The sequence below is a fragment of the Symphalangus syndactylus genome, chromosome 13 (assembly GCF_028878055.3).
Source record: "Symphalangus syndactylus isolate Jambi chromosome 13, NHGRI_mSymSyn1-v2.1_pri, whole genome shotgun sequence".
NCBI classification, from domain to species: Eukaryota; Metazoa; Chordata; class Mammalia; order Primates; family Hylobatidae; genus Symphalangus; species Symphalangus syndactylus.
In genome coordinates, this window is record NC_072435.2 from 52,336,346 (window position 1) to 52,395,830 (window position 59,485).

At 37.9% G+C, this 59,485-nt stretch overlaps 1 protein-coding gene and 1 pseudogene across 1 annotated transcript; both read right to left on the reverse strand.

Moving 5' to 3' along the window:
* Nucleotides 1-26,620: 26,620 nt before the first annotated feature.
* LOC129459846 (mannosyl-oligosaccharide 1,2-alpha-mannosidase IB-like) lies at nucleotides 26,621-27,701 on the reverse strand (annotated as a pseudogene).
* Nucleotides 27,702-42,937: 15,236 nt separating this feature from the next.
* Nucleotides 42,938-44,458, reverse strand: LOC134732179 (endogenous retrovirus group K member 25 Env polyprotein-like). The gene is made up of 2 exons (XM_063615021.1): nucleotides 44,005-44,458; nucleotides 42,938-43,102 (listed from the first exon to the last, which is right to left on the reverse strand). The coding sequence occupies exons 1-2, from the start codon at nucleotides 44,374-44,376 to the stop codon at nucleotides 43,025-43,027; spliced, it is 450 nt and encodes a 149-aa protein (XP_063471091.1). The 5' UTR covers nucleotides 44,377-44,458; the 3' UTR covers nucleotides 42,938-43,024.
* Nucleotides 44,459-59,485: the final 15,027 nt, after the last annotated feature.

Genomic DNA, 59,485 nt, shown 5'->3' on the forward strand with positions numbered 1-59,485 from the left:
GTACTAATCAGCAGTAATAATTTCAGCAAAAGCTGGTTGCAAACAATCAACAGAAACAGAACGTGAAACTAGACAACTGGTTAGGCCACAAATTCTCAGAAGGGAGTATGCCTTAACCCTAAAGAGACCTAGAAGAGCCGTGGCAAGATAAGGGCGTTTATAACTGTATCTTATCCATATGAACAGGTGCCCCTCATGCGTCCGTTTATAGGCTCTCCACAAGGGTCACATTCCATTCCCACAGCTATGAACATTTGCTTTTTTGGGCTAGGAATCTTGATGATGTGAAACCTCCCTAACTGCAGGTCTGTTTATAGGCTCTCTGCAGGGGAAAGCACATCACGCGCTGTTGGCTCATTCTGGCAGCCCCACCTTGCATTGTCTTTACACAATCCTGCATGCAATTGTGTATTTACAATAATCAGGAGGATTTCATCTTTTATTCCACAGCAATAGTTTCAGGGGGTCTCCCTACAAGAACTTCTGCAATCAAAGACACTTTTAGGGAACTACAAAACTCAGTAGAAAATTTTAACAACAGACTAGACCAAATATAAGAGAGTTTCAGAGCTTGAAGACAAAACTTTTGAATTAACCCAATCAGAAAAAAAAAAATCAAAAATGATCAAATTCCCCAATGAATAGGAGATTATGGAAAATAGCTAAACCTAAGAACAAAAGGTATTTCTGGGTGAGAAGAAAAAACAAAATTTTAGAATACCTATTTGAGAGAATTATTGATAAAACTTCCTTGGTATTGCTAAAGAACTAGACATCTGAATACAAGAAGCTCAAAAAACTTCTGTGAGTTTAATTCCCACAAGTATATCACCAAGGCCTGAGGTTAATGTGAAGGAAAGAATTCTAAGAGCAGTGAGACAAAACGTCAGGTAACTTATCAATTAAAACCTATCAGGCTAACAGCAAACTTCTCAACAGAAACCTTACAAGCCAGAAGTGATTGGGATCCTAATTTTAGCCTTCTGAAAAAAAGATGACTGTCAACCAGGAATTTTATATCCACTGAAACTGTTTCATAAATGAAGGGAAAAAAGTATTTCTCAGATAAGCAAATGATGAGGAAATTTGTCAGTACTAGACAAGCCCTACAGAAAAATGCTAAAAAAAATATTCAACTTTGAAACAAAAGGTTGATACACACTACAACAGAAACTCTTAAAAGCATAAAACTCACGGGGCTTATAAAACAATAACACAATGGAGAAAACAAAGTCACTTGGTAACAATCAACATGATGACTGGAAAATTACCTCACATCTCAATACCAACATAGAATGTAAATGGTCTAAGTGCTGTATTTAAAAAATACAGATAAGTAGAATAAAATATATTACAAAACAAATATCTTCTTTCTTCAGGAGACACACCTAATACTTAAAGATTCTTTAAAATTCTAGGTAAAGGTGTAAAAAAGGATATTTCATGCAAATGGAAACCCAAAAGCAAACAGGAGTAGATATTCTTATATCAGAAAAACAGACTTTGAAGAAACAACAGTAAAAAAGACAAAGAAGAACATTATACAATAATAAAATGATCAATTATATGATAACGGTCTTAAATATATATGCATTTTACTCTGGAGCTCCCAGATTCATAAAACTATTACTACTAGACTAATAAAAGAGATAGCAATACAATAATAATGAGGAATTCAATATTCTACTGACAGCACTAGACAGATCATCAAGGCAAAGTCAAAAAAGAAACTCTGGACTTACACTGTAGTCTAGAATAAATGGGCCTAACAGCTATTTAGAAAACATGCTACCCAAGACGTGCAGAATATACACTCTTCTCAGAAGCAGCACATGAAACATTCTCCAACATAGACCATATAATAGCCCACAAAACAAGTATCAATATTTTTTTAACATTGAAATTATACCAAGTCGCTTCACAGACCATAGAGAATAAAACTAAAAGTCAGTTCCAGAAGGTCCCTTAAACATATACATGTACATAGAAATTAAATAATCTGCTCCTGAATAATTTTTGGATTAACAATACAATTAATAATAAAATTTTAAAAATATTTGAAATGAATGATAACAGGGATACAAGGAATCAGGACCTCTGGAATACAGCAAAACCAGTGCTAAAAGGAAAATTACAATGCCAAATACCTACATCAAAAAGGCTGAAAAGAATCTGGATGGAAAGAAAGATCATCGAGATTCAGAAAGTTGAAACCCATTCCAAGGAATCTAAAGAGTCCAATATAACAATTCAAAAAATGAAAGATGAAATAGTTATTTTAATATAGAACCAAACTGAGACAACAGAGCTGAAAAACTCACTATAAGAATTTTACAGCACAAGCAGAAGTACTTTTTATTTAAATTTTAATTGAAGTTCAGGGGTACATATACAGGTTTTATGTAGGCAAATGTGTCATGGCAGTTTGTTGTACAGATTATTTCATCACCCAGGTATTAAGCCTAGTATCCATTGTTATTTTTCCTGATCCTCTCCCTCCTCCAAACCTCCACTCTTTGATAGGTAGGGGGTGTTGTTCCCCTCTATGTGTCCATGTGTTCTCATCATTTAGCTCTCATTTAAAATAAGTGAGAACATGCAGTATTTTTTTTCTGTTTCTGCATTAGTTTTCTAAAGATAATATCCTCCAGCTCCATCCTTGCTCCTGCAAAGGACATGATCTTGTTTGTTTTCATAACTGCATACTATTCCCTGGTGTATATGTACCATATTTTCTTTATCCAGTCTATTACTGATAAACAATTAGGTTGATTCCATGTGTTTGGTATTGAGAATAATGCTGCATGCATGTTTCTATATAATAGAATGCTTTCTATTCCTTTGGGTATAGACCCAGTAATGGGATTGCTGGGTTGAATGGCAATTCTATTTTTAGGTCTTTGAGGAATTGCCACACTGTCTTCCACAATGATTGAACTAATTTACACTTCCGCCAACAATGTATGTGTTCTTTTTTTCTCCACACCTCTGCCAGCATCTGTTATTTTTTGACTTTTTAATAGTAGCCATTCCAACTGATGTGAGATGGTATCTCATGGTGGTTTTGATTTGCATTTCCCTAATGGTCAGTGAAGTTCAGCTTTTTAAAATATGCTTGTTGGATCCATGTTTGTCTTCTTTTGAAATGAGTCTGTTCATGTTTATTGCCCACTTTTTAATATGGTTGGTTGTTTTCTTCTTGTAAATTTGTTTAAGTTTCTTATAGATGCTGAATACTAGACATTTGTCAGATGCAGATGCATAGTTTGCAGTATTTTTCTCCCATTCTGCAGGTTGTCTGCTCTGTTGATTGTTTCTTTTGCTGTGCAGAAATGCTTTAGTTTAATTAAATCCTATGTGTCAATTTTTGCTTTTGCTGCAATTGTTTTTGGCACCTTTGTCATAAAATCTTTGCTCAGGCCTATCTCCTGAATGGTATTGTCTAGGTTGTCTTTCAGAGTTTTTATAGTTCTGGGTTTTACATTTAAGTCTTTAATCCATCTTGTGTTAATTTTTGTATATGGTGTAAAGAAAGGGTCCAGTTTCAATCTTCTGCATATGGCTAGCCGGTTATCCCAGCACCATTTATTAAATAGAGAGTCCTTTTCCTATTGCTTGTTTTTGTCAGGTTTGTCAAAGATCAGATAGTTGTAGGTATGTGGCCTTATTTCTGGGTTCTCTATTCTATTTCATTGATCTATGTGTCTGTTTTTCTACCAGTACCATGCTGTTTTGGTTACTGTGGCCCTGTAGTATAGTTTGAAGTCAGGTAGTGTGATGCCTTCAGCTTTGTTCTTTATGCTTATGATTGCCTTAGCTATTCAGGCTCTTTCTTGATTCCATATGAATTTTAAAATAGTTTTTTTTTTCAATTATGTGAAGAATCTCAGTGGTAGTTTAATAGAAATAACATTGAATCTACAAAGTGCTTTGGCCAGCATGGCCATTTTAACAATATTGATTCTTCTTATCTCTTGAGCATGGAATGTTTTTCTACTTGTTCATGTTATCTCTGATTTCTTTGAGCAATGTTCCATATTTCTGCTTGTAGAGATCTTTCACCTCTCTGGTTAGCTGTATTCCTAGGTATTTTATTTTATTTTTTTTGTGGCAATTGTGAGTGCAATTGAATTTCTGATTTGGCTCTTGGCTTGACTGTTGTCAGTGTACAGGAATGTCAATAAATTTTGCACATTGATTTTACATTCTGAGACTTTGCTGAAATTGTTTAGGGTAAAGGAGCTTTTGGGATGAGACTATTGAGTTTTTAGATATAGAATCATGTCATCTGCAAACAGTGATATTTTGACTTCCTCTCTTCTTATTTGGATGCCTTTTATTTCTTTCTCTTGCTTGATTACCCTGGCTGGGACTTCCAATACTATGTTGAATAGGAGTGGTGAGAGAGAGCATCCTTGCCATGTGCCAGTTTTCAAGAGGAATTCTTCCATCTTTTGCCCATTCAGTATGATGTTTGCTGTGGGTTCATCACAGATGGCTCTTATTATTTTGAGGTATGTTTCTTTAATACCTAGTTTATTGAGAGTTTTTAACAAGTAGTGTTGAATTTTACCAAAAGCCTTTTCTGCTTCTATTGAGATAATCATGTGGCTTTTGTCTTTAGTTCTGTTTATGTGATGAATCATATTTATTGATATACATATGTTGAACCAAACTTCCAACCCAATGGATAAAGCCTATTTGATCTTAGTGGATGAGCTTTTGGATGTGCTGCTGGATTCAGTTTGCCAGTATTTTCTTGAGAACTTTTGCATCGATGTTCATCAAGATATTAACCTGAAGTTTTCTTTTTTTGTTTTGTCTCTGCCAGGTTTTGGTATCAAGATGACACTGGTCTCATAGAATGAGTTAGGGAAGAGTCCCTTCTCCTCAATTTTTTTGAAATAGTTTCAGAAGGAATTGTACCAGCTCTTTGTACATTTTGTAGAATTCAGCTATAAATCTGTCTGATCTTGGGATTTGTTTTTTTAGGCAATTTATTACTGACTCAGTTTCAGAGCTCATTATTGGTTTGCTCAGGTATGCAATTACTTCCTCGTTCAGTATTGGGAGGGTGTACATGTCTAGGTATTTATCCATTTCTTCCAGACTTTCTAGCTTATATGCAGAGGTGTTTATAATATTCTCTGATGACTGTCTATATTCCTATGGGGTGACTGGTAATATCTCCCTTGTTTCAGATTGTATTTCTCTGAAATTTTTTCTTCTTTATTAGTCTAGCTGTGGTGTCTGTTTCACTTTTTTTCCCAAAAAGCTAGCTGCAGAATTCATTGATCTATGAATAAATTTTCATGTTTCAGTCTCCTTCAGTTCAACTCTCATTTTGGTTATTTCTTGTCTTATTCTAGCTTTAAGAATTTTTACTCTTGGTTCTCTAGTTCTCTTAGTTGTGATGTCACATTTTATCTTGAGATTTTTCTACCTCAAGTTAGAGGTAGAAACTTCTTTCTACTTCTTTCGAGGTGAGAATTTAGTGTCCCAGAGATTCCGGTATGTTGTTTCTTTGTTCCCATTAGTTTCAAAAAACCTCTTGATATCTGCCTTAATTTCATTATTTACCCAAAAGTCATTGATGAGCAGGTTACTCAATTTCTATGCAATTGTATGATTTTGAGTAAATTTCTTAGTCTTGCTTTCTAATTTGATTTCACCATGGTCTGAGTGATTGTTATGATTTCAGTTTTTTGCATTTGTGAAACAGTGTTTTACTTCTGATTATGTGACTGATTTTAGAGTATTTGCCATGTGGCAATGAGAAGAATGTATATTCTGTTGGTTTTGGGTGGAGAGTTCTTAGATGCCTATCAGGATCATTTGATCCAATGCTGAGTTCAGATCCTAAACATCTTTGTTAATCTTTTGTCTCAATGATCTAATATTGACAGTGGAGAATTATTCTCTCAATATTATTGTGTGGGAGTCTAAATCTCTTTAAAGGTCTCTAAGAACTTGCTTTATGAATCTGGGTGCTCCTGTATTTGGTGCATATATATTCAGAATGGCTAGAACTTTTTGTTGAACTTTTTACCATTATGTAATGTCCTTCTTTGTTTCTTTTAAAAAAAATCTTTGTTGTTTTAAAGTCTGTTTTATCTAAAACTAGGATTGCAACCCCTGCTTTTTTTTTCTTTTTTCCATTTGCTTGGTAAATTTTTCTCCATCCTTTTATTTTGAGCCATATGTGTCAATGCATGTGAGATGGGTCTTTTGAAGACAGCAGCCCAAGGGGTCTTTGTTCTTTATCCAGCTTGCCACTCTGTCTTTTAATTGGGGGCATTTAGCCCATTTACATTCAAGGTTAGTATTGATATATGTGGATTTGATCCTGTCATCATGATGTTACCTGAATTTTCAAACTTGTTTATCTGGTTGCTTTATACTGTGACTGGTCTGGGTCCTTCAGTGTGTTTTTGTCAGGAGCTCCTGGAAGGCATGTCTGGTGGTAACAAATTTCCTCAGCACTTACTTGTCTGAAAATAATCTTATTTCTTCTTTGCTTGTGAAACTTTGTTTGGCCAGATATAAAATATTGGGTGGGAATTTCTTTTCTTTAAAAATGTTGAATATTGGCCCCCAATCTCTTCTGGCTTGTAGAATTTCTGCTGAGAGATCTGCCGTTAGTCTGATGGGGTTCCCTTTGTAGGTAACTTAACATTTCTCTCTAGCTGCCTTTAACATGTTTTTTTCCATTTTGACCTTGGAGAATCTGATGATTTTATGTTTTAGGGTTATCTTTTTGTGAGGCATCTTACTGGGGTTCCTGCATTTCCTGAATTTGAATGGTGGTCTCTCTAGCTAGGTTGGGGAAATTCTTATGGATATCTTGAAATACGTTTTGCAAGTTGGTTCCATTCTCCCCCATCACTTTCATGGACACCAATGATTCACAAAGTTTGTCTCTACATAATTCCATATTTCTCAGAGGTTTTGTTCATTTTTTTCTCATTCTTTTTTCTCTGTTTGTATGACTGTCTTATTTATTTCAGCAAGCCAGTCTTCAAGCTCTGAGATTCTTTCTTCCACTTGGTCTATTCTTCTTTCAATACTTGTGACAGCACTACGAAATTCTTGTAGTGTGATTTTCAGCTCTATCAGGTTGGTTATGTTCTTTACTATGTTGGCTGTTTTGACTGTCAGTTCCTGTATTGTTTAATCATGATTTTTAGCTTCCTTGGATTAAGTTTCAACATAGTCCTGTAGTTCAGTGATCTTTGTTTCTATCTATGTTCTGAATTCTAATTCTGTCATTTCAGCCATCTCAGCTCAGTTCAGGACCTTTGCTGGAGAGCTGATGTTTTCATTTGGATGAAAGGAGGCACTGTGGCTTTTTGAGTTTTCAGGGTTCCTGCACTGATCCTTTCATTTTTATGGGCTTATTACCTTCAATCTGTGAGGTTGCTGACCTATGGATGAGTTTTTTTCTTTTATCCTAATTGATAACCCTGAGGGTTTGATTGTGGTATAAGGTGGATTCAGCTGACCAGCTTCATTTCTGGAAGATTTAAGGTAGCCAACACTCAACTCCCAGCTCCTGGACTGCATGCTCTAAATCTAGGTGACTTGTATTGGGTCCCAACTTTGTTCTCTTGCTCTTTGAAGTCAGGAACCCACTGTGCTGAGGGCCAGGGGGAAGAGAATATGCTCCTACTCCACTGGTCACTACACTCTGATAGGCAGTGTCAGCCAAAGTGTTTTGAAGTGCAGGGACAGTGGGATCCATCCTCCTTCACATGTGCCAACAGCAATGGCAGTGGTAGCTGTGGTAGAGTGATACCAGGTACTAAGGTATCTGCTTTCCTTCAAACCGCAGGTCCTCACCAAAGCTTCTTATGCCCTTAGTTGACTGCCAGGTTGTTGCAAGCCCCTAATAACAGGTACAATTTCAGAAAGACCCACAAGATGTGAAATTGGCTCAAACTACTGTGGTAAGTGTATCAGAAGTATTAACAGCAGAATAAACCAAGCTGAAGATAGAATCTCAGAGCTCAAAGACTGGTTCTTTGAATGAACTCAGACAAAAATAAGGAAAAAGGGATTTTAAAAAATGAAAAAATTTAGAAATATAGGATTATGTAGAGAGATCAAATCTATGACACATTGGCATTCCTGAAAAGAGAGAGAGAGCAATCAATTTGGAAAACATATATAAGAATATTGTCCATGAACATTTCTGCAAATTTCCTAGTTGAGACCTAGCTTGACATTTCACCAAAGGGACCTAACAGACATCTCCATGATACTCCACATAACAAAAAGAAACATGCAAATTCAAGAAATTCAGAGAACATCTGTGAGATACTCTAATGACTAAGAAACATAGTCATTAGATCCTCCAAAGTCAACATGAAACAATATTAATCGCAGCTAGAGAGAAGGGGCAGGTCACCTACAAAGGGAACCCAATCAGGCTAACAGCAAATCTTTCAGCACAATTCTAAGCCAGAAAAGACTGGGGGCCTATATTCAAAATTCTTAAAGAAAATAAAGTCCAACAAAGAATTTCATATCTGGCCAAGCTAAGCTTTATATATAAGTGAATAAGACGTGAAATTCTTTTCAGACAAGCAAATGGTAAGGGAATTTGTTACCACCAGGTCTGCCTTACAAAAGATCCTTAAGAGAGAGTGAAACATGGAAATAAATGTTCTTTTCCAATCACCAAAAAACATACTCAAGTACCTAGACCATGGACACTATAAAGCAATATTTAATCAAGTCTACTTAACAATCAGCTAACAACATAATTACAGGGTCAAATCTGCACATGTCAATATTAACCTTGAATGTAAATGAATTAAACTCCCCACTTAAAAGGCAAAGAGTGACAGGTTGTGTAAAGAAGAAGACTCAACTGTATGCTGTCTTCAAGACACCCATCTCACATGCAAGAACACCCACAGGCTCAAAATAAATGGATGGAGAAACACCCATCAAGCAAACAGAAGACCAAAAAGAGCAGGGGTTGCTATTTTTACTTCAGACAAAATTAACTTTAAACCAACAACAATTAAAAAAGATATATAAGGGCATTACATAATAATAATGTGTTCAATTCAACCAGAAGATTTAACTATTCTACATCTATCTATCTATCTATCTATCTATCTATCTATCTATCTATCATCTATCTATCTACACATCTAACACTGGAGCACCCATAGTTATAAAATAACTCTTAGAGACATACAAAGAGACTTGGAAAACATCACAAAAGAAGTGGGAGACTTCAACACCCCAGGGACTTTTGGACACATAATCAAGGCAGAATACTAACAAAGATATTTGAGACTTAACTTGACATTTCACCAAATGGACATAACAGACATCTCCATAACACTCCACTTAACAAAAACAAAATATTTCTTCTTCTCACATTCACATGGCATATGCTATAAAATTGACCCCATCCTTGGCCAAAAGCAATTCTTAATAAATTAAAAAGAAAAAATCATACCAACCACACTCTTGGACCACAGCAAAACAAGAATAGAAACCAATACCAATTAGATCTCTCAAAACCATAAAATTAAATGGAAATTAAACAATCTGTTCCTGAATGACTTTTAAGTAAACAAAGAAATTAAGGCAAAAATTAAGAAATTCTGGGAAACTAATAAAAGCACAGAAACAATGTACCAGAATCTGTGAGACATAACTAAAGTGATGTTAAGAAGAAAGTTTGTAGTGCAAAACACCCACATCAGAAACATCTCAAATTAATAACATATTATAATATCATGCCTTGAGAAACTTGAAAAAACAAGAGAAAATCAACCTCAAAATTCATTTAAGAAAAGAAATAAGCCAGGCGTGGTGGCTCAAGCCTGTAATCCCAGCACTTTGGGATGCCGAGGTCAGCAGATCACCTGAGGTCTGGAGTTCTGGACCAGCCTAACCAACATGGAGAAACCCCATCTCTACTAAAAATACAAAATTGGCCAGGTGCGGTGGTGCATGCCTCCAACCCCAGCCACTCAGGAGGCTGGGGCAGGAGAATCACTTGAACCTGGGAGGCGGAGATTGCAGTGAGCTGAGATGAAACCATTGCACTCCAGCCTGGGCAACAAGAGTGAAACTCCTTCTCAAAAAACAAAAACAAACCAACAAAAAAGAAATAACAAAAGTCAGAGCTGAAATAAATGAAACGGAGATGAGGAAAACCATACAAAAAATCAATGAAACAAAAATTGTTTTTTCTAAGAATAAAGAAGACTGATAGACTTCTAGCTGGACTAATAAAGGAAACAACGGAGAAAATCCAAAAACCTACTATCAGAAATGAACATGGAGACATTACTACTGACCTTACAGAAATACAAAAAAAAAAAAACCCCTCAGAGTCTATTATGAACAATTCTATGCACAAAAACTAGAAAATCTAGAAGAAATTGATAAATTCCTGCAAAAATGCCACTTCCCAAGATTGAACTAAGAAGAAATTGTAACCCTGAACAGACCAATAATCAGTTTCAAAATTGCACCAGTAGCCAGGCACAGTGGCTCATTCTTTAATCCCTACACTTTGAAGACTGAGGCAGGTGGATTACTTGAGGCTAGGAGTTTGAGACCAGACTGGCTGATATAGCAAAGCCCTGTCTCTACTAAAAATACAAAAATTAACCAGGCATGGTGGCACATGCCGGTGATCCCAGCAACTTGGTAAGCTGTGGCACAAGAGTCACTGGAGCCTGGGACATAGAAGTTGCAGTGAGCCAAGATCATGCCACTGCACTCCAGCCTGGGCAACAAAGTGATACTCTGTTTCAAAAAACAATAATAATTGAAATAAATAAAAATAATAAGAAATTTGCACCAGCAATATAAAATCTACCAACCATAAAAAGCCCTTGAACACACAGATCTACAGTCAAATTCTACCATATGTGTATAGAATAGCTGGGACGGATCCTACCGAAACTATTTCAAAAAATTCTGAACTCATTCTATGAGGCTAGAATCATTCTGATACCAAACTTCTGCAGAGACACAAGGCAAAAAGTAAACTTCAGGCCATGACTCAGAATATCTGGAACAGCTCAGAAATCTGGGTGCAGAAAGCTAGGGACAAGCCTAGCCAGTCAAGTTGCCTCCGGGGCAGATGCCAGAGGCAGATTCACTGGGCTGGGAGAGTGCAAGCTGAATAGACCCCACAACCATCTGCTGAGCTGAAAACCCTGGGCCATGGGTGCCTTCCCGGTTGCATATCATTGGGTATCACTGCCCTGCCAGAAACTCCTCCACTCCTTGACCAACTGCCCCAGTAGACATACCCTACAACCCACTCAGACTCTCTCAAGCACAGGGAACTGGCGAGCCCCTGGGGAGTTGTGAATCTCCTGGTGACCTAACACTTAGCTGGTACCACCCCTAAGGAAGGAGAGAGTGCATCCTACCAAATCTCTCGTTGGGGCAAAGAAAACACAGGCATGGTGCCAGTTTTTGAAGAGGATGGCACCAAGTCCTGGGAATGAGATTGGAGAGGGAGTCATCTCTTGACCCTGCCTTCTTTCCCCAGAGTACTGCTGCATAAGCACTGAAAAAGTTGTGCACAGCAGAGTTAAGAGCTTATCTGCCAGCCCTTACTCTAGTAGACTACATCCTAAGTTATTCCGCCAAACACAAGTACATTCCTCCAATAGGCAATGCCTCTGAAACCCACCAGAGTAATGTATATACAACCTAGGAACCCATAAGTACAGAGCCTTGGTCTTCTGAAAGCACTCAGAAATGAAGCCAATTGACTATACACTATATTCACCAGTCAAACTCTCAAGTGGAGCAAGAATAAAAAAACAAAAAATTCCCATCCAAATGACAGCAAACTAAAAAAAAAAAAAAAAAAAGACAGCTCTCTCAGATGAGGAAAAATTAGCACAAGAACCAAGAACTCTGGCAATCAAAAATGTCAGAATGTTTTGTTACCTCCAGAAGATCACACTGACTCCCTGGTAATTAATCCTAGCCAGATTGAAATGTCTGAAATTAAAGACACGTAATTCAGAATGTGGGTGTCAAGAAAGCTCAAAGAGATTTAAGAGAAAGTTGAAACCAATGCAGGTAAGCCAGAAAAAATGATCCAAGATTTGAGAGACAACATAAGCATATTAAGAAAGTACCAAATCGAACTTCTGGAATTAAAAAATTCACTACAGGAGTGTCAAACTACAGTTGGAATCTTGAACAACAGACTAGACCAAGCAGAGAAAAGAATTTCAGAGCTCTAAGTCTTTCAAATCAACCCAGTCAGACAAAAGTAAAGAAGAAAGATTAAAAATTGAACAAGAAAATTGAAGAAATATGGGATTATGTAAAATGACCGAACCTACTACCCATGGGCATTTTGGAGAGAAAAGAAGAAAGCGTAAGCAACTGGAAAACTTATTTGAAGATGTAACTCATAAAAATGCTCCGAATCTCACTAGAAAGGTCAACATGCAAACACAAAAAATTGAGAAAACCCCTATGAGATACTATACAAGATGATCATCCCCAAGGCATATAGTTGTCAGATGTTCTGAGGTCAACACAAAAGAAAATATTTGAAAGGCAGCCACAGAAAAGGGTCATATCACCTATGAAAGGAAACCCCATCAGGCTAACAGTGGACTTCTCAGTAGAAATGTTGCAAGCCACAGGATTCTTCTATTCTATTCTATTCTATTCTATTCTATTCTATTCTATTCTATTCTATTCTATTCTATTCTAATTTTGAGATGGAATCTTGCTCTGTTGCCCAGGCTGGAGGGCAGCGGCACGATCTCGGCTCACTGCAGCCTCCTCCTCCTCACTTCAAGTGATTCTCCAGCCTCAGCCACCTGAGTAGCTAGGACTACAGGCACCCATTACCACGCCCAGCTAATTTTTGTTTTTTCAGTAGAGATGGGGTTTCACCATATTAGCCAGGCTGGTCTCAAACTCCTGACCTCAGGTGATCCATCCACCTTGGCCTCCCAAAGTGCTGGGATTGCAGGCATAAGCCACCATGCCCGGCCAAAATTTCATCCCTATTATTAGCATTCTTAAAGAAAACACATTCCAATTAAGAATTTCATATTCCACTAATCTAAGCTTCGTAAGCAAAGGAGAAATAAAATCTTTTTCAGACAAGCAATTCCTAAGGGAATTTGTTACCACTAGGCTGGCCTTACAAGAGATGCTTAAGAACATTCTAAACTTGAAACAAAAGAAAGATACTTGTTACTACAAAATACATGTAAATACACAGCACACAGACCCTATAAAGCAACCACACAATCAAGACCACAAAGCAAACAGCTAATAAGACCATGACAGGAAAGAAAACTCACATATCAATATTAACCTTGAATATAATGATCTAAATGCCCCCACTTCAAAGGCACAGAGTACCAAGTTTGATTTAAAAAAATCCAACCTTCTAATGTTTTCAAAAGATCCATCTCAGACTTAACTACACACATAAACTGAAAGTAAAACGATGGAGAGAAAACTACTATGCAAATGAAAAACAAAAAAGACCAGGGCTTACAATTCTTTTACCAGATAAAAGAGACTTCAACAACAGCAAAGGAGAAAGCAGGTCATTACATAATTATAAAGGGCTTAATTCAATCAGAAGCCTTAACTATCCTAATTATATACGCACTCAACATTGAATAACCCAGATTCATAAAACATATACTTCTAGACCAATGAAAAGACCCAGAGAGCCACACAGTAATAGTGGGGGATGTCAACATTTCACTGACAGTGCTATACAGATCATTAAGGCAAAAAAAACAAAAACCAAAAAACAAAACAAAACAAAAAAACCTAACAAATTCTGGACTTCAATTTGACACTAGACCTAGACCAATCAGGTCTAATAGACATCTACAGAATACATCATCCAAGAACCCCACATTACGTATTTATCTCATCCACACATGGAACATATTCCAAGATTGACCACACGCTTGGCAACAAGTCAAGTCTAAATGAATTTTTAAAAAAATCAAAATTATACTAAGCATACTATTGGACCCCAGTATATTAAAAGTAACAATCAATACCAAGAGAAACTCTCAAAATCACAAAATTACGTGAAATCTAAACAACTTGATCATTATTGAATTTTGGGCAAACAATGAAATTAAAGCAGAAATGAAGACATTTTTTGAAGCTAATTAGACACAACAAACCTAAATCTCTGGGATGCAGCTAAAGCAGTGTTAAGAGGAAAATTTGTAGTGCTAAAACCCTTTATGAAAAAGTTAGAAAGATCCCCAATAAACGACCTAACAGTGCAACTGAAGGAACTAGAGAAAAAAAAAAATCCAACCCAAAAGCTAGTAGAAGAAAAGAAATAACTAAAATAAGAGGAGAATGAAATGAAACTGAGATGCAAAAGGCAATACAAAAGATCAATGAAGCCAGGAGTTTGCTTTTCAAAAGAATAGATTGGTACACCATTAGCTAGATTAATCAAAAAAAAAAGAATCAAAATAAGCACAATCAGAAATAAAAAAGGTGATATTAAAACTGATCCCACAGAAATCTGAAAGATCCCCAGAGACTGCAAACCAAATCCAGCAGCACATTCAAAAGTTAATTCACCATAATCAAGTAGGCTTTATTCCTGGGATACAGGGCTGGCCCAACATATGCAAATCAATAAATAAAATTCACCACATAAACAGGATGAAAACTAAAAATATGATTATCTCAATAGATTCAGTAAAAACTTTTGATAGATTTCAACTTCTCTCATGATAGAAACCCTCAACAAAGTAGGCCTCGAAGGAATATAGCTCAAAAGAATGAGAACCCTCTATGACAAACTTATAGCTAACATTGTATTGATGGGTAAAAGCTCAAACTATTCCCCTTGATAACTGGAACAAGAGAAGAATTCCGACTCTCACAGCTCCTATTAAACATAATACTGGAAGTCTTAGCTAGAGCAAACAGCAAGATAAATAAATAAAAGGTGTCCAAATTGGAAGAGAGGAAGTCAAATTATTCCATTTGCTGATGGCTTTCTATCCTGGGTTCTCTATTCTGTTCCACTGGTGTGTGTGTGTGTGTGTGTGTATACATATATATGTGTGTGTATATATATGCTACATATATGTGTATATGTATATATATACAGATATATACATATATGTATTACATATATATATATATATATATATTTTTAGACAGAGTCTTGCTTTGTCACTAGAGTGCAATGGTGCAATCTCTACTCACCCCAACCTCTGCCTCCTGGGTTTAAACTATTCTCGTGCCTCAGCCTCCCAAGTAGTTGGGATTATAGGTGTGCATCACCACACCCAGCCAATTTTTTTTGTATTTTTAGTAGAGACTGAGTTTTGCCATGTTGGCCTGGCTGGTCTCAAAATCCTGGCCTCAAGTGATCTGCCTGCCTCAGCTCTCAATGCGCTGGGATTACAGGTGTGAGCCACTGTGCCTGGCCTTCTGCTTTCTTCTCTTGCTCAAGATTGCCCTATTCAAGGTCTTTTGTGATTCCATATGAAGGCTAGGATTGTTTTTCTATATTTGTGAAAAATTCCATTGGAATTTTGATAAAGATTAGATTCAATCTGTAGATCACCTTGGGTAGCATAGACACTTTAACAATAATAAATCTTCTAATTTGTAAACACAAGTTACACACCATTTATATTTTTCTCAAGTTTTTTAATCTATGTTTTATAGTTTTCAGTGTACAGATCTTTCACCTCCTTGGGTAAATTTATTCATATTCTTTCTGATGCTATTGTCTTTGGATTGTTTTCTTGATTTATTTTGGATTATTACTTGTATATAGAAAAATGTTATGTTTGTGTTAAGTATGTTTATGTTAATATTTTGTATGACCATGCTCTAAGTTTACTGAACTTATTTATTAGTCCTAGTAATTTCTGATGGAGTTGTAGCATTTTGAGTGTTTATTATTATGACATCTACAAACAGAGACAATTTTACTTCTTCCTTTCCAGTTTGTATGCCCGTCTATTCTTTTTATTGCCTTATTGCTCTGGCTAGGACTAAATTGAATAGGACTGTTGAGAGTGTGCATTCTTGTCTAGTCCCAGCTCTTCAGGAAAATGCTTTCACTTTATCCTCATTCAGTATAGTGTTGGCTATGGGTAATGTTATATACGTCTTTTATTATTTTGAGATATATTTCTTCTATGCTAATTTTTTAAAAGTTTTTATCATTAAGGGGTGTGAGATTTTATCAAATGCCTTTCCGCATCTATTGGAATGATCATATGATTTTTTATTTTAATTCTGTTTATGTAGTGAATTATAATTATTGATTTGCATATGTTAAGCCATCCTTGAATCCCTGGGATAAAACCCACATGATTATATTATCTTTCTGATGTGCTGTTGAATTTGGTTTGCTAATTTTGTTGAGGAGTTTTGCATCGTTGTTCAACAAGGACGTTGGTCTGTAGTTTTTTGTTGTTATGTTATTGCCTGATGTTGATATCACAATACTGGTTGCATAGAAGGAGTTAAGGAAGAATCTTTCTTGCTTAATTTCCTGAAATAGTTTTAGTAAGGCGTACCAGCTCTACTTTGTATGTCTAGTAAAATTTGACTGTGAATCTGTCTGGTCTTGTTTTTTTGCTGGGAAATATATTATTTCTGATTAAATCTCATGACTTGTTATTGGTCTGTTCAGGATTTCTATTTCTTCCTGGTTTATTCTCATGTGGTTGTATGCTTCCAGAATTTATTCACTTCCTCTAGGTTTTCCAGTTTGTGTGCTTAGAGATGCTCACAGTAGTCTCTGGTAATCTTGTGTATTTCTGTGGTATCAGGTGTAATGTCACCTTGATCATTTCTGATTGTGTTGATTTGAATTTTCTCTTTCTTTAGTGTAGCTAGCAATCAATTTTATCTTTTCCATAAACTTGTCATTTTGTTTATTCTTTTATCTTTTTTTGTTCTCAATCCCATTGGTTTTGCTCTGATCTTTGTTCTTTCTTTTCATCTGCTAGGTTTGGGCTTAGTTTGTTTTTGTTTTTCTAATTCCTTGCAGTGCAACATTAGGTTATTAATTTGAGATATTTTTCTACTTTTTATGTAGGTATTTGACACTATAAACTTTTCACTTAGCACTGCTTTTGCTGTATCCCAGAGGTTTTGGCATGTTGTGTCTCTATTTTGTTTGTTTGAAAATTGTTTTTAAAATTTCTGCCTTGATTTTGTCAGGTAGCTAAAGGTCATTCTGGAGAGAGTTGTTCAGTTTCCATGTATTTGCATATTTTTGAGAGTTCCTCTTGGTATTGATTTCTAATTTTATTCCACTATGATCCAAGTAGACACTTGATTTGTTTTTGATATTTTTAATTTATTAAGATTTGCTTTATGTCCAAACATATAATTTATTTTGGAGAACATTTCATGTGCAGATGAGAATAATGTATATCCTGCCATTGTGTAAAATGTTCTGAAAATGCCTGTTGGGTCAATTTGGTCTGAAGTCTAATTTAACTGCAATGTTTCTGTGCTGATTTTCTGCCTCAGCATTGTCAACAGTGTTAATACCCCATTATTACTACTGTCTATCTGTTCTCTTTGGTTTATCAGTATTTGTTTTATGAATATGGATGCTCCAGCATTGGGTGCATATACATTTAGACAGTTATGTCTTCTTGTTGAATTGAGCCCTCTGATTATGTAATAATCTTCTGTCTTTTTTTAATGCTGTTGATTTGGTCTGTTTTACTTCATATAAGTATGGCTATTTCTGATCATTTTGATTTTCCATTTGTGTGGTATATCTTTTCCCACTGGTTTTCTCTGAGGCTTGGCTTTTTACCATTAAGGTGTTTCTCTTGTAGGCAGCAAATGTTAGGATCTTACTTTTCCTATTTAATTTGCCAGTCTGTATATTGTAAGCGGAATATTTAGGCCAATTACATTCAGGGGTAATATTGAAATGCAATGTGTTTATTGCTGTCATAATGTTCTTACCTGGTTGTTTTGTAGCAACAATTGTATAATTGCTTTATAGACTCTGTGATCTTTTTACTTATGTGTGCTTTTATGATGGCAAATTTTGTCCTTTCATTTCCATCTTCAGAACTCTTTTGAGCATTTCTTATAAGTCCAGTCAAGAGATGACAAATTCCCTTAGCATTTGATTGCCTGAGAAATACTTTATTTCTCCTTCATTTATGAGCTTAATTTAGCCAAAGCCAAAGGTTCTAGTTGGCAGTTCTTTCCTTTAAGGAAACGGAAAACAGAAGCCTGATCTCTTCTGGGTTGTACAGTTTTTGCCAAGAAGTCCACTGTCGTTCTGATGGGACTATCTTTATAGGTGCTTTGATACTTCTCTCTAGTTGATTTCAGCATTTGTTCCTTTATGTTAACTTTGATTTGTCTGATGAATATATGTCCTGGTGAGATCCATCTTGCAGAAAATCTTTCAGGTGTTATTTGTACTTCTTATATCTGAATGTCTAATTCTCTATCTAGATCAGAAAATTTATTGAGTTAACTAATCAGATACATTTCCCATGCTTTTTACTGTTTCTTCTTCTCACTCAGAAATGCCTATAGCTTGTAGGTTTGATTACTTTACATAATCCCATATTTCTTGAGGGCTTTTTACATTTTTTATGTTCTTTCTTTCCCAATTTTCTTATGACTGGGTTAATTCAAAGGACTGGGCTTTAAGGTCTGAAACTCTCCCTTCTGCTTGTCTAGTTTATTGTTAAAACCTTCAACTACATTTTATAATTCCTTCAATGAATTTTTTATTTCCAGAAGTTCTGTTTGTTTTTTAAATATCTCTTTAGTAAATTTTGTATTAATATCCTGAATTGTTATTCTGATTTCTTTATGTTGGTTTTCAACTTTCTCTTGGATCTCATTAAGCTTCCTTACAATTAGTATTTTCAATTTTTTATGCATTATTTTAGTTTTATTTCTGTTAGAATCCATTGCTTCAGAACTGTTGTGATCCTTTGTGGGTGTCAAAACACTCTGTCTTTCTGTACTGCTGAAGTTCTCACATTATTTCTCATTTATACAGAGGCCTCAGGAAGATTATCTCATTCCCTAGTACTATGCCCTTCTGCCAACAGGTTTTGTATATGGTTATGCAGTTCAGTTTACTGTTTAGTAGTTGGCACTTACTAGCAGACGCTGGCTTGTTGTTTGACAATTTGATGACTAGCAAAAGCCCCTTCCCTGAAGGGGGTGGTGGGAAAGCTCACTGTGGGATGCACACAGGTCTCTGCCAGGTGGTAGAGGTGTGGAGGGTGTTGCACTAGCTCCTCATCCTAGGGATGTAACTCACATCCCTATCTACTCCTATTCAAGGGCTCACAAACTTCAGTTCAGATGAACAATGTCCTTTATCTCCAGGCTGCAATGCAACTAGGTTTCATAGAAAACATTCATCCCGTGGCTACAGCTGAAATGGCCTCTGGAAAAAACCTCTTCCCACAGCTTGAAATAGACAGCTGTAGCTGGCCCATACTCTGTAGGTGGTTCATTCTATGGTGCAGAAATGCTGTTGCTTTGTATAGAGAGGAAGAGATAAGTCCCACCCTTTGAGCAAGTCCAGGTTAGTGGGGACACTTTCAACTGGGGTGCAGCTGCCCCAAAGTATACTGAAAAGCCTGTTTCCAAGTGCACCCACACAAACCCCCAGCAGAAAACGTCATGATTGTGTCTGCAGCAGTGATGGAGAGAGCAGAAGATGCCTTTTCCATTTCAGTTCCCAGCCACTGGTGCCACCTGTCCACTGGGACAGGACAATATTCCTCATTTTCAAAGATCAGCATTGCACCTGTGTCTCTGCTGGGAGAAATACAGCCATTTTCTGGTTATAAGTGGGGAGGGGGGCTCTCCATCAGGGAAAAATGTGCCTTCCAGTTTCCTTTGTCCCAAAATGTGCTGTGGTGGACTACAATCCCCCTTCCCTAGTGAAGGCCTGTATCAAAGGCTAGGTCTCTAAGGATCTTGCAGTTCCCCAAGGTCCTGCTGGTCCCCTGTGGTTGCCATAGGCAGAGGAGGTTCTGGGAAGTGTTTGTGTTGGATCTAGTCATGCAGAGAGACACAAGGGCTAAAATTATCTGGACAGAATAGAGGCCCCAAACAGATGTTCAGTCTGTATGGTGCTCACTACTTCAGCTCAGGTTTGAGGGGGAGAGCAAGCAAACCTGTGTGAATTCACCACCCAGTTGTCTGCCCTCCAGAAGTTCTCCAATCACTGCCAACAGTGGTGCCTGGGTTTGCAAGGGCAGAGTGGCTCTCAGACAAATTGGTGGCAAGCAGTTGGGTACAAGAGTGAGAGAAAAAAGACACACTCCCATCTAGACTTTCCACGGGACTCCAAGTTCCTCATGGGTCAGTCTCTGCCAGACATTTATGCCCTTTTTTTTCTCCTGTACCCCCAACTTCTTCCTGTGGGTTCTTCAAAAGGTTCTGACACTTTTCTCTCAGCATTCCACTTGGGCCACGATTATTCATCTGTAACGTTAAATCTTTCTAAGGAGAACTGGTATCTGATGTCTCTAGTCAGCCATCTTGAAAAAAATCACCACATGATTTTCATTCTTTATTCTGTTAATGTGACATCACAATTATTTTTATTTAGCTTCTTTAGCTTTATTGAGGTGAAGAAATATGACAAATAAAATGGCATATATTTAAAATGTACAACATGATGATTTGAAGTAAGTATATATTGTGAACTGATTGCTGCAGTCAAGTTAATTATCATATTCACTACCTCAAGGGCTTAATTTTTTTCTTTCATTTTGATGAGAATGCTTAAGGTCTACTCTTAGAAATTTTCAAAGTATATAATTTAGTAGTATTAATTGTAGTCACCATGCTTTACATTATATTCTCAGAACTTATTTATCTTAGAATGGAAAGTTTGTATACTTTGGCCTACATCTCCCAATTTGACCCGCCCCTAGACCTTATCAACTACCATTCTACTCTATTTCTAAGAACTCCATTTTATTGTTTTATATTCCACATTCACTTCTTTTGCTTTAAAATGAATTATGTAAATTACAGCACATACACTACAGAAAGAGGCAGAAAAAAGGCTAAAGGGTTTTAAACTACTTAATCTTGGGATTGGGGTAAAAACTATGACCTGTGGGTCAAACGCAGTCCTTTACCTGTTTATGTAAATAAAGCTTTACTGGAACACAGCTATACTCATTGATTTACATAATATCTCTGTTTTCACACTTCAACAGCAGAAGAAGAAAGACTGTAGACTGTATAGCTCATATAATCTAAAATATGTATTATCTACCCTTTGCAGAAAAGCTTTCTAACTGGTTGTAAGTTAAAAAGAGCATCTTCATCGCAATCTGAATGAGCTTCAGCTCATTCATCTTCACCAATGTTCTTGAGCCAGAATAAGTGGGTTAATGTATTTCCATATCATATGTGGTTTGTATTAGTCAATATTCTGTTGTTATAAAGGAATACTTCAGACTGGGTAATTTATTTTATTTTATTTTGTATTTATTTATTTATTTATTTATTTGTTTGTTTGTTTTTCCAACACAGGGTCTCACTCTATCACCACTGGAATGCAGTGGCACGATCTTGCCTCACTGCAACTGCCACCTTCCGGGTTCAAGTGATTCTCCCACCTCAGTCTCCCATTTGCTGGAACTACAGGAGCAAGCCACCATGTCTGGCTAATTTTTGTATTTTTAGTAGAGGTGGGGTTTCACAATATTGGCCAGGCTCAAACTCCTGACCTCAAGTGATCTGCCTGCCTAAGCCTCCCAAAGTGCTGGGATTACAGGCATGAGCCACCAGGCCCGGCCCCTATTTTTAAAATAGGTTAATTTACCTCACAGTTCTGCAGGCTATACAAGCATAGTGCCACTACCAGGACCTCAGGAAACTTCCACTCATGGCAGATGGCAAAAGGGAACAGGTTTGTCACATGGTAAGAGAGGGAGCCAGAGAGATGCCATGCTCCTTTAAGCCACCAGCTCTCATGTGAAATAACAGAGCAAGGACTTGCTCATTACCATGAGGAAGGCATCAAGCCATTCATGAGGGATCCACACCATCACTCAAACACCTTCCACCAGGCCTCACCTCTGACACTGGGAATCACATTTCAACATGAGATTTGGAGGAGAGAAATATCCCAACTGTATCAGGTTACTCAAACATTCTGCTTATAATTTGTGCAGCCAAAACTAGTTACCAACTGTGTTTGTTAACTAAAAAATGGTATTAAAAATTTTTGTGTATAACTAAAAAATTATACAGATAGGTACAGAGAAAGAGAGAGAGAGAGGGAGAGGGAGAGAGGAAGAGGGAGAAGGAGAGGGAGAGAGGGAGAAAGGGAGAGAGGGACAGAGGGAGAGAGGGAGAGAGGGAGAGGGGGGAGAGGGAGAGAGGGGGAGAGAGAGAGAGAGATAGGAGCTATCCAATTTGAGTGTAAGGAAATCTAAAAAAACAAATAAGAACTTAAAATCCTATTACTAGAAACTGCTTTTTGAAACCTAGAAATATTTTATTATGTTTTTCGTTATATTTAACAGTATGGGACTGTTAGTAGGACCCATACCAAAGACAATTTACAACTTCAAGTTTTACCCACGAATGATGTGACAAAAGCTTTTTGAATTCAAACTAACCAGCACTTCTATAAAACACTGATTTTAATAATATAATTGAAGTGATATAGCAAACTAAAAATGTTTTTATTTCTAAAGTAAATATTTTAGTCAAAGTTGCATCAAAAATCAAGCATTTCTTTGACATTTTTCAAGACTTTAATTTTAACTACAATTATAGTTAGTATTATATAGTACACATTATTTAAAATGTATTATAAACCTTTTTATATGAAATATAAAAGTTAAAATGTTGTAACATGATTCATATTGAAAAACATGTAAAATTGTATACACTGCTCTCATACAGAAAGTGCCACTGGAATCACATAAAACGTTCTAATGCTTCAAGGTGCCAGGCACAGTGCTTGGCACATATTACTTACTTGATAAATGTTTGTTCACTCATTCTCTCATTTACTCATGTACTCAAAGAAATATGGGCTTAAGGAGAAACTGCATTATAATGAAAACTGAAAGCACGATCATTTTTCAACAAACTTTGAGTGTTGACAAAGACTTTGATGGACAGTGGAGCAGATGAGAGGATGATAATCAAGATTTCAAACTCCTTGGTTAAAATCTACTAAGTAAAGCCCTGGGTTCACAAGATGACATCATAGAGAATCAGAGTCAATACTCCACAAGAAGAATGCATTCTTTCAATACCCAGGTTGGGCTTTTATATATAATCGTCTGCTTGAAGCTGGGAATAAGTCGTGTTAGAAGTAAAACACACAGTCCACCGGAAGGTAAGAACCACCTGATGGGGGACTTGTTTTTCTGCACTGAGACTTCTTTTCAGGTAGGGTCTCATTCTCTTGGTTTTGACAACTTAATAAAAGTTGATTAAAAAAAAACTGGCTTAACCCAAAAAGTTTTATTCTAAAATAAAGATAAATAAATCTAGAAGGTAGAGGGGTGTTTAACATTCCTATTTTTTTCCTGTTATGCATGAACCAATCCATCTATGCTGCATATTTGTGCCAAAGTCACAATGTGAGGTGTCAACTTTTTGAGGAGCATTTCTGGGCTATTTGCAGAAGGTCTGATAAATGCAGTATTTTACCAGAGTAATAAGGTCTACAAAATGCAAAAAGCTGTAAAAAAGTGAAGAAAGTATGGGTGCTAAGCAGAATATAAGATAAAAATTGATCTTGGAGGAAATTTGCCCATTTTCTGTTTGCCCCAAGAATACCGTGCTGGCAGCAAGATGCACTTTTTTTATTTTTTCCTAAATGGGAAATGGGTTAAAAATCTGTAACAAAAATAAAACATAACACTGGCAAGTCATTTGCAGCTGGCCTGAATTGTCTTTGGTATTCAGAGAAGGAAAAAAAAAAAAAAAATGGAGGGCCGGGCATAGTGGCTCATGCCTGTAATCCCAACATTCTGGGAGGCCGAGGTAGGCGGATCACAAGGTAAGGAGTTCACGACCAGCCTGACCAACATGGTGAAACCACGTGTCTACTAAAAATACAAATATTAGCCAGGCATCGTGGCATGCACCTGTAATCCACCTACTCAGGAAGCTGAGGCAGGAGAACTGCTTGAACCCAGGAGGCGGAGGTTGCAGTGAGCCGAGATTGCACCACTGCCCTCCAGCCTGGGCGACAGAGCGAAACTCTGTCTCAAAAAAAAAAAAGGAAGTACTGTTGTAGGTCCAGTCTTGTCATTCCACAGAAGGTAGGGAGAGGTGTAGAAGACCCTCTCAAATTCTTTGCTTATGAACTGACTCTGCTTGAATACTTCGCTACCTTCTCTTAACTCCAGTCACCTGAGTAATACAAACAGAGCCGTTGGAGATACAGGTTGTGTCTCCTCATCCCTTGAGAATTTCCTGGGAGACCAAGAAGGGTTCTTTACTCTGCATTCTTATAAGAAATTAAGAGTTTGGAGACTTCATTGCCATCTGCACAGCTTCTCTGGGTCTTTGCCAATTAAATTTTCTTGGTTTTTTTTTTTTTTTTTTTAGTGATTCGTAAGTGGGCTTGTGCTATTTTTAGCAAGGCTTTTTTGAGAACCAAGTACTTTACCTTTTCTCTTCTAAAGTTATGGTCATCTACCTTTATCATTTAAACAATTTAAAGGCTTAAGTAGTAAAAAAAATTACAATCTCAAAATCTGTCCTAAAATTTAACTCTCTTAAAGACTTTATTATAACTGGCTCTACATCCTTATTTTCTATGTTTACTGAAAACTTTTGTAGGGGCTGTCATTTATGCATCATTGGCTGGGCCGTGAGAACTGTTTAATAATTTGTGGTCTAAGATGATCAACCTTGGAAAATATCTAATTATATTCATTCATTAAATCTTTTCCCAACTTAAATCTAAAAGCTAAATTTAAAAGAAATGTTATCAAATAAGGAAATAAGCCTTCAGAATTCCCGTTGCATTTCTTGTATGAACTTTTTTGTCTCATTAAACTTTGTTTAATGAGGCAAAATCTTTAAATTCAGAGTAAATATCATTCTAGTTACACTGTTTCCAATTTTATTAATGTCAATGGAAGATGTCTAAATTAAACAAAAAGTCCCTTCAGTTTATGTGACAGAAAATGTGTAAGCATTAGATATTTATTTTACACCATAGTCACTGATAAATTTTTTTGCCAAAATATAAAGAATTAGTAATTTCTTTGAAAAGAAATAATAATGCAAAACCTACTGAGGGTAAGAGAAAATCCCTGAGATACATACTTCAACACTTTTATCACTGAAAACGATTTTGAAGCTATTCTAATTATTTTGACTTCTATAAAGATTAAGAGAAAAAATTTTAAAAACATAAAATATTTGTGAATGGCACGCTCACCTGATAAGATAATGAAGGATATCATCCCAGATAGAATATTTAAGAAAGTTGCATTGTGTTTTGTTTTTGCTTTAATGAGTTGTAAAAGTAATTTAGCTTATCAAGACAAATTCAGAGCTACATAATAGTATCCTGAATTTTGCCAAGTCACATAAATAAAGTTGTGAGTTGGATGACTCTCCTAACTTTATTATGAGATTAAAGTGGATAAAACTTGCTCAGTAGATTTATTAGTTCAGAAAAATAATCTGCTACCAGCAAAACCAAGAATTTCTTTTAGAACAGGTTTCAAGGCAACAAACTGTGGCATTTTCTGCACTTTTTGTCATGCTACCACCACTGACTGAACCACATGAACTAAGTCTCAAACTCAGGCTTATAGGTAATGGTTATGATAAATAGCAGTTTTAATGATTTCATATGAAGACAAAGACTTGAAGAGTATTTTTTGTGAGATCATGCCCCTGGAGGAAACTAAATTTAACCATAAAATTTAAATGAAATATATTTTATTTAAACCGATTAAATAGGATTTGAAATGGTTGCCAGTCTGGTCATCCAATAGGGAACTTGAAAATTCAGACATGGATTGGCACTTCTGTTTGTTTTTTGAGTCTTCTTGTCACTGATGCAGTTATACTATCTTTTTTCTTTACCTTAGTTCATTACATTATTAAAATGGAGAAAAATGAGACAATGTGGAATATTTGACAGTTGCTCCACTGTAGGAATATATAATTGGTTCCAAAGGCCATCCTTAACTCCTGCAAGGTACTCTATACTCTTGGCTTTCTCTTAGGAAGTCTAGCCTCCAGACTCCAGAACTCTACAAACCATATATATATATGTGTGTGTGTGTGTGTGTGTGTGTATAAATATATGTAACTCTCTCTAAATATAAAACTCTATATAACTCTCTATATACATAGAGTTACATAGTTTCATATCGTTTTATATATATATACATATATATAAAATATATATGGTTTGTAGAGTACTTGGTGGTGCAAAAGTAATTGTGATCTTTGCTATAACACACATCATTCTTATATGACCACTATCATGTTGACTTAGAGGTCTAGGTTTTCAGACTAATTTCTATAGTGGTCCATGTAAACAAAACAGGTGAGACTGGTCATGGTCCTCGGAACTGCTTTTATCCAACAGCAGAATTACCTGAAAGTAACACAGGCAGAGGGTGAGCCTCTGTATTAAACACCTAGTAGTCTAAAGGTAAAAGGTCACCACTGGAGAAGAGCAGATACAAATATTTTAGTGTTTCAGCAAGAAAGACAACCTGCTGTACATCATCATGTGTAGGAGTAGAGAAATGTACATCTTTGACTCTAGAAAATCCACCACTGACTCAGCAATACTTTTCAATGGCCAGTGCTGTTCCCTGCCCCACTGCCTGTATTTTGGATTGTGAGAGAATCACCATAGGTACCAACAGGTTTCAATTACTTCTGGACAGAGGATGTAATACTTTTCAGCCTGACAGCCACAACCTCCACTGCACCATCAAAATTGACTGACTCAGGACCTAGCTTTAATGCAGTCTGTCATATGACTCATGACATGTACATGCAATTTCCACCCCAGCTCTAAATAATGACAGACTTATCTGTTCTGGAACCATCTTCTCCTAGTGCAAACATTACCCCAGCAAAGCAGGCCAGATGCCCCATCTTGTTTTCCAAGTGCCCACTGATCCATTCTTTACTAAAAATTAAGACATCCATGAGAGTTCTTGTTTTTTTACAGCCTCAAGAGCATCATCACACATCTTTCTCCATTCATGGTCTGTTTTATCTGACATCAACCATGCTCTCAGTAAGTATTCATAAAAACTGTCTCCCAGATCACCAAGTGATGTGTCATACCGACCCCAGCGCCCTGTTCTTGGGTTCAATTTGGATAAAGACCGTTTGGACAATCCATTTTCTGAAGGAGTTTCCGCATGTACATGACCTTGTTGTAGTAAACCAGGTCTGCTGTCAAGCAGCTGAGATGGATGAACTCCATATGCAGTGTACCGGATTCAGCCAGAATGCTGCTACATGAAGGCTCCTAGCCTCAGTTGCACCCTACTCCACTCTGCAAATGTACCATTGTCCAGGGAAACCCAGTGCACGTGTGAAAGGCAGGAAGGAATTTCTTAGCCAGTTGCACAGCTTTAATCTTGAATATCTCCTTTCCTGAAAGGTGATATGCTGCAAGTAGGCCTTCAATAAACTGAATGTTGACTTCAAACACAAACATCTCTGAATTTACATTGACCTCAAGGTTGTCTTTAAACGAGAGCCCGGGGCCGGCGCCTGCCCATTCCTCGCGCAGCCGTGGGGCAGCGGGTGGCCCCGGGCGCGCACGAGCAGCCGCTTCTCCGGCGGGCAGAGGCCGGCTCCGTGTCCTCGGCCAGCCGCCGTGGGGGCTTCCTCCGCGCTGCCTCGTGTAGCGCCCGGCTCGGCCTAGCTGCGGCTGCTGAGAGACGGTGCCCACGCGCGGGGATGCGGCCAGACCTCTGCCTCCCCAGGCCTGGTGGGCGCGGAACAGCTGCGGGGCGACAAGCGCTGGGCGCACGCACGCAGGAGCCGGAGGATGGAGCCTATGGGGGGCCTCCCGAACCCGCCCCGACTCGCGAGTGGGCGGCGCCGGCGGCGGATCGTGGGGCGCGCTCCCTGGAGTCCACAGTTAAGTGACACCATCCTGGGTTTGCTTTTCTCTGTCGGGATCATTTCTCTTAGCATGACGTCCTCCAGGTCAGACATAAGGTCACAGATGGCGGTTTCTGCCTTCCTCTTGCCGAGTATATTTCATTAAATATATATCCCGCATTTTCTGTATCCCGTCATCCCTCTGTGGACTGATAGGTTGTTTCTGTGTCTTGGCTGGTTTAAATGATGCCATAATAAACATAAAGTGAAGATTATCTCTTCAAGATATCGATTTCCTTTCCTTCAGATACATACCCAGAAGTGAGTTGTATTTTTAACTTTTTGAGGAACCTCTATATGTTAGTTCACATGTCTGCACCAATTCACATTCCCACCAACAGTGTACAAGGACTTCCCTTTCTCTACACGCTCTGCGACAGTTGTTCTCTCTTGTGAAGTGCTGGTGACTATTTTTAGTAATAGTCATTGTAATATAAGTGAGGTGGTATCTCATTGTGGTTTTGATTTGAATTTCCCTGATAGTGATGTCAAGCACCTTTGTGTATTTATACCTGTTAGTGATTTTTTAATTTTCTTGAAGAAAATGCCTATTCGGAAGATATACCTGTTTTTATTTGTGTGTTTTTTGTTTGTTTGTTTGTTTGTTGCTATTAGGTTGAGTACCATATATATTTTGAATACTAACGTCTCATTAGATTATGGTTTGTAAATATGTCTCCTATTCTGTGGGTTACCTTTTCATCTTGTTGATTGTGTCCTTTGCTGTGCAGAAGCCTTTTAGTTTGATATAATACCATTTGTCTATTTTTTATTTTTTTGCCCGTGCTTTGTGGTATATACAAAAAATCTTTGCCAAGACAAATGTCAAGGAGCCTTTCCCTGTTTTCTTCTAGGAGTTTTACAGTTTCAGATCCTACACTTAAACCTTTAATCCATTTCAAATTGTTTTTCGTATATGACATAAAATAAAGAGTCTGATTTCTTTTTCTTCCTCCTACCTTGCTTTTTTTCGCTTTTATTTCCTCTTCTCTCTCTCTTTTTTTTTTTTTTTTTTTGCATGTGAATATCCAGTTTTCCAAACATCGTTTATTGAAGAGGCTATCCTTTTTCCATTGTGTCTCCTAGGCAACTTTGTCTAAAATAAATTGACCTTAAATGTGTGGGTTTATTTCTGGGATCTTTATTCTGTTCGACTGATTGCTATGTCTTTTCTTATGTCAGTATCATGCTGGTTTGATAAATATAGCTTAATAATATAATCTAAAAACAGGAAGAGTGATGCTTTCAACTTTGTTCTCTCTCAAGAGTGCTTTGGCTGTTTAGAGCTTTTTGTGTTTCCACACATATTTTAGAATTATTTTTATTTATTCAAAAAAAGATCATTGGAATTTTGATAGGAATTATATTGAATTTGTAGGTTGCTGTAGGTAGTATGGCAATTTTAACAATATTAATCATGAATGTGATACATATTTTCTTTTATTTTTGTCTTCAATTTCTTTCATCAATATTTTATAGTGTTGAGTGTCTAGATCCTTCAAACCCTTGGTTAAATATCTTCCTAAGTGTTTTTTTTTTAATACTCTTTAAATTGGATAGTTTTCTTGACTTCTTTTCAGGTAGGTCATTATGATGTAAAGAAGTGCAACTGATTTTTGTGTTGATTTTGTACCTAAAACTACTGAATTTATTCATTAGTTCTAACATTTTTTGTGGAATTTGTAGGGTTTTCTATGTAGAAGATCTTGCTATTTGCAGGGATAATTTTACTGCTTGTCTTCTGATATGGATGTCTTTTGTTTCTTTCTTTCTTTTTTTCTCTTGCCTAATTGCTCTTGTTGCTACTTCCAGTACCATGCTGAAAAGAAGTGGTGACAGCAGGCATTCTTGTCTTGTTCCTGATCTTAGAGGAAAAGCTTTTAGTTTTCCCTGATTATTATGTTAACTGTGAGTTTCTCATAGATGGCCTCTACTATATTGAGGAAATTTTCTTCTATTTCTTATTTGCCAGGAGTGTTAGATTTTTTCAAATGTATTTTTCTGTGTCTATTGAGATAACCATGTGGTTTTTATCTTTCATTCTTTTAATGTGCTGTATCATTTGATTGATTTGTCTATGCTGAAATTTTTGCTATAGGGAATGGAAAGCTATCAAAATATTTTCATAAAGGATATTTTAGGGAAGTCCCCTCAGACCACTGCTAGGGAATGGGTTCTCAAAAACTAAATATGGAGAAAAGAGTTTGGGATGTTGCTGTAGGGATGATGTTGGCTTGTAGGAGAGCCTATGGGTTGGGAGAGAAAGGGATGGATTTAATAATTACTGGAATGGTAACCTAGCCTCAAAGAGAGGGGAATTTTCCATGCTCCTTTCTTTTCTCATGTCTTTGATTTTTGCCCCCTTGAAAGTTAATATGATTGGTTAGATTTCAGGACAGAATAAAGGAATTATTTCTAGAGATTAATATTTTAAAGCGTTACAATTACACCTGAGTCTGGTTTTCCCCTCTCCTCCTCCTCCTCTCTCTCTTCCTTTTTTCCTTTTTCTCTTTGTTTCATTGTTTTTCTTCCTTTTCTCTATGCATTAACACCACCAAAGAGGCTTGGAGAGTTAGTCTTGTTCTCACCCTCATACTCTGTGTCTTACCATTTTTTCCCTATGGCACTGTTGGAGGTGCAAACATGAAGTTGATTATATTCAAGAATCATGCTTGGGGAAGGGAGGAGAAACAAGATAAAGGGGCTTTGACTCAGGACTCCTTCAGTCTACTATCATAAGAAAAAGGAGATTTCCAAAGAATTCAGACCGGATCTCTAGTTTATTCAAACCTGAGTCAAAGCCTCATCTAATAATAAAGTTACTTTTCTCTCTCTCTTTTTTTTTACCTTTTCGTACCTACAGCTCCTTTAAATTAATTTTATAGAGAAATAATTGGTTTGAAAAATAATTCAGATATTTTTGTGTCCTTTGAAACAATTATTACCTTAAGAACACCTAAACATTCTTTGCAGCATTAAGTTAAATAATACATGCCTTATTCATAACATGTTATATAACAGCCGTTTAAATAAGATTTATATGCATTGAATTGTAAAAGGGCCCAGAAGATATTGTCATTTGACTAAAAGTTGTAAAGTAAAAGAAGTATAAACATTATAAAAATCCACAAGCCTTCACACCAAACTTTGAATGGTCAATAATATTCACTTAGGGGTGAGTGTGGAAACAGTGATGGATTGTGACAAAGATAATTTTATATTTTACTTTATGGAATTCTTTTAAGTTATTTTGAGATATTGAAAAAATATTTTATATATAAATATTTTAGGAGAAACAATATGATTATTAATATAATGTAATATTAATATATTTCTAATATACAAATATGAGAAATATATTATGAGAAATATAAATTATATTTATATTATATAAGTACATAATATATAAATATTAAATAATTACATAATATATAAATATATTAATATATTTCTCATATAAATGTTAATATTCGTTTTTATGTATAAGAAATATTTTATATAGATTTATATAAAATTTATATATTTATATATAAATTTCCATTTTTATTTTAGATTCAGTGGGTACATGTGCAGGTTTGCTACAAAGGTAAACTGTATGATGCTAAGGATTTGGCTTCTATTGATCCGATCATCCAGACAGTGAACATAGTACCCAATAGGAATTCAGTTGTTGTCCTCATTCCTCCCTCCCTCCTTTTGGATTCTACAAGGTGTGTTGCTCCCATTTTTATGTCCATCTTTATCTAAGATTTGGCTCCCACTTATAAATGAGAACATGCAATGTTTGATTTTTTTTCTGTGTCAATTTGCTTAAGATACTAGCCTCCAGCTTCATCCATATTGCTGCAAATGACGTTATTTCATTTTTTACGGCTGTGTAGTATTTGCTGATGAATATGTACCACATTTTTTTATTTCAGTGGGTTTTAGGGTACAGGTAGTTTTTGATTACACAGATAAGTTCTTCAGTGGTGATTTCTGAAATTTTAGTGCACATGTTACCTGAACAATGTACACTCTATCCAATACGTAGTCTTTTATCCATCACCTCCCCTGTCAACATTCCGCACCAAATTTCATTATATCACTCTATGCCTTTGCATCCTCATAGCTTAACTCCCACTTATATGTGAGAATATATGATATTTGGTTTTTCATTCCTGAGTTACTTCATTTGGAATAATGGCCTCCAGTTCCATCTAAGTTGCTGCAAAAGACATTATTTTGTTTCTTTTTATGACTGAGTAGTATTCATGCTCTCTCTCTCTCTCTCTCTATATATATATATATATACACACTCATATATGTATATGCACATATATACATATATACCTATACACAGTCATATACATATATGTATATGCACGTATATACATATATACAGTCATATACAGGTATACTTGCATATACGTGTGTGTGTGTGTGTATATATGTATATATATATATACACACATATCACATTTTCTTTATCTACTCATTGATAAGTGGACACTTAGGTTGGTTCTATATCTTTGCAATTGTGGATATTGATCTTTCCTGCACAGACTAAAGAACACAGCTGCAAATGCAATGATGCACAAAGGAGCCATGCATCTGAGTAAGAACCTGTCTACTGCCCATGGCTCTCAAGTGCCAAATGATGCAAAACAGCCCAAACGACAACACCAAAAATAACTTTACTAATTATCACCTTCTGTAAACCAAAATCAGGAATTCAACAACAAACATTCTGTATGCAGCCTTATCTCTCTGAAATTTTCCAGGAGTGAAGCAAACTGACTATACTAAACTTAGACCACAGTTAAAGTAATACCAGCTCTCCTAGATGAGAAAGAATAAGCACAAGAACTCTGGCAGTTAAAAAAAAAAAAACAGACTGTCTTTTTACCTCAAACAGGCCCACTAGCTCCCCAGCAATGCTTCTTAACCAATCAATTGTCTGAAGTGACAGACATGGAATTCAGAATCTGGATAACAAGAGAGCTCCTTGAGATCAAGGAAAAAGTTGAAACTCAATTCAAGGAAGACAAGCAATTCAGTAAATGATTAAAGAGCTAAAAGACAAAATAGCCCTTTTAAGAGAGACCCAAACTGAACTTCTTGAGGTGAAAAATTAGCTACAAGAATTTTATAATACAGTTGGAAGTATTAACAGTGGAATTGATCATGCTGAGAAAAGAATCTCAGAGCTTGAAGACCAGTTCTTCAAATTAGCTCAGTCAGACAAAAATAAAGAAAGAAGAATTGAGAAAAATGAACAAAGTCTTCAAGAACTATAGGATTATGTAAAGAGACCAAATCTATGACTCACTGGCATTCCTGAGAGAGGAAAGAGAATAAGCAACTTGGAAAATGTGTCTGAGGTTATAGTTCATGAAAATTTTCCCTAATCTTGCTAGAGAGGTTGACATGCAAATTTGAGAAATATAGAGAGGCCCCACCACATACTATACAAGATAACCATCCCCAAGGCACATAGTCATTAGATTCATCAAGTTCAATGAAAAAAAACAAAAACAAACTCAAAAAGCCAAAAATGTAAAAACAGCTAGAGAGAAGCGGCAGGGGCAATTCCCGATCAGGCTAGCATCAGACCAATCAGAGGAAATCTTGTAAGCCAGAAGAGATTGAGGGTCTATTTCCAGTATACTTAAAAAAAAAAAAAAATTCCAGCCAAGAATTTCATATCCTGACAAGCTAAGCTTCATAAATGACAGAGAAATAAGATCTTCCTCTGACAAGCAAATGTTGAGGGAATATATTTCAACTAGACTAGCCTTACAAGGGGTTCTTAACAGAAGTGTTAAACATAGATTAGAAAGAACAATCCCTACTACCACAAAAGCACACTTAAGTGAACAGCTACAGGCACTATAAAACAACTACACAATCAAGTGTACACCACAACCAGCTAACAACAACATCACAGAATCAAAATCGCACACCTCAAGACTAAATTTGAATATACATGGGCTGAACACCCCATTTAAAAGACACAGAGTGGCAGCCTGAATAAAAAGACGAGATCCAACCATCTGTTGTCTTTAAAAGACCCATTTCACATGTAATAACACCTGCAGGGTCAAAGTAAAATCGTAGAGTAAGAACTACCATGCAAACAGAAAACCAAAAAGAGCCAGATTTCTATTCTTGTGTCAGATAAAATAGACTTTAAATCAATAAAAATTAAGAAGGACAGTGAATGGCATTACACAATGATAACAATAAATGTATTCAACATTGGAGCACCCAGATTCATAAAACAACTTCTTCTTGGCCTATGAACAGACTTAGACTACCACACAATAATAGTGGAGACTTCAACACCCCATTGACAGTGTTAGCCAGATCATATAAGTAAAAAACTAACAAGGAATCTCTGGAATTAAGATTGACAGTTGACAAATTGGACTTCATAGACATCCACAGAACACTCCACTCAACAACCACAGAATTATTCTCATCTGCACACACACTGTATTCTAAGTTTTCCCACATGCTCAGTCATAAAGCAAGCTTCAGTAAATTTTAAAGAAATTGAAATTATACCAAGCATAACCTCTAATCACAGTGCAGTAAGAATAGAAATGGAAACCAAAAGATCTCTCCAGTCTACACAAATACATGGAAATTAAACAGCTTACTTCAAATAACTCCTGGGTGGACACTGAAATTAAGGCAAAATTAAATTTTTTGAAATTAGTAAAAATGGGACACAACTTACCAAAATCTCTGATATACAGCCAAAGCTGTGTTAAGAGGAAAGTAGCCTTCAATGCCTTCAACAAAAAGTCAGAAAGATTTGAAATTAATAAACTAACTTTATACTTAAAGGAACTAGGAAATAAGAACAAACTACTCCAAAGCTAGCAGAAGAAAAGAAATAATGAAAATCCGAGAAGATCTGAAAACACCTTGAGACCAGAAAAACCATACAAAGATTAACAAAACCAAAAGCTGGTTGTTTGAAAGGATAAATGAGATTGATAGACTACAAGCTAGATTAAGAAAAAAAAGAGAGGGGATTCAAATAAACACAATACACCATCAGAAATGACACAGGTAACATTACAACTGATCCCAAAGAGATACAAAAGATCATCAAAGACTGTGATGAACACCTTTATGCACGCAAACTAGAAAATCTAAAAGAAATGGGTAATCCCTGGAAATGCCCAACTTTCCAAGACTAAGTCAGGAAGAAATAGAAATCCCAAATAGACTAATATCAAGTTTTGAAATTAAATCAGTAATAAAGAACATGCCAACCAAAATAGCCCTGGATCAAGTGGATTTACAGCTGAATTCTACCAGATATAGGAAGAAGAACTGACATCAATCCTACTGAAACAATTTCAAAAAAAATGAAGGAGGATGGACTTTTTCTGTGAAGCCAGCATCAGCCTGATACCAATATCTGGCAGAGACCCAATGAAAAAAGAAAACTTCAGACCAATATCCTTTATGAACATAGACACAAAAATCCTCAATGAAATACTAACAAATCAAATCCAGAAAGTTAATATACCATGATCAAGTAAGCTTTATTCCTGAAATGTATGGCTGGCTTAACATATGCAAATTGATAAATGTGATTAACCACATAAATAGTATAAAAAGCAAAAACCATATGGCTATCTCAATAGATGCATAAAAACTTTTGATAAAATCCAACATCCCTTTATGATGAAACCCTCAACAAAGTAGGCATTGAAAGAACACACCTCAAAATAATAAGAGCCATTTATGACAAACACAGGCCAACATCTTACTGAATGAGCTCAAACCACTCACTTTGAGAACTGGAAAAAGACAAAGATGCCCACTCTCACCACTCCTATTCAACATAGTACTAGAAGCTCTTGCCAGGGCAGTCAGGCAAGGGAAAGAAACAAAAGACACCCAGATAAGAAAAGAATAAGTCAAATTATCTATCTTCACTGATATTATCATTCTACACCTAGAAAATCCTAAAGACTCTGCCAAAAAGCTCTTAGAACTGATAAATAACTTTAGTAAAGTTTCAGGATACAAAAATCAATGTACAAAGAATTTGTATATACCAAAAATGTCCAGGCTGAGAGTCAAATCAAGAACACAACCCCACTAAGACAATAGCCAGACACACACACACAAATGCTCAGGAATATAGCTAGCCAAGTAGATGAAAGATCTCTATAAGGAGAAATACAGAACACTGCTGAAAGAAATCAGAGATGACAAAAATAAATGGAAAAACATTCCATGCTCATGGATAAAAAGAATCAATATCATAAAAGTGGCCATATTGCCCAAGGCAATTTACAGATTCAAATGCTATTTCTATCAAACTACCAATTTACAGAATTAGAAAAAATACTATTCTAAAATTCAGATAGAACCAAAAAAGAGCCCCAAGAACCAAAGCAATCCCAAGCAAAAAGAACAAAGCATCACACTACTCAACTTCAAACTCTACTATAAAGCCATAGTAACCAAAGCAGCTTGATACTGCTACAAAAACAGACACATAGACCAATGTAACAGAATAGAAAACTCAGAAATAAAAACACACAGCTAGAAACCATCTAATATTCAAAAAGGCCAACAAAAGCAAGCAATGAAGAAAGGGCCCCCTATCCAATAGATGATGCTAGATAACTGACTAGCCATATGCAAAAGATTGATGGTGGACTCCTACCATTCACCATGTACAAAAATTAACTCAGAATGGATTAAAGATTTAAATGTAAGACCTCAAGTTATAAAAGTCCTGGAAAAAAACCTAGGAAATATTCTTCTTGACTTGACCTTGGCAGAAAATTGTTTGACTAAGTCCCCAAAAGCAATTGCAACAAAACCAAAAATAGACAAGTGGGACCTAATTAAACTAAAGAGCTTCTGCACAGCAAAAGAAAATATAAACAGGGTGAGCAGACAATCTACACAATGGGAGAAGGTATCCTCAAATTATGCATCTAACAAAGGCCTAATTTCCAGAATTTATAGGGAACTTAAATCAACAAGGAAAAATTAATTCCATTAAAAAGTGGGCAAAGAACATGAGCATATACTTTTGAAAAGACACACGAGTGTCCAAAAAACATGAAAACGTGCTCGGCATTACTAATCATCAGAGAAATGAAAGTCCAAACCACAATTAGATCCCATCTCATACCAGTCTAAATGGCTATTTATAAAATGTCAAAAAACAACATATGCTGGCAAAGCTGGAGAGAAAAGGAAATGCTTATACACTGTTGCTGTGAATGTAAATTAATCCAGCCACTCTGGAAAGCAGTCTGGAGGTGTCTCAAATAACTTATAGCTACCATTTGACCTGGCAATCTCATTGTTGGGTTTATATTCAAAAGAAAATAAATTATTCCACCAAAAAGACACATGTACTTGTATGTTCATTGCTATGCTATTCACAATTGCAAAGACATGGAGTCAACTCAGGTGCCCATGAATTTTATGTTGGATAAGGAAAATATGATACATATTCTCTATGGAATACTATGTAGACATAAAAAATGAGATCATATTCTTTAAAGCAACATAGATGGAGCTGGAGATCATAATCTTAAACAAATTAACACAGAAACAGAAAACCAAATACTACATGTTGTCACTTATAAGTGGGAGCTAATCCTTTAGCACACACAGACACCAATATGGGGACAATAGACACTGTGGACTGCTAGAGGGTGGAGGAAGTGGGGTTGGGTTAAAAAACTACCTGTTGGTACTATGCTCACTATCTGGGTGATGAGATCCACACTCCAAGTCACAGCATTACTCAATATTCCCATGTAACACACTTGTACTTTTGCCCTCTGTATCTAAAAGTTTAAGTGTAAAAAAGACAAATATAAGCTTGCTTTCTTTTTTATTTTTAAAGATTTAGTGGGTAGAAGTGCAGATTTCTTACACGCATATATTGGATAGCGATGGAGTCTGGGCTTTAGTGTACCTATCACCTGAATACTGGACATTGTATCTATTAGGTAACTTCTCAGCTTTTGCCCACCTGTCATCTTCCTGCCTTCCGTAGTCTCCAGTGTCTGTTATTCCACTTTATGTATCCATAAATGGAAGCTAAGTTTTCCCTTCCCTTAGCTTCCATTTATAAGTGAGAACATGCTTATATTTTCCGTTTCTGAGTTATTTTACTTGGGATATATGGCCTCCAGTGCCATTCATCTTGCTGCAGAAGACATGAATTCATTCTTATTTATGACTGACTACTATTATATAGTGTGTGTGTGTATATATGTGTGTGTATGTATATACATATATGTGTGCTGTGACCATAAATACACATACATATATGTATATATACATGCATATATGTATATATTCACGCATATATACATGTGTATATACACACACATATACATGTATATACACATATATATATATCTGTGTGTGTATATATATATACACATATACATATATATATACACACATATGTGTATATATATACACACACACACACATACCCAATCTGATTATTTTTCAGCAGTGTTTTGTATTTCTCCTTGTAGATCTTTCATCTACTAGGCTAGCTGTATTCCTGGGCATTTTTGTGTGTGTATATATATATATATGTATATATGTATATGTGTGTGTGTATATATATATATGTATATATGTATATGTATGTGTGTATATATATGTATATATGTATATGTATGTATATACATATATATGTACACATTCACACATATATACATATGTATATTTACACACACACCAATATACATGTATGTGTGTCTACACATGCATATATGTATATATACACATATGTATATAGGTATGTGTGTATATATATGTATATATACATGTATACCCACTCTGATTATTTTTCAGCAGTGTTTTGTATTTCTCCTTGTAGAGATCTTTCGTCTACTAGGCTAGCTGTAGTCCTGGGCATACACACGTAAACACACACAACATGTATACATTTTCTTTATTCAATCATCTTTTGATCGACACTTAGATTAATTTCACATCTTTGCTATTGAGAATAGTGCTGTCATAAACGTACAAGTGTGGGTATCTTTTAGATATAATGATTTATTTTTTAATATGATGGTAGTTTTATTTTTAGTTTATTTAGTTTATTGAGAAATCTCCATATTGAGAAAACTTTGTTTTCAGCAAAGTTTGTACTAATTTATAATCCAATGAATGATGTATAAGGGTTCCCTTTTCTCCACATCCTCATCAACATCTATTGGTTTTTTAATAATAGCTATTTTAACTGGTGTAAGATGGCATCTCATAGTGATTTTAATTTGCATTTTTCAGATGATTAGTGATGTTGAGTATTTTTTGATATGTCTATTGGCCATTTGTATGTTTTCTTTTGAAAAATAGCTGTTCTTGTCCTTTGCCCACTTTTAAATGGATTATGTTTTGTTATTGTTGTCATTGAGTTGTTTGAATTCCTTGTAGTTTCTAGATACCAGCTTAATGTTAATACATAGTGTGCAAATATTTTTCTCATTCTGTAGGTTTTTTACTGTTGATTGTTTTATTTTTGCTCTGCAGAAGCTTTTTAATGTAATTAATTTCTGTTTGTCTTATTGGTCTTTTAAAGAACCAGCCCTACTAATATCCAGAATCTACAAAGAACTCAAACAAATTTACAACAAAAAATCGAACAACCCCATCAAAAAGTGGGCGAAGGATATGAACTGACACTTCTCAAAAGAAGACATTTATGCAGCCAACAGACACATGAAAAAATGCTCATCATCACTGGCCATCAGAGAAATGCAAATCAAAACCACAATGAGTTACCATCTCACACCAGTTAGAACGGCGATCATTAAAAAGTCAGGAAACAACAGGTGCTGGAGAGGATGTGGAGAAATAGGAACACTTTTACACTGTTGGTGGGACTGTAAACTAATTCAACCATTGTGGAAGTCGGTGTGGCGATTCCTCAAGGATCTAGAACTAGAAATACCATTTGACCCAGCCATCCCATTACTGGGTATATACCCAAAGGATTATAAATCATGCTGCTATAAAGACACATGCACACGTATGTTTATTGCAGCACTATTCACAATAGCAAAGACTTGGAACCAACCCAAATGTCCATCAGTGATAGACTGGATTAAGAAAATGTGGCACATATACACTATGGAATACTGTGCAACCATAAAAAAGGATGAGTTCATGTCCTTTGTAGGGACATGGATGAAGCTAGAAACCATCATTCTCAGCAAACTATCACAAGGACAGAAAAAACCAAACACCTCATGTTCTCACTCATAGGTGGCAATTGAACAATGGGAACACTTGGACACAGGGTGGGGAACAACACACACTGGGGCCTGTCATGGGGTGGCAGGGGGAGGGATAGCATTAGGAGATATACCTAATGTAAATGACGAGTTAATGGGTGCAGCACACCAACATGGCACATGTATACATATGTAACAAACCTGCACATTGTGCACAGGCACACTAGAACTTAAAGTATAATAATAATAAAAAAAGGTGGTAAAAAAACTAAAAAATAAAAAATAAGTTATTAGAAGAAAAAAGCAAAAAAAAAAAAAAAAAAAAAAAAACCCAGCCCTAGATGATGGTAATTTTCTTTATTGATTTTCTGTTTTCAATTTCATTTATTTCTATTAAAATTTTTGTTGTTTTTAATTTTTTTCTTCATATTTAATTTAATATTCCCTTTCTAGTTTATTAAGGTGGGAGCTTAGATTATTGGTCATTGAAGGGGTGGCCTGCCCCTCCACACCTGTGGGTGCTTCTCGTTAGGTGGGACGAAAGACTTGAGAAAAGGAATAAGACACAGAGACAAAGTGTAGAGAAGGAAAAGCGGGGCCCAGGGGACCGGTGCTGTGCTTACAGAGGACCCACACCGGCACCGGCCTCTGAGTTCCTTTGGTATTTATTCACAATTATCTTTACCATCACCGGTGCTGTGCTTTGAGATGTATATGCGAACCTCTCCATAAACCTTTTAGCAGTATTGCTCCAGCAAGCCCCATCTTATTCCTAAAGGCGGTTTTCACAATTATCTTTACCATCACCGGTGCTGTGCTTTGAGATGTTCCATCGCCCAGGGACGGGCAGAAGACACATGTTTTTCTTTTTCTCTAGATTAAAGAGAATGGTGATGACCTTTAACCATAAGCAGCCTTTAGGCACTTGTTTAACAAAGCACATTCTGCACCACCCAAAATCCTTTTAACCTTAAGTCATCACAGCACATGTCTCTTGCAAGGACAAGGTTGGGGGAAGGGTCACAGATTAACAGCATCTCAAATACAGAACTAAATGGAGTCTCTTATGTCTACTTCCTTCTATATAGACACAGTAACAGGCTGATCTCTCTTTCTTTTCCCCACATTTCCCCCTTTTCTTTTCAACAAGACTACCATTGTCATCACGATACAGAGATTACATACTTCACAAGGTAATAGAATATCACAAAGCAAGTGGAGGCAGGATGAGTTCACAGGTCGGTGTTAAAATTGAAATTAAAATTGCCAACGAAATTTTTGGGCACGCATAGTCATTGATAACATTTTATCAGGAAATAGGGTTTGAGAGCAGACAACCTGACTGGCCAAAATTTATTAGGTGGGAATTTCCTCATCCTAATAAGCCTGGGAGCACTACAGGAGGCCGGGGCTTATTTCATCCCTTCGGCTTCAACCGTAAAAGGCGGCACGCCTCCAAGGGGGTCGTTTATAGGCCTACCCTCAGAGCGCATTCTCTTTCTCAGGGATATTCCTTGCTGAAAAAAAGAATTCAGCGATATCTCTCCTATTTGTGTGCAAAAGGAGAAAAGATATGGCTCTGTTCCGTCCGGCTCACCGGCGGCCAGTTTAAGGTTACCTCCCTTGTTTCCTGAACACCACTGTTATCTCGTTCTTTTTTTTTTTCAAGATGCCCAGTTTTCGTATTGTTCAAACACACGTCCTCTACAATTTGTGTAGTTAAGGCAATCATCACAGGGTCCTGAGGTGACATATATCCTCCTCAGCTTACAAAGAAGATGATGGGATTAAGAGATTAAAGTAAAGACATAAGATATTACAAAAGTATAAAGTTTGGAAAACTAATAAAATGTCCATGAAATCTTCATATTTTATGCTTTTCTGCTGTGGCTTCAGCCAGTCCCTCAGTTCAAGGTCCCTGACTTCCCGCAACATTCTCCCTCCCTTTTCCTCTATATAAATGTGCCATGGCGATGAAGGCTTGTTCGTTCTCTCGATTTTGGTGAAGGATTCTTCGACTGGTCCGGCACACTAAAAACAAACCGATCAAACAGAGACACATAATTCCAAAATTTACTGCAGTAGAGTTTCCAATAGACTGAATCCAAGTCGTGGGGTTTAATCCATAAAGATTTTTTGCCACTTGATCTAACGCCTCAGCTCCAGGCACAATATTTAAGTGACTCTGAGAGGCTTCAAAAATTTGTTCTTTTAATTTAGAAATGTCTAAAGTGAGATTATCTTCTCTTCCCTGTAAATGGCGTCTTACCATGTCCCAGTGATGTCTAGACTCATTATAAACTTGGGGTGTAATACAAAAATCTGACGTATTCCAGTCACACTGTAACTGGAAACGATGTTCCAAGCTCATGAGCCTATCTCCCATCCAAATGACAGTTTGCCTAAGGTCATTAATTTGATTAGCCAATTTTTGATCGATACCAGATTGTGAATTCCACAACCTTGTGGAATTCTTTTGCCAATTGTCAACAAAGCTTACTGTCTGAACAGAAGAGTGCAATGCGACTCCTGCCACAGCGGCTGTAGCTGTGACTGCAATCAATCCCATAATCACTGCAATTAAAGTAAAAATGAATCTTTTGGATCTATTTAAAATGCCTTTTAATACTTCAGTCAAAATATGAATGGATGGCGAGGCCTCCCATGGTCGATCCATGGACACAGGGATCCACACGCCTTCTCTTGCTCTCACAAGCAGAATACGGTGCTGCCAATCAAAAGTTGAATCAATGCAAGTAAATAATCTGCAATTTTCACATGTTATAGTTTGGGAGTCTGGTTTAATAACTACATTTCCTATGACTAACATATAAGGGGGTTTTACACAACTTAGTAAAGGAACTGTTAGACTGGAATTTAGGTTGATAGAGTAAAATGTTTTATAATCTCTTGTTTCTATAGTTTGGTTCCCAGACCAAATTCTAAGGTGGTATGTAGCCACAGTAAGCCTCCATAATTCTGGATGTTCAGGACCAAAAACCGGACTTACTATTTTTGGTCTTGGAGTAGAGGTTCCCTTTTCTCCCCATTTCCAAGGGTAGAAAGACTGAAATTTCTTGTACCTATGTTTGTCTAAATTTTTTGTTAAGTCACTATCAACAGTTGGACTCACTAGTGCATTGGGACAGAATTGAGTTTGTCCTGTGCAATCGTGGTAGAATTGACCTCGAGGTGCCCAATCTATAACAGTTCCAAATGTGTTGTTTTGTAAAATCACGGCACTATCGGCCACACATTCTTCCCAAACTAAATCTTTTGTTTTTATGGAAATCTCTTTGGGGCAAGGTCTTCCTTTTGGCCTAAATATTAATGATCTTTGATAAGAGAAGTCTTGTACATAGTTTACCTGTGGTTTGAGTGACATACCGCTTACCATATGATAAGTAAATCTACTGGTGGGATTGAGAGTAGGTACTTCTACCAACCAATTTTGGATAGCAGGCATTAAACATCCTGGTGCTCTCCCGAGACATATAGGAGGATAACGATACCCAATGGAAATATTTATCATCATTCCTTCTTCCTCCGGTTTTGCAGGGCAACGATCATCTGTGGGACCAGCTACCCACACACTATTATTAACATATACTTCAATGGGATTATCCATCCAAGTGACTGCCCGAATTAAGGGCGGGAAAGGCACATAGGCCCAGTAGGTATAATTAGCTGCAGCTGCTCCTGCAGGCATGGGGAGACTTACCACCATTGATACAACCATTAAAGCTGCAAACAGCATTTTTTCTGAGGTTTGTGTCACCTTTGTGCTAGCTAGGCTTTTTCTAGCTAACAGTGTCAGCTTCTTTAACTGTGCCCAGGTTGGCAGCTCCGCCTTCTTGGTGCGTGGTGACTTCATCTGTTTTTCTAATATCACCACTTGATTCATCCTGCGAGTCAATGGTGCCTGATTGCGGTGTTTCCGTCTCCGTGGAGGCGCTTTCCTTTGCATCTCCGATGGGTTCATTGTAGAACTTCAAATGTCTAGTGGGTATCCAAACAGGAAGCTGATTTTCTCCTGGTGAAACACAAGCAAAACCTCTTCCCCAGGTTATTACCTTCCCTATCTCCCATGTCCTATTTTTGTTGTCTTTCCACCAAATCAGTTTTCCTTCATGTGGACTGTTCTTTTTACCCGTAAGATGTTGTTCTGCAGAAGTAGTAGTCTGATCTCTATAAATGTTTAAAAAATTTAAAGTATAGAGTGCTAGATTAAGCTGCATCTGAGGAGAGGTACACTCCTTACTGTCTCCCCCTTTTTTTTGTTTAACTAACTGAGTTTTGAGTGTTCTATTAGTTCTTTCAACTATGGCCTGTCCTTGGGAATTATAAGGAATTCCTGTTGTATGTGTAATATTCCACTGATTTAAGAATTTTTGGAAAGCTTTACTACAATAACCTGGTCCATTGTCAGTTTTAATTTTTTCTGGAACTCCCATCACAGCAAAACAAGATAATAAATGTTTTTTAACATGGGAAGTACTTTCTCCTGTCTGGCATGTTGCCCATATGAAATGTGAATAAGTATCAACTGTTACATGAACATATGATAATTTTCCAAATGAAGGTACATGGGTAACATCCATTTGCCATAATGCGTTAGGACACAGACCTCTGGGATTAACTCCTGCCTCTTGGGTGGGCAGATGTAGTACTTGACACTGGGTACAATGTTGTACAATATTTTTTGCCTGTTTCCACGTGACATCAAATTTGTTTTTTAACCCTGCTGCATTTACATGAGTCAAAGCATGAAGTTCTTGTGCTTTTATGAATGCAGAGGATACCAGTAAGTCAGCTTTTTTATTTGCTTCAGTTAAAGGTCCTGGTACATTAGTATGTGCTCGAATATGAGTAATATAAAATGGGAAATTCCTTTTTCTTACAGTTTGTTGTAACAAATTGAACAGCTGGTTTAACTGATCATCCATGCTATATTTAATTAGAGCTGTCTCAACATCCTTTGTAGCCTGTACTACATATGCAGAATCTGATATAATATTAACAGGTTGATTAAAATCTTCTAACACTGTAATGACTGCAATCAATTCTGCCCTCTGAGCTGATTGATATTGAGTTTTGATTACTCGCTCCTTTGGCCCTGTGTAAGCCGCTTTTCCATTGCTGGAACCATCAGTAAATACTGTCAGAGCATTTTCTAAAGGTTCATGTCTGGTAATTTTAGGTAAGATCCAAGTAGTCAATTTTAAAAACTGGAAGATTTTTGTTTTTGGGTAATGATTATCAATAATTCCTACAAAATCAGCAAGGCCAATTTGCCATGCACCAGAATTGATAAAGGCTTGTTTAACTTGTTCCTTGGTTAAAGGAACAACTATTTTGTCTGGGTCATTACCACACAATTTTATTATTCGTAATCTTGTCTGACCAATTAATGTAGCTATTTGGTCCAAGTACAATGTAAAAGTCTTAATTGTACTGTGAGGAAGGAATGACCACTCCACAAGATCAGTATTTTGAACAATGATGCCTGTTGGAGAATGTGCAGTGGCAAAAATTAAAAGTTGGAGTGGAGCTAAAGAATCTATTCTATTTATTTGCGCTGACTGAATTTTTTCTTCCACTAATTTAATTTCTTTTGTTGCCTCTGGGGTTAATATTCTTTTACTATTTAAGTCTGGATCTCCTCTTAGGATAGAGAACAAATTTGACATGGCATAGGTAGGAATGCCTAGAGTTGGCCGAATCCAATTAATATCGCCTAACAATTTTTGAAAATCATTTAGTGTTTTTAACGTGTCTTTTCTTATTTCTATTTTTTGTGGCTTAATTTTTCTATTTTCTATTTGCATCCCCAAATAATGAAAAGGATCAGAGGTTTGGATCTTATCAGATGCTATTGTTAATCCTGCATTGGCAACCTCTGCTTGCAGAAATGTGTAACAGTCAATTAATTTGTCTCTTGTTTCTGCAGCACATAAAATATCATCAATATAGTGAATGATATAACAATCTGAAAATTTGTCTCTAACTGGTTGAAGGACTTGGCCTACGAAAGTTTGACAAATAGTTGGACTATTAAGCATTCCCTGAGGTAATACTTTCCACTGAAACCTGGTGGCTGGTTCTTTATTATTTATGGCTGGTATAGTAAAGGCAAATTTTTCACAATCTTGCTCTGCCAGAGGAATGGTAAAAAAGCAATCCTTAAGATCAATTATAATTAAAGGCCAGTCTTTTGGGATCATGGCCGGAGAGGGCAATCCAGGTTGGAGAGGCCCCATGGGTTGAATTACAGCGTTTATGGCTCTTAAGTCCATTAACATACGCCATTTGCCTGACTTTTTCTGAATTACAAATACAGGAGAATTCCAGGGTGAGAATGAAGGCTCAATGTGTCCCTTTTCTAATTGTTCCTTTGCTAATAAGTGTAAAGCCTCCAGTTTTTGCTTTGGTAGCGGCCACTGATTTACCCATACCGGTTTTTCTGCTTTCCAAGTTAATGGAATGGGTTTAGGAGGCTCTACAGTGGCTGCCCCTAAAAAGGATACCCTATTCCTTTTCTTTGTTGATTTTTCTCAGTCTCAATTGGGACTTTAATGCCATTTTCATTTTTTCCTAATCCCTTCCCTGGTATATATCCCATCTTAGTCATGATTCTTTGACTCATGGGGCTGTATAATGGAGCGGGCATAATGATTTCTGCACCCCATTGTTGTAACAAATCTCGACCCCATAGATTAACAGGAATTGAAGTAATCATTGGCTGAACAGTACTTTCTTGATTATCCGGCCCTAAACAATGTAAAATCATTGTACTTTCATACACTTCTGAAGCTGTGCCTATGCCGACAAGTCTTGTTACAGCCTTTTGTTTAGGCCAATTTTTTGGCCACTGATTTAAAGCAATTACAGAGATATCTGCTCCTGTGTCTACCAACCCTTCAAACTGTTTTCCTTGAATAATGACCTTACACACAGGTCTGCTCTCAGAGACCAGACTTGCCCAGTATGCAGCCTTTCCTGCCAGATCAGTGCTTCCGAACCCTCCTGTTCTTTTTATCTCACTGTTTCCAATTTTAATATAAGGTAGGAGTAATAATTGAGCGATCCTGTCTCCTGGACTGGCACTCCAAGGAATTGAGGAACTAATAACCAATTGAATTTCGCCTTCATAGTCTGAATTAACCACACCAGTATGAATTTGAACTCCTTTTAGATTTAAACTTGATCTTCCTAAGATTAGTCCTACAGTCCCCTCAGGCAATGGGCCGTATACCCCTGTGGGGATTTTTTGTGGAGGCTCCCCTGGAAGCAGAGAGACTGCTTGTAAAGTACACAAATCTACTGCTGCACTGCCACTTGTGGCGGGGGATAATTGCTGTATTGTGATAACTGGCTTAATCCCTGAGACACTTGCGACAGTGGGGGTTGTTGTTCCTGAAAACCCTGAGGAACAAAGGGTTGAATTTGGAACGCCCCTGTTTGTTGCGGGGCCTGAGGCTGGCCCCTCCTCTGTTTCCCGACAGTGGTTGCCCATTTTTATCAAATTTAGAATGACATTGATTACCCCAATGTTTTCCCCTTTTACATCTTGGACATAGGCCAGGTGGCCCTTTTTCTGTTGTTGTAGTAGCTTGAATAGTTACATTTGGCTTATTTGTGACTAGGCAATTCTTTTTTAGATGACCAATTTGACCACAATTATAACATTTTCCCCCAAATGTTTTCACTTGTCCTCCTAAAGCAACTCCTGTGATTGCCTGAGCCATAAGCATAGCTTTATGCATAGCTCCTCCAATTCCATCGCATGCTTTAACATACTCTGAGATTACATCTGATTCTGCGGGAACCCTTCCTTTTAATGGCTTAATGGCTGATTGACAATCCGGATTGGCGTTTTCATATGCCATCAACTCCACTATGACTTTACGGGCATTCTCATCGGTAATTGACTTTTGAGCAGAATCTTGAAGTCTTGCTACAAAATCAGGGTATGGCTCTTTAGAGCCTTGTCTTATTGTATTAAAGGAAGGGCAGGCGGTTCCTGGGTCTTGGATTTTCTCCCAGGCCCTAAGGCAGATAGCCCTGATTTGCTCAATGGCCTCATTTGGCATTATTGCTTGTTGGTCAACAGTGCTCCAATTTTGACCTATTCCTAATAGTTGATCTGCATCTATGTTAATTGGAGGATTGGCAGTCCTATTTCTTCGGACCTGTACTTGTGCCCCATCAATCCACCAAGTCTTAAATTGTAAAAATTGAGAGGGTGAGAGTGATGATTTTGCCAGAATCTCCCAATCATAAGGAATGAGTCTATGTCCATGAGCAATGGAATCTAACAATGTTCTCATGTAAGGAGAGTTGGGTCCATACTGTTTTACTCCTTCTTTCATCTCTTTTAGCATTTTTATAGAAAAGGACTGATATCTGGCTTCAGCTACAGGAGGCTCTCCCTCTTGGGCCCCTTCTCCAGGTGGTCTTGCTTCTAATATTACTGGGAATTGCCACGCCTCAATATCTCCCTGTTTTCTTGCCTCATCAATAATTTTATGTATTGCACTACCCTGTGTACTAGGCGGTGCTGTAGGATTAAGTCTCATGGTGGGCGGCTGAGGATATGGCACCCTGCCCTGTGGCACTGGAAATGCTCCTGGCTGTCCATACAGATTTTCTGGAGGCTGCCGATACTGCAGTTCAGCTGGCGGCCAGTATTGATAGGCTACAGGCGGCTGGATCTTACTTTCTACCTGCTGATATTGTGGACACTGTATTTGGATTGGCATTGCCGTGACAGAGACTCTATCTTTTCCTACTTGATCTTTTTTTGGAGTCTGTACTTGTTTAACCTGCATTTGAGGTTCTAAGGTTGCAGGCATCTGAGCTGTTGTAAGAGGAGTTGGCCCTCGTGGTTTAGACTCTGATGGCTCTGTCAATTCTGGATCTTTTTCCTCTAATTTTAACGTTTCAGGATATATTACCTCCTGTAATTGATTATTGTCAACATTTTGCGTTGACCGAGCCATTACCGGCTCTGCTACACATTTACAGTGTGAACTTTCTTTTCTTTTCCGGGACTCTATCCCTGCCTCTTTTTCACAATCTACTGCACAGCTTTTAGGGACATCGGAAACTGTAACGCTATCTTCTTCTGTTTGCAGCGGTTCTAAAGCTACTTTAATAATGACCCAATCATTCCATACTGTAAGTGGAATGATTTTACCTTCCCTACTTGCTTGTTTTAATTCTTTGCCAATTTTTTCCCAATCTTTTAGATCTAAAGTTCCCTGTTCTGGAAACCATGGACAAAACTGTTCTATTGTTTGAAAGAGTGTATTTAGATTTTTGGTAGACACTTTAACTCCCCCTCTTTTTAAGAGAATTTTTATAAAGCTGCGATAAGAGGCATATTTACTTTTAGTTTGCCCCATTGTTACCCTAGGTTCTTCCGAGCGCACAAGCTTACCGCAAGGCTGACTGTAGACGTACTCGGGAGTCTCTCGTCGACTTGTCCTCAATGACCACGCTCCAGCGTACCTTCACCTTAGAGAAAAGCGCCTCCACGTTGGTCGCCAGATGAAGGGGTGGCCTGCCCCTCCACACCTGTGGGTGCTTCTTGTTAGGTGGGACGAAAGACTTGAGAAAAGGAATAAGACACAGAGACAAAGTGTAGAGAAGGAAAAGCGGGGCCCAGGGGACCGGTGCTGTGCTTACAGAGGACCCACACCGGCACCGGCCTCTGAGTTCCTTTGGTATTTATTCACAATTATCTTTACCATCACCGGTGCTGTGCTTTGAGATGTATATGCGAACCTCTCCATAAACCTTTTAGCAGTATTGCTCCAGCAAGCCCCATCTTATTCCTAAAGGCGGTTTTCACAATTATCTTTACCATCACCGGTGCTGTGCTTTGAGATGTTCCATCGCCCAGGGACGGGCAGAAGACACATGTTTTTCTTTTTCTCTAGATTAAAGAGAATGGTGATGACCTTTAACCATAAGCAGCCTTTAGGCACTTGTTTAACAAAGCACATTCTGCACCACCCAAAATCCTTTTAACCTTAAGTCATCACAGCACATGTCTCTTGCAAGGACAAGGTTGGGGGAAGGGTCACAGATTAACAGCATCTCAAATACAGAACTAAATGGAGTCTCTTATGTCTACTTCCTTCTATATAGACACAGTAACAGGCTGATCTCTCTTTCTTTTCCCCACAGTCATATATCTTATTTTTAATGTATGCAATCAATGCTATAAATTTTCCTCTAAGCACTGCTTTGCTGTATCCCACACATTTGATAAGTTGTGCTTTTTGTTTCGTTAGAAATATTTTTAAATTTTTCTTGAGATTTCTTCTTTGACCTATGATATTAGTTATAAGGGTGTTGTTTATTATCTAAGTATTTTGAAGTCTTCTTCCTATCTTTTTGTTATTAATTTCTACTGTAATTCCATTGTGGTCTGCAAGTATACATTGTATGATTTTCATTTTTTTAATTTGTTAATGTGTGTTTTATGGCTCAGAATGTTGTCTATATTGGTAACTCTTCCACGTGAGCTTGATCAGAATGTGTTGGATAAAGTAGTCTATGAATGTTCATGATGTTTAGTGGATAGATGATGCTGTTTCACTATGCACTTGGTGGTTTTCCTTTTTCTATATCTTTCCATATCTGATGTGAGTGTTAAAGACTTTAACTAAAAAAATGGATTAATCTAGTCTCCTTGAAACACTATGAGTTTTTACCTCTTGCATTTTGATACTCTGTTCTTTAGGTGCACACACATTAAGAATCCTCATGTCTTGTCAGAGAATTGACCCCTTTATCATTGTGTAATTGTCCTTATCTTTGGTAACTTCCTTGCACTGAAGTCTGCTCTGTCTGAAATTAATACCACTACTCCCACCCTTTTTTTTTTTTTTTTTTTGAGACGGAGTTTCACTGTTGTTGCCTGGGTTGAACTGCAGTGGCGTGATCTTGGTTCATTGCAACCTCTGCCTTTGGTTTCAAGTGATTCTCCTGCCTCACCCTCCCGAGTAGCTGGGATTACAGGTGCCTGCCACCACACCCGGCTAATTTTTCTTATTTTTAGTAGAGACGGGGTTTCACCATTTTGGCCAGGATGGTCTCGCTCTCTTGACCTCGTGATCTGTCCACCTCAGCCTCCCAAAGTGCTGGGATTACAGGCATGAGCCACCATGCCTGGCCATTAAATTTAGAATTAAGACCAGAAATCAGGACAAATGTCCACTAATTAAAGCTCAGATGGAGCATTCAGATAAGGCATTATGACAAGTTAGGGCACAGATGATAAGAGATTTTGATCTAATTATTTATCCTCAGAATCTTCTGTCACAGATATAAAATAATTACAACCTACGGAAGACACGCTCCTGCCCTCACATCCAATGAGTAGGGTCATAATTATTTTATTACCCTTCCCCTCTGTTTCCACCCATAACTCCAATTCCCAGAAATAAAGTAGAAAATTTAAAAAAAAAAACAGATTTGGGGGATTGGGAGACAGGAAGGTTAGAACCATGGATGTAAAGAAGGACGCTGGAGAGACTGAACTGGAAAATACCGTGGAAATAATGCAGTCTAGGCTTAGAGTGTGTTTTCTCTTTCTGGCAATAAAAACCACACTTCTGGTGGCTCACGCCTGTAATCACAGCCCTCTGGGAGGCCAGGGAGGGTGGATCACCTAAGATCAGGAGTTTGAGAGGAGCCTGACCAATATAGTGAAACCCCATCTCTACTAAAAATACAGAAATTAGCCGGGTGTGGTGGCACACACCTGTAGTCCCAGCTACTCAGGAGGCTGAGGCAGGAGAATTGCTTGAACCCGGGAGGCAGAGGTTGCAGTGAGCCGAGATCATGTCACAGCACTCCGTCCTAGGTGACAGAGCAAGATTCTGTCTTAAATAAATAAATAAATAACATAACCAATAACCACAATTTTAGTGAAGATCATGCCCATTATTATAAATTTTCCTTTAAAGCAAGAAAATGTATACCTATTAGAGGATTTAAATTGCTAGAAAAATACCTGGAGATTACACACATTAACCCAGTTATTTTTGTCATAAAACACTTAAAAAGTGATCACATTTGTTTATCACTCCAGAGTAAGTTTTGGAAAATAATTGAGAGCAGAGGCAACGCCCAAATCTCCCTGGACAAGGTAAAAGCTCTTCTAGACAACTTTTTATTCAAGTAGGAAATAAAAACTGTGTTGCTAGTTTATTTAGAAAGTGACAAAAAATGTAAGCACTATGCATATAATTCTATGTATTATAGGGAATTAGTTACATAGCTAGGACTTTCCTCAAGGGAAAACTCTTGGCATATTTTTAACATTTAATAATTATATGATTATAGATGAAAAATTTTAAAATATTAACAAATAGAACATCAGTATATTAAAAGAGTAGCATGTTATTCTCCAAATCAGAAACATTTTATAATAATAATACAATAAATACTACTTATTGTGCTAAATTTTTTTCTTACATATGCTGGACACTTGTATATGTACCTCACTTGTATTAATCCATTTAAAATTTAAAAGATTGGCCAGACACAGTGGCTCACACTGTAATCCAAGAACTTTGGGAAGCGGAGGTGAGAGGATCACTTGAGGCCAGGAGTTTGAGACCAGCCTGGGCACTATAACAAGATCTTGTCTTTCAAAATTTTTTTTTTATAAAAGAAAAAATTTTAATGTAAAAGGTTCCTAAGTGGAGTTGATGTTATCTCTAATGAACAATGAAATGAACAGAGATACAAGAGATACAGAGAATTTTAATAACTTGTCCACAGGTGCACAGTCCAGGAACATCAGTAATCTAATAAACATTATGTAAAGTCAATAACTGCCCAAAAAGCTCTTAACAAAACTTCGGCAACTATTCTGAGTGCATTTTATGAGGTAACTGTTAGAGGGGCACTTTTATAGAAAACACTGTAAGTTCACACCAAATACTCTGTGTGTTTTCTATACCTTCCACTTCCCCTTAGTCCAGGCAGTGCGATTAAGTAGAAGTAATTTTTAAAAATCCCTTCCAGATTTGGCCCTTAAAATAATCTACACATAGGATTCTCTAACTTCTCTAACTTCTTCACTGCCTGATAACCTTTGAGAAGTTGTGTTCCAGGTGATGTAGCTACATGATGGTGAGGAGCTGCGGGACTGATCTTGGACTGTTTTTGAGTGGGAAATAAACCTTTACTGTGTTAAACCACTGAAATTTCAGAAGCTTTTCTTTCTTTCTTTTTTTTTTTTTTGAGACGGAGTCTCGCTCTGTTGCCCAGGCTGGAGTGCAGTGGCGCGATCTCGGCTCACTGCAACCTCTGCCTCCCAGATTCAAGCAATTCTCTGCCTCAGCCTCCCGAGTAGCTGGGATTACAGGCACCTGCCATCATGCCCAACTAACTTTTGTATTTTTAGTAGAGGTAGGATTTCACCATCTTGGCCAGGCTGGTCTTGAACTCCTGACCTTGTAATCCACCCTCCTCGGCCTCCCAAAGTGCTGGGATTACAGGCGTGAGCCACCGCATCCAGCCTCAAAAGCCTTTTTATTTCAGCAGTTAGAGCTAATTTCTTGGACAAATATGGTGAAAAACTATATCAATAAAACAAATATAAGAAAAAATTATGACTATCTCGAACTAATATTCAGTAGCATTATTAATGAGAATCACAAGATATATTACTTGACTGGCAGTAACAAAACAGAAATGCCAGCTATTTTTCAGGATACAAAGTAAAATAAACAGAAACATCTCTAAAGATTTCTTTTGCAATAGTAATAACCATTCAGGAAATATAAAGGAAGAATCCCAACGTATTAACGGTAACATGCATATAGAATATTTAGGAATAAGCTAACAAAAATGTTCATGTTGAAGATGGAAAATAATATGACAAGATGTTATTATACTGAATATAGGTGAAAGTGGGAAGAAAGAGGCATACTATATTAGTCAGGGTCCCAGAGGAAAGCAGGTGTCTATGCTAATGGGATAATTAAGAATTTAATGAAAAGACTAATTAAAATATGGGAAAGTAAGGGGCACAAACACAAGTGTAAGAAACAGTGATGCACTCTGAGACTTGCTACACCAGGAAGCTGTTACCAGTTCTAGGCCTGAGGAGCATGGGAAAAAGAAGCAAACAAACAAAAAACAAAAAAACAATTTACAAAACAAGGGGAGCACTGAGAAAAGTAGCTAAAAAAACGACCTGTTACCTCAGGGGTTCAAGACCAGCCTGGCCAACATGGTGAAACCCCGTCTCTACTAAAAATACAAAAATTAGCCAGGTGTGGCGGCTTGCACCTGTAATCCCAGCTACTCCGGAGGCTGAGTCAGGAGAATTGCTTGAACCCAGGAGACGGTGGTTGCAGTGAGCCAAGATTGCGCCATTGCACTTCAGCCTGGGTGACAGAGCAAGACTATATCTCAAAAAAAAAAAAAAAAAAAAAGGCCGTTATCAGGAAAGCTGGAATATGAATCTCACTTCCCTCCCACCTCCCAGTCCTTGTCAGACCTGTACATGGGCTGCACCTAATTAAGAGTTGGAGGCCAAGGGAACTCATGAATGTATTAATAAAAACTAGCTTCCTGGACATATAGCAGAATGCAAAAGGGTAAAAAATAAATCTGGATGGGTAAATACGATGGAATACTATACTGTTTCCCTAAATTGGAAGTTGAATGAAAAAAATGTCAATAGTCTCACCATCATTTATAGATTTAATATGATTCCTGTTATAATACTAATAAGAATTGGGGACACATTATGAAATAATCCTTAAGTTCATCTGGAAAAATAAAGAGGTTAAAAAATGATAATAATAAGATAAAAGACTGGCAATAATGGGGGCATTATTTTTACATATACATACATACAATAATAAAAGTCATTTGTACAAGTTTATACACACACATGTAAATGAATAGGATCAAATGAATGACTTCATCTCTAACATAATCATTTGCATGCATGGATAACTACATTTGTGTGTAAGAAACAAGAGCTAACCTAGAGACACCTGGGAAGGCTAGACACTTGTCAGATTGTTTTTCAGACCTACATACTTAGTTTCTGTTGTTCTAACAGAATGTTACACACTGAATAGTATATAAATATATATATATATATATTTATAGTTCTAGAAGCTGGGAAGTCCAAGGTCGAGGGTCCACATCTGGTGAGGGCCTTCTTACAGCATCATAACATGGTGGAAGGCATCACATTTTCAGAGGGCAAGAGCAGGCACGCTAGTTCAGCTCTCTCTCTCTCTTTTTTTTTTTTTTGAGATGGAGTCTCTCTGTCTCCCAGGCTGGAGTGCAGTGACACAATCTTTGCTCACTTCAACCTCCACATCCCAGGCTCAAGTGATTCTCCTACCTCAGCCTCCCGAGTACTTGGGATACAGGCGTGTGCCACCACACCCAGCTAAGTTTTGTATTTTTATTAGAGACGGGGTTTTGCCATGTTGGCCAGGCTGATCTCAAACTCCTGACCTCAGGTGATCTGCCCACCTTGGCCTCCCACAGTGCTCAGATTACAGGCATGTGTCACCATGCCCAGCCCCTCTCTCCTCTTCTTATAAAGCCACTATGCCATCATGAGGGCCCCACACACATGACCTTAATTCTAATTATCTCCGAAAGCCCCCACCTCCAAATACCATTAACATACACATTTGGGGATTAAGTTTCCAGCACATGAACTTTGGGAGGACACATTCAAACCATAGCATTCTGCCTCTGGCCCCCAGAATCCATGTCTTTCTCACATGCAGAATACATTCATTTCATACCAGCAGCCCCAAAGACTTAATTCATTCCAGCACCAACTCAAAAGTCCAAAGTCTCACCTAAATCATATATGAGTGAGACTGAAAGCACAATTTATTCTGAGATGAATTTCCTTCAACTGCGAGCCTGGGAAGTCAAACAAATTATGCTCAAAATACATTAGTGGGACAGGCATGGGATAGAAATTTCCATTCCAAAAGGGAGTAATAAGAAGAAATGAGTAACAGGCTCCAAGTAAGTCCAAAACATAACAGGGTGAGCAACATTAAATCTCATACCACCTCCTGGTTGGAGTGGGGATGGGCCCCCACTGCCTCAGGCAGCCCTGCCCCTGTGACTTTGCTGGGTTCAGCCCATGCTTCCGCTTTCCCAGGGTGGATTTACATGCTGGTAGCTCCATACTTCTTAGGTCCTGGTGGTGGTCCCACTCCAATGGCTCCATTTGGCATTGCCCTGGTAGGAACTCAGCGTTGCAGCTCTGGCCCTGCAGCAGGTTTCTGCCTGGGCCTGCAGGCTCTCTATGACAGGTTTTGGAATCTAGGTGGAGGAAACCGTGCCTCCATAGCTCTTGCATTCTGCACTCCTGCAGTATTAGCTCCACATGGACACTGCTAAGGCTTATGGCTTAGGCCTTCTGGAATGGTGGTCTGAACTGCAAATGGGGCTGCCTGAGACACAGCTGGGGCTAAAAAGTGCTGCATCAGAATGCAGTGAGCAGAGCTCTGAGGTGGCACAGGGCAGTGAGACAGGGAGGGATCCCCTGGCCAGTCCCTCAAAACCATTTTGCCCTCCTAGAGCTCTGGGCCTGTGAGGGGCAGCACCGATGATCTCAGAAATGCCTTCAGGACCGTTTCCCCTTTTTCTCAATGATTGGCACCTGATCCCTCTATTCCTGCTCATCTCTAGTGACCAGTCACTCAGAATACCCTTGCTGTGTCCTCCCTAACTTGCTTTTCTGTTCTTCACATTGCCAAACCGTGAATTTTCCAAATTTTTATACTTGGCTTCCATTTTAATTATTATTCTGCTTGAAATCATCTCTTTGCTCCCATATCTCACTGTAAGCATTCAAGAACAGCCATGCAGTATCTGGAACACTTTGCTGCTTAGATTTTTTTTTTTTTTGGCCTAGCTCACCACTTTTAGGTTCCACCTTCCATAATGTCCTAGTGAGAGGTGACAGCTTTGCTGGCAGTCTTCACAGCCCTCGCTTGCTCTCGGCGCCTCCTCTGCCTGGGGTCCCACTTTGGCGGCATTTGAGGGGTCCTTCAGCCCACCGCCGCACTGTGGGAGCCCCTTTCTAGGCTGGCCAAGGCGGGAGCCGGCTCCCTCAGCTCACAGGGAGGTGTGGAGGGAGAGGCGCAAGCGGGAACCGGGCTGCGCGCCGCGCTTGTGGGCCGGCTGGAGTTCCGGGTGGGCCTGGGCTTGGCGGGCCCTGCACTGGAAGCAGCCAGCAGGCCCTGACGGCCCCGGGCAATAAGGGACTTAGCACCTGGGCCAGCGGCTGCAGTGGGTGTACTGGGTCCCCCAGCAGTGCCAGCCCACCAGCGCTGCACTCGATTTCTCACCGGGCTTTAACTGCCTTCCCGCGGGGCAGGGCTCGGGACCTGCAGCCCGCCATGCCTGAGCCCTCCCCCACCTCCGTGGGCTCCTGTGCAGCCCTAGTCTCCCCTACGAGCACCACCCCCTGCTCCACGGTGCCCAGTCCCATCGACCACCCAAGGGCTGAGGAGTGCGAGCGCACTGCGCGGGACTGGCAGGCAGCTCTACCCGCAGCCCCAGTGCAGGATCCACTGGGTGAAGCCAGCTGGGCTCCTGAGTCTAGTGGAGATGAGGAGAACCTTTATGTCTAGCTCAGGGATTGTAAATACACCAATCAGCACCCTGTGTCTAGCTTGGGGTCTGTGAATGCACCAATCGACACTCTGTATCTAGCTGCTTTGGTGGGGCCTTGGAAAACCTTTATGTCTAGCTCAGGGATTGTAAATACACTAATTGGCACTCTGTATCTGGCTCAAGGTTTGTAAACACACCAATCAGCACCCTGTGTCTAGCTCGAAGTTTGTGAATGCACCAATTGACACTCTGTGTCTAGCTGCTCTGGTGGGGCCTTGGAGAAGAACCTTTATGTCTAGCTCAAGGATTGTAAATACACTAATCGGCACTCTGTATCTAGCTCAATGTTTGTAAACACAAACCAGCACCCTGTGTCTAGCTCAGGGTTTGTGAGTGCACCAATCGACACTCTGTATCTAGCTGCTCTGGTGGGGCCTTGGAGAACCTTTGTGTCCATACTGTGTATCTAACTGATCTGATGGGGATGTGGAGAACCTTTATGTCTAGCTCTGGGATGGTAAACGCACCAATCAGAGCCCTGTCAAAACAGACCACTCAGCTCTACCAATCAGCAGGACGTGGGTGGGGCCAGATAAGAGAATAAAAGCAGGCTGCCCGAGCCAGCAGTGGCAACCCGCTCGGGTCCCCTTCCACGCTGTGGAAGCTTTGTTCTTTCGCTCTTTGCAATAAATCTGGCTACTGCTCACTCTTTGGGTCCGCACTGCCTTTATGAGCTGTAACACTCACCGCGAAGGTCTGCAGCTTCACTCCTGAAGCCAGCGAGACCACGAACCCACCGGAAGGAAGAAACTCTAAACACATCTGAACATCAGAAGGAACAAACTCTGGACACGCCGCCTTTAAGAACTGTAACACTCACCGCGAGGGTCTGCGGCTTCATTCTTGAAGTCAGTGAGACCAAGAACCCACCAATTCCGGACACACTAGGACATGAACATAATGCAGCCAAGTTCTTTCCTGCTTTATAACAAGGATGACCTTTATTTCTATCTGATACCTTGTTAGAATGGCCTTTACTGTACACATTTCTACCAGCATTCTGGTCATGACCACTTAAGTGCTCTCTAATAAGTTCCTGACTTTCCCTCATTTTCTTGTCTTTTATAATCCTCACAAGAATTACCCCTAATCCTCTGCTCCTGCCACTATGCAACATGCTTTTCTGAGCCTGTTGCTTCACATTCTTCCATTTTCTACCCATTACCCAATACCAAACTACCTCCAAATATTCAGTAATTTTTATAGCGACAATCCCACATCTCAGTACCAATTTTCTGTCTCAGTCCATTTTCTGTTGCTATAACTGAATAGCACAGATTGGGTAGTTTATTTTTAAAAATAGATATTTATTTAGCTCATAGTCTTGTTGTCACCAAGTTCAAGAGCATGGCACTAGCATCTGGCAAGGGCCTCTGTCCTGCACCATA

Excerpts from the sequence above, each read along its gene's own strand:
- LOC134732179 (XM_063615021.1), bottom strand. The coding sequence starts at position 44,376 with ATGAACCCATCGGAGATGCAAAGGAAAGCGCCTCCACGGAGACGGAAA. Across the intron at positions 43,103-44,004 it reads GGATGGATAATCCCATTGAA|AGCAAGAGAAGGCGTGTGGA; the intron begins GTATATGTTAAT and ends TCTGCTTGTGAG.